At 36.7% G+C, this 62631-nt stretch overlaps 3 protein-coding genes across 14 annotated transcripts; 2 read left to right on the top strand and 1 right to left on the bottom strand.

The window, feature by feature from the left end:
• The first annotated feature begins 14788 nt into the window (after positions 1 to 14788).
• LOC121867272 (polyhomeotic-like protein 2) lies at positions 14789 to 20914 on the top strand. The gene is made up of 6 exons (XM_042367141.1): positions 14789 to 15207; positions 16247 to 16387; positions 17736 to 17909; positions 18756 to 18888; positions 19520 to 19760; positions 20523 to 20914. Exons 1-6 carry the CDS (start codon positions 14952 to 14954, stop codon positions 20724 to 20726), a joined length of 1149 nt encoding a protein of 382 aa, XP_042223075.1. The 5' UTR covers positions 14789 to 14951; the 3' UTR covers positions 20727 to 20914.
• A 1725-nt stretch (positions 20915 to 22639) lies between these two features.
• On the bottom strand, positions 22640 to 40445 carry LOC121867273 (DNA excision repair protein ERCC-8-like). Of its 10 annotated transcripts, none has more exons than XM_042367145.1 (6): positions 30731 to 30749; positions 29676 to 29788; positions 28373 to 28626; positions 25184 to 25360; positions 24149 to 24341; positions 22640 to 23683 (listed from the first exon to the last, which is right to left on the bottom strand). In XM_042367145.1, the coding sequence occupies exons 3-6, from the start codon at positions 28571 to 28573 to the stop codon at positions 22935 to 22937; spliced, it is 1320 nt and encodes a 439-aa protein (XP_042223079.1). In that variant the 5' UTR covers positions 28574 to 28626; positions 29676 to 29788; positions 30731 to 30749; the 3' UTR covers positions 22640 to 22934. The 10 variants fall into 10 exon arrangements, with proteins under 10 accessions (XP_042223079.1, XP_042223078.1, XP_042223080.1 ...); XM_042367144.1 differs by lacking the exon at positions 30731 to 30749 and adding an exon at positions 30278 to 30450; XM_042367146.1 differs by lacking the exons at positions 29676 to 29788; positions 30731 to 30749 and adding an exon at positions 40282 to 40445.
• LOC121867275 (glucosamine-6-phosphate isomerase-like) lies at positions 31544 to 60689 on the top strand. 3 transcript variants are annotated; one of them, XM_042367153.1, is made up of 8 exons: positions 31544 to 31702; positions 42652 to 42775; positions 45843 to 45944; positions 47526 to 47708; positions 48259 to 48443; positions 48857 to 49030; positions 49159 to 49241; positions 59219 to 60689. In XM_042367153.1, the coding sequence occupies exons 1-7, from the start codon at positions 31553 to 31555 to the stop codon at positions 49237 to 49239; spliced, it is 999 nt and encodes a 332-aa protein (XP_042223087.1). In that variant the 5' UTR covers positions 31544 to 31552; the 3' UTR covers positions 49240 to 49241; positions 59219 to 60689. The 3 variants fall into 3 exon arrangements, with proteins under 3 accessions (XP_042223087.1, XP_042223089.1, XP_042223088.1); XM_042367155.1 differs by lacking the exon at positions 49159 to 49241 and adding an exon at positions 51772 to 51820; XM_042367154.1 differs by lacking the exon at positions 49159 to 49241.
• Positions 60690 to 62631: the final 1942 nt, after the last annotated feature.

A 62631-nucleotide genomic window follows, 5' to 3' on the forward strand; every position in this document is an offset into this window, starting at 1 on the left:
CTTTTGGCCAATCACAGAGCTGGATTAGTCATGGTTGAAAGAGATTGGTGAGAAATTCTTCAACTTGAGGTATTAGGGTAATGTTACAACACTCACACACACACACACACTTTCTCACCGTCACAGTTACTACAGGTAAAAATGTTGTAATATTTCATCTTGGTGTATACAATGTAGGTATACTGAACAATACCTGGTGTACATTGAGGTGTACATTAATAGATTGTTCTCTCAGGTGTACAGTACAGTAGTGATTATTATCAATTTTTTCAATTTCAATTGTTTATTCCTTGATAGAGGAAGCGGGATCCTAGTGCTGTCACTAGGTACCCCTGTGCTCTGTTATGTAATGTACACGTTACTATACAGCTGTACAAAATGACGCCCTATAACGTGTATACTGGAGGTAGGGAGTGTACATTACGTCACCTCCCTGTACGGTGTTAACCTCAGCATTGTAACACTGAAACACAAGTGATAGACCCCGTCGTGTGTGTGTCTCATAGGGGCGGATTTAGGAATATCAAAAGGGGGGAGGGGTCAAAGACGTTGTGGGTGGGGCAATGTGCTCTTGATATTCTGAGGCCAGTGGTAATAACCTTTTACAATACTGTATTAAAAAAGTTTTGGAATTTTCTGATCCGCTCCTGGTATGTGTAATAATAATGATATTACTAATAATTATAATAATGATAATAATGATAATAATGATGATAATAATGATGATAATAATAATGATAATGATGATAATAATAATAATTCTTAACGGTTTAAAAACAGCAGTGTGTGTGTGGGGGGGGGCTAGTACCTTCTAATGGGAGGAGATGCGACAACTGCGAGTACTTCATTCAAGTGAGTCAGTCACACACACACACACAGACACACACATACACATGTACATACACACACACATGTACACACACACACACACACACATACATGTACACACACAGGTACACACACACATACACACATGTACATACACACACACACACATGCACACACACACACACATGTACACACACACATGCACACACACACATGCACACACACACATGTACACACACACACACACACATACATGTACATACAGACACACACACACACAGACACACACACACAGACACACACACACAGACAGACACACACACACAAGATCAGAGACACACACACACACACACAAGACACACACACACACACAGACAGACACTAATACTTAAACACACACAGACAGACACACACACACACACACACACACACACACACACACACACATGTACATACACACACACACATGTACACACACACACATGTACACACACACATGTACACACACACACACATACATGTACATACAGACACACACACACACAGACACACACATGTACACACGCACACACAATTTTCTGGGGGAGGAAGACATCTCACGCCTTCACCTTTGTTTTCTGAGTAGCCGAACCTCAACCAAAGTCACCTGAGTCTTTTCCAATCACGTGGTATTAAGTTCTGCCTAAATAGTATCCTTTCAGAGTTAAATTAGACCATTATAACATTTAACACACCATTAATGTTAGTTTGTAATTTGATAAGTAATAGATTAGTTAGGGGTTGTCCATTTAAGGGGTTCACTGTTAATATGGTGTATTTTAAGGGGTTCACTGTTAATATGGTGTATTTTAAGGGGTTCACTGTTAATTTGGTGTATTTTAAGGGGTTCACTGTTAATATGGTGTATTTTAAGGGGTTCACTGTTAATATGGTGTATTTTAAGGAGTTCACTGTTAATATGGTGTATTTTAAGGGGGTTCACTGTTAATATGGTGTATTTTAAGGGGTTCACTGTTAATATGGTGTATTTTAAGGGGTTCACTGTTAATATGGTGTATTTTAAGGGGTTCACTGTTAATTTGGTGTATTTTATGTGTCTACTGTTAATATGGTGTGTATTTTTAAGGGTTCACTGTTAATAAGGTGTATTTTATGGGGTTCACTGTTAATAAGGTGTATTATAAGGGGTTCACTGTTAATAAGGTGTATTTTAAGGGTTCACTTCGTTAATTTGGTGTATTTTAAGGGGTTCACTGTTAATTTGGTGTATTTAAGGGTTCACTCTAATATGGTGTATTTTAAGGGGTTCACTGTTAATACGGTGTATTTTAAGTGGTTCACTGTTAATTTGGTGTATTTTAAGGGGTTCACTGTTAATTTGGTGTATTTTAAGGGGTTCACTGTTAATAAAGTGTATTTTATGGGGTTCACTGTTAATAAGGTGTATTATAAGGGGTTCACTGTTAATAAGGTGTATTTTAAGGGGTTCACTGTTAATTTGGTATATTTTAAGGGGTTCACTGTTAATAAGGTGTATTTTAAGGGTTCACTGTTAATTTGGTATATTTTAAGGGGTTTACTGTTAATAAGGTGTATTTTAAGGGGTTCACTGTTAATTTGGTGTATTTTAAGGGGTTCACTGTTGATATGGTGTATTTTAAGGGGTTCACTGTTAATTTGGTGTATTTTAAGGGGTTCACTGTTAATTTGGTATATTTTAAGGGGTTCACTGTTAATAAGGTGTATTTTAAGGGGTTCACTGTTAATAAGGTGTATTTTATGGGGTTCACTGTTAATTTGGTATATTTTAAGGGGTTCACTGTTAATATGGTGTATTTTAAGGGGTTCACTGTTAATAAGGTGTTTTTTAAGGGGTTCACTGTTAATAAGGTGGTTTATGGGGTTCATTGTTAATAAGGTGTATTTTAAGGGTTCACTGTTAATTTTATATTTTATGTCTACTGTTAATAAGGTGTATTTTTAAGGGTTCACTGTTAATAAGGTGTATTTTAAGGGGTTCACTGTTAATATGGTGTATTTTAAGGGGTTCACTGTTAATAAGGTGTATTTTATGGGGTTCACTGTTAATTTGGTGTATTTTAAGGGGTTCACTGTTAATAAGGTGTATTTTAAGGGGTTCACTGTTAATAAGGTGTATTTTAAGGGGTTCACTCTTAATATGGTGTATTTTAAGGGGTTCACTGTTAATATGGTGTATTTTAAGTGGTTCACTGTTAATAAGGTGTATTTTAAGGGGTTCACTGTTAATATGGTGTATTTTAAGGGGTTCACTGTTAATAAGGTGTATTTTAAGTGGTTCACTGTTAATAAGGTGTATTTTAAGGGGTTCACTGTTAATTTGGTGTATTTTTATGTCTACTGTTAGCGTGTGTATTTTTAAGGTTCACTGTTAATAAGGTGTATTATAAGGGGTTCATCGTTAATTTTGTGTATTTTAAGGGTCTACTGTTAATATGGTGTATTTTAAGGGGTTCACTGTTAGTATGGTGTATTTTAAGGGGTTCACTGTTAATTTGGTGTATTTTAAGGGGTTCACTGTTAGTATGGTGTATTTTAAGGGGTTCACTGTTAGTATGGTGTATTTTAAGGGGTTCACTGTTAATTTGGTGTATTTTAAGGGGTTCACTGTTAGTATGGTGTATTTTAAGGGGTTCACTGTTAATTTGGTGTATTTTAAGGGGTTCACTGTTAATAAGGTGTATTTTAAGGGGTTCACTGTTAATAAGGTGTATTTTAAGGGGTTCACTGTTAATAAGGTGTATTATAAGGGGTTCACTGTTAATTTGGTGTATTTTAAGGGGTTCACTGTTAATAAGGTGTATTTTAAGGGGTTCACTGTTAATATGGTGTATTTTAAGGGGTTCACTGTTAACTTGCACTTTACTTCAGGTCCCTAGGTTATAAACTTAAGTTATTTTGATGGTTCACTGTTAACTTACTACTTTCTTATGGATGGGTTCACAGTTAACGAAGACTCAGGCGTAGAGGGAGAGAGAGAGCGTGTGTGTGTATGTGTGTGCAAGATGGCTGGTAGCTTACTGAGGTGTGTGTGTTAATGAACCGGCATCTACCAGGTGCTGCTCCCTCCCTCCCTCCCTCAACTACCTACCTCCATCCCCCACATACCTGCTCCCTCCCCACCCCCTGTTCCCTCCCCCCCTGCCTCATACCTACCTCCACCCCACCTACCTGCTTCCTCCCCCTCACCCCCCATACGTTCTCCTCCACAGACCTTCCTCTGTTAACCTAACCTAACATTAATTTCCATGTGTTGATAGTATCATAAATGTGATGCCCTATCTTAAAAGTAAATAGACTAAATATAAAAGCTACAGGCAATTAGATGTAGTCTCATACAGTTCATAATTGAATCAGCCGTCTTCATCATCATGTTGAGCACTGTACACAGAGTAGATATAAAAATATGGTAGGATTTGCTGAAGGTTGATAACTCAGTAACACATCGTCTCTCTGTGATGTTAAGAGACATAAATTAAGATTAAATTTCCAGAGACCAAGTGATTAATGCTCCTAGATATATTTAATCAACCCCACATGTAGATTATGTGCAATGCCTCTTGTACACACATGATCCTGACATGTCTTGCTCACCTCAGTTCAGGTTCCTTGTCTGACTTTTTACAGAATTATTTTGTGACAGTTTAATGTTCGGAATAATAGCCTTGATTTTTTTCCTTTTCAGTTCTACGTGCAAGCGTCTCTAGCATCTGGGATGCAGCCTGCACCTCCAGCTATTGCCCCAGCGCCAGGACCCCAGACAAGCACCAGCACAGTGTCCACACTACACCAGCCCCTGCAACACCACCTGGCACCACAACCTCTCACTCACCCTGGTGTCTCACCCTCCCCTATGCCACAGGTGCCACATTTGTTTGGTTTATACAGTAAGCTGTACTATACAGTACAGTATAGTGCAGTATAATATAGTACAGTACACTTTATACAAATGTTAACTATATGTCTTCTTATAGTGTTTTGGATCTTGTAACGTCAATGGTCAGTCAAGACTTGATTTGTAAGAAATTAAGATTTTTTTACATTGCTTAGTGCAACTGTAACTAAACCTGAGTATGGAGAGTAACAGTCACAGAACTTTAATTGTATTGCTTGAAATACTGTACTGCATATTGTACTGTGTCATTCATGTAGTGTAGTGATGGATCAAGTGGGTCAAGTCTGTCAAATGTTAGCAGATCACTGACAGTCAGTGACAGAACAGAAGCTCTTATTTGATGATGTGTGGAAGGTAAGGAACCTTTTAACTAAGTAAGAGGATTTTAATTATGAGTACAGAATTGTGGATATGATGGGTATAGGGGGGAAATAATAAACAAATGGAAAGTAAAGAAACAAGTTTGGATGACTTACCGGTAGTAAGAATTACAGTACAGTAGGTGAGAGTAGAGTGGACTGTGTAACACAAGCCATGGTCTTGTGTGAAATGGGATATGGAAGTACAGTTAACACTCAAACACACAAGTGACAGTGGTGATGTAGTGCTATACTGTAGTGCAAACGTCAAACTTAAAAAAGTGAAAATTCTCCAAAATCTTGATATGGATTCCTAATATTCCTGTATCCAAGTGTACCATATATGATTTGCATTTTGATGGTCGGGACTGATGCCAGAAAATGTTGTTATACTATATTAAGGGAATCCTCCAATAAGGGACAGGGGTTGCAAGAATTAGTCTGGTATTGGGAGGGTTACTGTAGTTTGTAGAAGATTATAATTAATCTGATCTAGGTACAGTAAATGTTGGCTGGTTGGACCGAGGGTAACTATGCTGGGAGTTCAATAATTAATTGAAAAAGATGAAACAAGTGGTTATTATCCCTGTATCAGCAGCGCCATTTACTTCCTGTTTCTTCCAGTTCTCTCCGCAGGTACAAGTAATCCAGAGTGGGATACCCGGGGGCCCTTACCTTCAACAACTATACCAGAATGCCCAGGGCCAGTTGATCATGCCCAGTAACCTTACCCTCCAGACAGCCGCTGGTATGAACACAACTCCTATTCAACAAAATGCCCTTAATGGCCTCAACCAGCCACTTCAGGTAAGATGGTGTAGTTTTCACATTTATTTCAGTTAATTTACTCAGATATATAAGGTTAGATTTGGGTGTACAAGTTGGTGTAGCTTTTGTGGGTAAGTTATTTGAAGTATAATTTGACTTTCAGCCATTTCTTGTACTTTAATGTGGAACAAATATTACTATCTTATTTTTAGTGTAGATAAGTTGTGGTATATATGTGACCAGACAAATATACAGTACCTGTACTATTAATAATAGGAGTGAAAACCATATATAAAGAAACTAGGTTATTGAATTGTACTGATTTTTTTAAGGATGAAAGTCATTGTTATTAGAAAGCAGGAAAAGTGATTAGTGAATTAATAAAGCAGGAAATTTTTTCTTACATGGTGTCACAATCTCAGCTTATTATCTCAGGTACTGTAGTATATGTACAGTATATGTTGTGCTGGATTGTTCAACACGACAGTACTTTGGTGACTTATACATCTTCACTTACTCTTCAATACAGTACAGTACTATCTACTCTCAGTACAAATTCATCAACAAACAACTCCCAGGTTCTCAGGTTAGCCTAAATTTTTTATTTTTACAGTGAGTCTTGTCATAGTTCCAGACATATACAGTAGTACAGTATATAGTACAGTACCTGTTGTCTTAAGCCTGCTTCTTACTACCATATTTTGATGGCCATCTCTGATGTCACATAGACATCGGTGATGTCACACCGGCCCATTTCGTGGAAGTTGTGTGAGGAACGTCTGCTGCCCTTTTTTAATGTTCAAATTAGTCAAAGATTCACATTAAATATATAACTAAATAACGCTGAATTCAGCTTCATTAATATAATAACTTGAAATGTATGCTGAGTAAATTGTAATGTTGGAAATGAAAAGATTTAATACAATGATAATACAGAGCAGTACTGTATACAGTAGAACCTCGATAAATCAGACTACCTGTAATTGGGGCAGACTCCAGTCCACAAAATGCGAAAGTACGAAAAATGCGAATACAGGTATATGGGGCGGTGGAGTTGGGGATAACACTGCTCTATGAACTGTTTAAAGAAAATCAGTTGTTGTTACGTTATTACTGCACTTCAACAACTAAGGTCTTTAAGTGTATAACAAGGTTATTAAAAGAATATTACAACAACAAGAAAAAAATATGAAACAGAAATCTCTGGGTTGAAAATCAGACGTATAAGTCTGGTTGTCAACAACTCTGTTGTCACCTAGATGACTGTTACTTACTGTAAAATGTTACATGTAAGTATCCCCAGAATTTGTCTTATGAACTAAGAGAAAACTGTAAACTGTACAGCACAGTACTATATAAAGATAACAAGCAGGGTACCACAGTGCAGTGTATTGGGCCCGCTGTTGTTTATTTGCTTCATAAATGACATGCCTGACGCTGTACATTCCTCCATACAAATGTTTGCGGATGATGTCAAGTTATTTCGGGAAATTAAGAACCAAACAGACTGTAAAGAACTGCAGAAGGATCTCTGTGAGCTTCAAGAATGGTCAAAGAAATGGCTGCTAAGATTCAATGTCACGAAGTGCAAGAGGATGCACCTGGGACGTGCCAACGGTAAGGAGGCGTATCATATGTCCCATCGGGACGAAGAAACTGCATTAATTGAGACTGATTGTGAAAAGAACCTGGGTGTGTATGTTGACAATGAGCTGAAGTTCTCGGGCCATTGTGAGAAGAAGGTGAATCAGGCAACTAAATTATTAGGTCTTATAAGAAGGTTGTTCAGATATCTAGACGGTCCGTCCCTCATAACGATCTTCAGGAGTAAGGTGCTTCCCTGCCTGGAGTACTGGCAACCCGTCTGTTCCCGGAGATATGCTAGGGACTGTCAGTTGATTGAAAATATCCAAAGGAGGGCCACTAATGACCAATTTCCTAAATTGAAAATGTTAAAAGTTGAGAATATTAACACCTACTGTTGTATCCTGTTTGTTTACATATCTGTCAATCACTTGCTTGACAACAATTATTTCCAGTTTTGGAATAATCAGTGATACAACTTAAGGCACCAAGAGCTACTAAGACCACCCCATGCGCTCCTCTCAGTCCCAGACCTCCGAACAAAGACTATGCTCCCTTCCTTTAAAGCATCTCTTAAAAAATGCTTTTATTGTACTACCAAAACCGTTTTATCAGAAATTATCATGTAGATAGATAAAAATTACCATTGCAATAAATATAATTGCCAGCTTGACATGATACTGGCAGCTCTGTTCTCTTGTTCCACCTTAGTACAACCCATGTTGTATTGCTTCCCTCCCTTATCATATTTATATATATCAACTCCACTGTAAAGTATGTATATACTGTACAGTGTACTTGTAATGTAATGCAAAAAAAATAAAAAATAAAATAAATAAATATCAAAGTGATAACTGTGATAACATTCTGATATGTTCTTATTACCACCATGCTATTTGTACTATTCCAGATAATATTAAATGTTACATAATACTTCCTTGAGATAAATGTACAGTACAGTACAGTATATATCAGGTGCCAACAAGAGAGCTCAGGCTTTCACTGTATCTAAGTTCGTCTGGTTAAATAAACTGTTTCAATATCAATACCAGACTGGTGCCTGCACCTTGGCACCTCAGCTACCCTGAGAGATTAGAGCTCCTGAAATTGTCTAGCTTATACTACAGACGGGCAAGGGGGGACCTACTGTAATTGAGGTGTATAAACATCTCAGAGGGCATTACTCAGTTGAGTGCCCTTACCTGGAGCTGGCAGACGCCCCCCCCAAAAAGGGTCACAGCTCAAGATTGAAGAAGCCGCAAGCCCAAAAAACTGTGAGGGGTAACTTTTTCGGAGTGAGAGTTGTGAACTCTTGGAACAATCTGCCAGAGAGTGTGGTGACAGCACTGAGTGTGAGCTCTTTCAAGACCAGACTTGACAAGCACTGGAGCAGGTTTGGATCCATTCAGGAGCCAGTGCATGCTCATTACTTGCCAGCAGTGCATAACAGAGATCTGATCGATCGCCCAAGCGGCTAATGAGCCGATCAGTGGTGAAGAGGATAAAAGAAAAAAAGTAAGAGTAAGTGTAGGAGTATGTGGAAGACGAATGTTTATCTGGGAACATCTGGCAGAGGGGAGGGGGCTAGCATGGGTGGCTGGCTCCATCACCCTAACTCCCACAAGATTCCTTTAACACTACTTTATGCAATTCCACCACAATTCTCATATAATTTAGGATCATTTGGTGCCAGGTTGATAAAATATTATCCTAAAAGAATCAGCTTTTCTTAAAAAAGGAATCTCACACTGAACTGAGTCATTTGTTTACAAAGAGCAAACAGCTGATTGGCTTACCACAGTGTCTGTCTTCAACACTTAATAAATTAGTACAGCACAGTAGTGTATGTTTCATCACTTAATAAATACTTTTGTGTATTTATCATCACTTCATAAATACTATTGTGTATATTTATCATCACTTAATAAGTAATATTGTAGTGTGTTTATCACAATTTAATAAATACTGTTGTGTATTTATCATCACTTAATAAGTAACATTGTAGTGTAAAGTATTATGCATCTGCATATACCATGGTTTATTCATTAATTATTTGTTTAAGTGTACAAATAGCCAAATTGAGCCATCATGTATCATTCAAAGGTAATAAATAACATTGTTAGGAAGGTATCTTCATAGTGTGTTATAGTGACCCCTGTTGTAAGCTGGTCTACTGAAAGCTGTCACACGAACGCATCTGAGTAAATAACCTTCTGATACAGCTTATCCTTTTTTCTCAAGTCATTTTACAATTTACATACAATATTGTATTTTTTCTCTATTGCTGAAGATGTTATATTAATCATGATGAACCGTAAACCATAAGAGGCAATCATATGAGATTATAATACTGAATCAATGAATAAATAAACCTGATGAATGCAGCAACACCTGATCAACCCCAGCCTGCTCACCTACTCACGTGTCTTAGTTCTCAGTAGGCCTATCGCAAATATGATTAGACCACTGTACAGTATTCAGTAAGTGTGGTTCATTTCATAAGATTTTTTATTAATCTTCCCCGCCCCTCCTTTTTTTTTATTACTGGTGACCAGAGCATCTCAAGAGTCCCCAAAAAGCAAAATCCGATATATTGAAGTCCTATTTATCGAGGTTTTACTGTACAGATTTTGAAGGTATGGCACAACTGTACAGAAGGCATGTCTTCTGGAGTTTGGTTTACTCCACTTTCCAAAGGTTAAACCCAACATAACCTGAGTGAATAATAAATAAATAAATAAATAAGTAAATAAATAAATAAAGCAGGCTCATTCTATTTCTCCCTCTCCGTTAAGTGTCTAAATTCAACATTAAGTTGGCTCTCATTTAGTAATTATTGTGACCATTTTCTTGTCCTAGCTGGGGCTCCCATATGCAGCTGTGAGAAAGAAGGCATAATATAAAGGTTGTCATGTACATGTTTGTTTACATTTTAACTCCCCCATCTGAACGAGCCACTGTTTTCGTGACATTATCGACGGCTCTACTACGTCAGAGATGGCCGTCAAAATGGTCTAGTGTGATCCAGGCTTTAGGATGACAGGGAATCACCTTGTTATCCCCTGCCTCAAGTATCAGGAAGAATGACAAGACTCAGAAAGACGTTACATACAGTATTGCTCTACAGTATCTTGTTTTTGTTCTCTATGAGTGGTAGATAAGTACAGTATTAAAGGCTGTAGCTGAATCACTGAAATGTATTTTTTGGTTCATACAAAAACACACATTGAACTGTTTTTTTGCAGGTGATTGCTGCTGGGAAGCCATTCCAAGGGCAGATTGCTCCCCACATGTTGACCGCCACAGCGGGTAAAGCTGGGGTACTTCAGGGAGGTCAAGGTAACTACCTTTCGGTTTGCAACAGAAACAAAATAATTCATTGCTTATCTTCATGTCTTAATGTGTAACTGGGTCACACAGCTTCACAAGTGGTAGTCTAGATGGTAAATTTTGAAGAAGAATTTAATACGAGTATTAAAAATGTTGTCCCAATAGGTTACTCTCCTGCGGCCATCCCAACCACAGGTAGTCAGACGTTGGTGATCGGTCAGTTGCCGGTGGGAGTGATCAGCAGCCAGCAGCACAACATTCTTCCCGCGCATTCCTCCGCACACAAGCCCACTGACATGCAGAAGGTAATATGACACACAAGTGTGTTCAGTTGTACTGTATTTTAGAATTCTTAAACTCAAGATACAGTATATGTTCAGATACAGTACAGTACAGTACCCTGTATTAAAAAATGATGTACAAAATCAGTAAGTTTTCTTTTGATATAATATTGTTGCATGATTACAGCAAGGCATCACGTGGGCGACCCCTGGCACCCTACACTCTCCAGCTCTCCTGGCAACACAGAACCAACCAATATTCATACGTGGTACACAGCCTGGCCAAGAAAATGTGTTCATCTCTAGTCCTCAGCCACAAACAATGCATACTCCTAATTGTAAGTTGGGAGACCAAGTTTCAGCAAGATACTGTACCTACCCCAAGGACAGCTTTGCTCATAGATTAGTTTATATTCTACTTATTATTATTATTATCTTTAGTATCATAATTATTACTACAAATTTACAGTTGTAGAAGGCCACTTCCCCCTCCTCCACTTTTTCAGTTTTTTATTTTATCTTGTAGTTTTAATATATGTAGGGTTGGTGTTGATTTCCATATTTTGACATTTTGTATATGGCCAGTAGATAAAACTGTTAGTGAAGATACCACTTAGATGTAGGAGCAGCCTTCAGTCATGTATCTAGTAGTCAGAGGTGCTTCACTGTGTAACCGATCTTTTGATGATATTTTAGCTATGATGCAGCCTCTGGGATCCATGCAACACACCGCCACTCAGGCCCCCAAGCCACGAGCTGGGATGGAAATGCCTGCCAACATCCAACCTAAAGCACCCAACATGCGTCCACCCATCCTGCCCTCCAATCCTACACAAATTCGTCCAGGTTCATCAGTGTCGACACAGACGGCCGGTCAGCAACTTGCCCCTGGACCTATGACAGCACCCAGAGCGCAGGTGGGCGCATGTCTCATTACTCATAGCCTTTATTTATTACAGTTCTTTAGAATATATATATTTATATTATTATTTGGTACCAGTAGAGTAGAAATTTGCATGTACAGTCGACCCTCGTTAATTCGGACCCCTTTAATTCGGATTTCGGATAATTCGGACAAAATCTGAACGAACTTTTTTTTTTTTTTTCTTTGTAGGAATATTACCTACGCGGACCTTAAGCTAAAATGCTGGTCCACCCACTGCTGGGATAAAACACCAGCGTCTTTTTGGTTAAATGTAACATCTCCACCACTAGTGTAAACAATGGAAACGTAAAATATGTACCAATTAGTAATGAAAAGTTGTGCAGTTCCTTCAGCAAATGAAGCTCACCAACTTACAACAGGCTAAATTACCTTACAACGTGTTTTCAGTATTCTATGTTTAAGTTCTTAGCACAGGCTAACTTATCATATCATATACGGTATAACAGTTCTCATTGATCTACAAAAAATACCGGTAATAAAAACCTTTTTGAAATTTCACACTTTATATAATACCCGGTAATCTACTTCAACCTCCTATTGTTTACAACGATGCATGACGCACCACCAGCTGTTGAGTATCAGCTAGACGGTACACGTGTTTTTCGAATCGTTTTCAGTTAAAAAACTGTTACATCACATGTATATTTTACCTTAACTGTGCCTGAATGAATATATTCTCGGAAATAAACAGTAGTTTTGCTGAAACGTGATGTATTTAAATGTAAAATAGGATAAAATACATGACGAAAACAAAAGACTTTACCTAAGCTTCCGATGTCCTTGAGATGTTATTCGTTTTTTTACTAGTTTTCGGTTAAAATACTGTTATATTACAATGATATTCTATTCATGCTGTGCTTGATATAATACATTTACGGAAATGTAATATTTTTGCTGAAATTTACGTACGTATTACAGTGGAAAGTGGGATAAAATCGTGACGAAAACAATGACTTTGAAATATAATGCAATATTATCCCCTAAATCGGTTAATTCGGACAATCGGCTAAAACGGACACCCTTCTCCCTCTATTAGTCCGAATTAACGAGGGTCGACTGTACAGTATAAAGTAAAGACTTACTTTAACACCCCACTAGATACCATAATAATAGGTACAACTGGTAGACACAATTACTGATGTGTTTTCCTGTATTTAAGTGTAAGAATTCTTTTGTTTTGCTGATTGATGGCAGCATGTTAAAAAAAGGCTGTGTATGTATAAATGGAATGAATGTTCAAAAGACCAAAACATGGTTGTAAATTATAAAGTTTGTTTGAGTGGATGTTTGTGTGCCAGATGTTTGACACCCAAGATTTGCCCGCATGTTACCTTAAATATTGTACAGCCTATAGGTCATCAACGAGTGACCTGAGGTATTCCACCAGCTAAAATTTGTCTCTTCCCCACAGCCAATAAGTGGGGATTTTATAGTTAAATTCTTGATAATGTCCCAGAAATATATTTATGTAAAAGTAATTTGTAAAAAGCAACATTAACGTAGGGATGTTGGGGAGGCTGAGGAAACAGGATAATATGATGGCCTTCAAAAAGTGCAGTACAGTACTCCTTCCAAACAGTGTGGATCTATGTGAGTTTCTTTATTACTACAGGGTACAGTATTGATAGTAAGCCATTCATTTCTGTCTCACTTGTGCTTATATTTCCTGTATCACTCGAGGTATCCCAAGTAATCAATATTTTCCATCAGAACAAGGTGCGTGGCAAGAACAGCTCTAACCGCACGCCTCCAACCATGGCAAATGCACCGCAGATGAACACCTCTCAGATGACCCACAATGCTCTTGCTAATGCTAATGCCATGGCTGCGAATGGTGTCACAGTCAATGCCACCACGCAAGTCATGCAGCAGACGGCAGTGTCACCGGTGCCGATGTCTTCTTCGCCTGTTGTTTCTGTCCCTAATAGTAAAGTTATTTCTCAAGCTCCACCAATGCAAGCTATTACTAGTATGGCTCAAGCTAAGTAAGTCACCTAAATAATGCTGTGTAGGAACCTTTGCTGTTTGTTAAGTGTTTTTGAAATGATATAAAGTTGTGTATTGATAACCAATCAATGAATTTATATCCCAATATGTAGTAGACTTGGTTGTATTATGAATATTATATCTGATTAGGTTACAATTGGTTTAGAAATATAAAGAAATTTGAGATTATCAATCTATTAATGAAAAAGATTGGCTCTTATTGTGATCATGAGGTACTATACCTTAAAATAAATCTTGAAACATATTGTGTAACTCATAAACTGATAAGGTAAATACACTCCCTCAGTGAGCATTGTAACTCTTTTGTGTACAGAGCTGGAGTGCCCATGACCCCTCCGACAGCACCTCTACCACCAGCAGGTCAGCCTCCTCCTGGTTTACCACAGTTGGTCAGAGCTAAACCTCAGCAGCAACAGCAGCAGTGTAACACAACCATTCCTCAAGTGTCCGTAGCTCCCTCACCTCCTACTTTAATATCTAGTGTGTCTCTACAAGCACCAACTCATGTACAGACTTTGACCACCCAATCTCCTATCAGCTCCCCTGCTCCGATCCTTGCTCCTGCCACCACGTCCTTATCTACGCAACAACAGCAACAACAACAACAACAACAACAACAACAACAACAACAACAACAACAACAACAGCAACAGCAACAACAACAGCAGCAACAACAACAGCAACTACAACAACAACAACATCAACACCAACAACAACAACAATATCAGCAACAACAACAGCATCAACAACAACAGCAACATCAACAACATCAACAACAACAACATCAGCAACATCAGCAACATCAGCAACAACAACAGCAACATCACCAACAACAACAACAACCACAACCACAACTTACAATTCCAGTGTCACAAGTGTCAACCTCCCTTCAGCCTCCAACACTAGCACCAGCGATGGCACCCATATCTTCAACACCTCCAACACTCCAAGTCAAACCAGAGATAAAAACAGAGAACAACACAGCCAAGAAAGTGAATCACATAACCCCCATGACAACCGAGAGCAATTCAACCAAGAAAGTTAATGCTGTTACGTCTATGCCTGCGCAATTGTCAGGAACCACAACACACATGACGCAAGCGACAATGCCCCAGCAAGTACCGGCAGTGCCAACGATGAATGGTACGCCATCCAGTGAGAGTGGAGAGGGTAAGTAAATTCAATGGGCATAGGACAGATTTGTATATAGAGAATGAAGAAGTTACAAAAGGTATATACAAGTAATTGGTACAGCTGAAGAAAAAAAGAAGGATTCAGAATATTCAAAAGATTGGTTGAGTCAATTAGACGATTAAGGTGTTGGCACACATAATCAGACTCTTACAGGGAGTCTAGCCTGGCATGTTAACTCAGTAAGGAAAATTAATAAGATAAAAAGCATTCAGGTTATGTAAAAGTATTTTTGAGGCATTGACATTATATTCACAATGAAGATAGAAAAGTATAGGTGTGATTATCGTTATATACCGTAATTTCTTTCCAAAGCCTTCTCTTACTCATACCTTTTGCTTTCATCTGCTGTAATTCATTAATTCTTACAGCTATAAAAGATGTATTCTTTCACAACAAGGCCCAAAATGAGGTTTACTGTTATTACTTCACACAAGCCAGCACTGCAGCTTGACCTTCCTGGTTAAGTGAGAATTCCCAGAACCTCATATTTTCTCTTCACTTTACCCTTTCCCTAAAGCAAATGCTGTTTACTCTCTGTAATCCACTGATCCACAGTATTCTGCAACAGACCCTCCTCCTGCTCCTGTCATGTCACAAATCAACATTTCATCGGCAAACAACACCATCACAATGTTCACTCCTACTCTCAGACTTTACTCCCTCTTGTCTGTTTTTGCCCTTCACCTTTGTTTTACACAATAAGGACATCAAGTTTTATTTCATCATCAATTTTACATTCAGCCTTCCTTATTACTTATCCCACCCATCCACATACACACATACACTCAAAGATTCCATTATGATTTGCTTTTGTTTATTTTTAGGAACCAAATAAAAGATGGGGCTACTACTGTATTCCTTTGTACATACTGTATAGTGTGTACCTTTTTAGGCTTTTCCCTATATGGTGGGGCTGGAATGATAATTAATCTATGTTACACTTATGTAATTTTATCATGAATTTTATCATTAAAAGGTACATTATTCCTGAACCTGAATAATATTTTTGTTACAGTTCATGATAAAGCCCCACAACCAACAGTGAATGGGACAACACACCTAGTTGCACCTCTACCAGCTGCCACTGGCCCACCAAAGGCTATGGTTAAGCCACAAGTACTCACACATGTCATAGAAGGATTTGTTATTCATGAAGGTGAGCAGTTAATAAATATTTTTCACTGGCAAGTAAATATGGTGACTAAAATATGTATTGTAGAAGTAATAGTGCATTACTGTATAGGAAAAGATCTGAATGAGGAAGATTCACTTAACCTATTCCTGTACAGTGCATCATGAGAGGGTAGATCGTTATTGGAGGTTATAATAACGAAACTAGCCATCTAACATTATTTGTTGGATTGTTAGACATCATTAGCAGTGCTCAGATAGGTCTATGTATATCTCTTCACAGTCACTGGGGTACTGAGTAAAGTCTCAAGTGCAGAAAAGTGATTGAAAGGTTTTCTAAACGATACATCTTTTTGCTATTTTTCCAACAGTAAAGTAAAGGCTTTGTTTATTGCCCCTCTGATAGGTCTGTGTTATAGTCACCATCACAGTGAAGTAAGACTTGTTTTGTCTCGCATTCTCAAGCTTCCTAGGAACCTGTGGTGATGGTTGTTTTTTTTTGAAGTGGTCAACATTACTCCATTGGTGTTATCATCCTGGTGATTCAAGTTAGCTTAGGTTCGCTAAATTTAAATACCCTCCATCTTGTTAATATTCTAACATCATAATATAGTATCTTTTGCTCAGTGGTGTGTCATTTCTGTTCTTTTAACTTGAAAAAGTCTTTGTGAATCAAAATTAGATCAGGTACTGTATGCAGTTTTGTATCTTGATGCTCTAGATCACATCAGATAATGTGTTCCATATTTATTTACCAGAGTTATGGCTACTGTGTAATTCATATTTCTGCCTGGAAGTAAACGTCACTATTATACTGTTCATTATCTTTTTTATTTTTTATTGCATGTGCTGCAATCCACTTTCCTCCCTGTATACACACATTAAGGCAATCCAAATTATTTACACACATTGTTAAATCTTAATACAAGAAAGTGGCTAATGTGCTACATTTATCTGGTGATGATAGCCAAAGCAACATGCAGGTGATTATTGGTATTGGGTCTTAACACTTGGTGTGATGATGGTTGGTTGTGTAGGAAATGTTCCACAAGGACCACCCCACCTTCAGTATTGGGAGAGTAACTTGTGTACTATATGCTGATAGAGAAGTCCATTGCCTATTTGCTCATACTCCTATTTCAGCTCACTTATATATGCTTACCGTTCTGTCTTGATATATTAGCTCTTAATTAGGTATTCCCATACTTATAAATGAGGTACAGTATAAGGGAAGAATATTTCATAACACTCTTACATACATGTCTCAAAAGCTACTGGTGCTTATGAGTAGTAATATGTGAGAAAACCTTTGTATTCATGTGTAAAGGAATGTAGTAAAGCTAGATGTTAAAGAAGTTAACATCTTTTAACAGCTTCTGAGCCATTCCCTGTGAGTCGATCATCCTTGCTAACTGAGATATCAAAGCCTCGTCCTCCCAACTACACCAACACTAGTATCCCAGTTGCTGCCGTCACCTCCTCCTCGGCACAGCCATCAGTAGGAGGACAAGCTGAGAAAGAGAATCTACCCGATGATGAGGCTGCCAGTAAGATACTTTATTCCTTTATTTTCACTGCTTCTTGGGGTAGCTTTTTTTTTCATCGCTTTTGTGTGTATAGATGAATGGGAGGAGTTTAATGTTGAATGGCCATTTAGTATCTGAGGTGTATTGACCTTGTATGATGCTATATCTGTCTGTCTCTGTCAGCTGTTGCTATATTTAAACCAGTATAATAGACACAGAATCCTGCTATAGTCTTTAGGTCACCAACCATCTCCACACCACAAGTGTTCAAAACTCCACACCACCGCATTTTATTTTTTATTTTTCAATGACAAATAAAGCAGCCATCATTTGCCTGCATGAACTAAGAATTTATTATCTGCAGAGTAGTATTAAGGCTCATTTAACCAGTAAACACAAGAGGAAAATAAATCTGCAAAAAGTTTGTCAAAATTCTTTTGTATCAAGACAATGATTTAATAAAAGCAATAATACAGTATACAGTATTAAGGGAAGATTTTACTTTGTTGGGAACTCTAATTATGATAGGTATATTATTTTTAATATTTCATTTTCTAGTTGATAAATTCTGAATCAAATTATAGGTAAAATTTATTATTCTTCATACATATTTGGCAAGAGACAGAGTAATGCCTGTGTGTGTCCATCATTGACTGCTTAACTCCTCTGGGAACTCTGCATGTGGTTATGGCTTTACACAAAGAGTTATGATTACAATATCTAATAAAGGCATCAACTCTCTGATAGTACCACTACATGGGAGCTAATATAGTACTGTACAAGTATCTGTGCTGTATAATACATTCAAATCTGTACTTATTCCTATACGCATGCAAGAAAGTAATCGTCTCTATCCTCTACCAACAGGAAAGAAGACAGGCGAACAGATATCACCATCACCAAAGGGAGACACCGCCAAGTGTGAATTTTGTGGTAAAACTGACTTACGTTCCAAGTTCAAGAGATCCAAGAGGTTCTGCAGTACAGCTTGTGCTAAAAGGTACGTTAAGAATACATTTGTGTGAATAAGCGGAGAACATGATGGCAATGCGTAGTTTTTGGGGGAAGGATCACTGGTGGTACAGTAGTAATGGTTGGTGCTGGCTTATGTGAAAAGGAACCTTGTAACAACACATTTCTAAGGGCAATGAGATTGATTGAATGAATGACAACAATTTAAGGGAAAATGTGTGTTGTGTTTGTGTGCGTTCCTAATTTCTGCCAATTTGCATTAAGTGAGAATATTTTAGAAGTATTTGACTCGCTCATGCAAGCTTTTTCCTGCTACATTATATTGTGTGGAATCAAGAGTAATACTGTACAGACTTTGCCTTATTCACTTCATCTAGAATGGCTGTTAGATTTAGACTGCATTTGCCTAAGACATCCACTGAGCGTTTGTTCCTTTTACCAGTTTATTTGTGTTTCTTGATGTCTGTTAAGTGCAATGCTTCATTTTCATTTATATCAGTTGATTTTTATTTATTTTTCAACATTTATAAGTTGTGCTTGGTACCTGTAGTTGATATATTTGTTTATAAATTTTATCATGTGTTGTCTGCAATGTTCATCAGGTTTTTTACTTAAGTATCTTTTATCTTTCAAAACATTAAAAACTATCTCTCCAACAGATATAATGTTGGCTGTTCAAAAAGAATTGGCCTATTCAAAAACCCAGATGAGTCACCTAGTAAACGGCTGCGTGAGGACGAAGATGCGGAAGAGGCTGAAACTGCCCCCCAGTTAATGGCGGTCGAGCCTCAGGAAGTGGGGACAGTAGAAATGGAAGTTGATGAAGGAACAGTTGAGGCTGATGGATCGACAAATTTAAATTCTCCTAAAACACAGAGAGTAGACATCCTCAAGTGGACGGTAAGAAACATTTAACTGTATCTATGTTCTCCACAACAGTGAGGGGTAGAGACACTTAAGAAAGAGAATGCAAGTCAGAGAAATGTTCCAGGATTTAGATGAGATCATCCAGCTACAAGTATAACTGTAATTTAAATGGAGAAAACCTGGAAATGGTAAATTAATTTGGATATTTGGTGTTAGGAAACATTGTATGATAAAGGCAAATTAGAGGTATCCTGCAAGTGTTGGTTGAGGAGGAAATGTACTTACATGCTGCCTATAAATTTCTAAATATATAAATTAGTAAAAAATAAAAACTATATTAGAGGAACTGTCACACTTGACAGGGTAACAGATAAAGAAGTGAGAAGTGTGTTAGAAATAGAGCTATCTGTAGACACATAGATGAGTTTATTGAGATGGATTGGCAATGCTGAACATACAATATGGTGGATGAAGGTTGGTGAAACGACTCAAAGACATATCATTAGAAGTTAGGAGATCAGCAGGTAGCCCAGTGAGTAAATTGGTTGAGTCAGTCATGTACCTTTTTGGGGCCTTGAAATAGGTTTGTGTAATGTGCCAGAGCAATGACAGAATAGTCTTAGACAGTGGAGGATACCTCAATAAGACCTTGGAAAGCTTTGATGTTGCTTGTCTCAGTTGGATACATTGTACAGGTAGTTGAGAATATCATTGAGTGGATATATAGATAGTTTGAATGAACATGTTCGGAAGGATTGTACATGTTAATAACTTTTTTGTTTTATATATCAACAGGTGAAAGATGTGGTCGAATTCATACAGAACCTTCCAGGTTGTAAAGAATATGCAGAAGACTTTGCCCTTCAAGAGATCGATGGCCAGGCATTGATGCTTTTGAAAGCTGACCATTTAATGTCAGCCATGTCAATGAAGCTTGGACCAGCTTTGAAGATCTGCGCTAAGATTGAGCAGATGAGAGGTGACAGAAAAGAAGCATAAAGAGTACAAAAATTATGGGATACATTTAGAAGAGCAAGATAAATATGATGAATTAAGTGGAATGCTGGTATTACTATAATATTAATATTGTTATAGGTACAGTCTCGTTCAAGATTCTTCGAACACTGCTGGAGACAGCTGGCAACTCGAGGCCGTTTGTTTACTATAGTACGTGGTAAAAATTATGAATAAATGTAAAAGTGATCGGTGATTGGTTACTTAATTCCCCGTTGCTTAATTTAATGGTTGGGCTTTGTTGTTTCGTTTTATATTATACTACGTACTAAAGTAAACAAACCGCCTTGAGTTGCCAGCTGTTTCCAGCAGTGTTCGAAGAATCTTGAATGAGGCTGTACATCATTAAACTTTGCTCTTTTATTACAGTTACTTCCATTCTTTCAGTTTTGAAGTAACTGGAGTCTCCTTTAACCAATTAAAAGTCAAGTATTGGTATCTATTGTAAATAAAAGCTAGTACTTAAGAAGAGAAAATACATAGATAAAAATTATTTTATTTTGAAGGAAAACCCAGACTGTGACATTACTGCACTGCCGTATCTAGGGTTAAGGTATTTTTCACCATTTTCAATGTTTAGATTTTGAATGTAGTCTTTTTGTAAAAGTGAATATCAGTATATAATATAAAACTAAAATGTACATGCCAGTGTCAAGGGCCCACATTATAATGTACCGGGTGAGAATCTACCATTACTGACTACAACAGTGGAGCATCTTTATGGTAGTTGTGTTGGGGGGTGGAGTGGTGCTTGTATATTTTTTAAATATGGATCTCATTAACCTTCTAAATTAAACTTTCAAAACTTGTGCAATCATGACAAAGAATGTTAACCCTCATAAATATACTCTTTTTTTTCTTCTATATGATTTAGGAAACCTATTTTGTATCACGTTGACCAATACAGTAGTTGTAACGATGACGAGAGAGTCTAAGAAAAGATGAATGATAGGACAAGCAGCTGGAGTGTGTTGAATGCATCATGAAAATATTTTGACTTAAACATTATTTACATGCAATCTCAGTTGTTCCTAAATACAGTTACTCAACTTTATTATTCTGAGTATGTTTGAAGAGTGTTTAGCTGGTATCACAACAAATCTTTAATTCAGAAATAATATATAATAAATATTTTGTTATGTGCACTCTCAGCAACCATACTATAGTCATTTTTATTGAGCTTTGTTTTGATTGTCAGTGTGTGCATGACAAAGACAGATACTGCACAGTGCAGGAGGGTTCCACGGTTGATTTATTTATTCTCAAACACTGAGGGAAAAGTTCCTCCTCCTCCAAAACTAATAAAAAAGAAAATATAAATTCTAGTTTCATGGAATTTAATCCTTCATGTTTGGGACTTGAATGTTTGTACAGAAGAATGTTTTGTAAGTTGATAGACTTAGATATTTATGGTTGTTGCACCGCCAGTGACTCCATTTTGTCATATCTTGTATGCATAAACACATTAAAAAATACTGTTCTTCCTTTTTTGTTCCTTTACTTAAGATATTGTTTAGATGAATTGCCACAACATCTCTGGGGAAGTTGTCAATGTGCACCAAAATCATACATCACACTTCATTTATTACAAGGATCATATTCTGCATTAAATTGCATTTAAAATTACAACTCACTGAACAGAATTGGTGAATTTTTGGAGGATCTATGATGTGAGTATGTGCAAACTTTAAACCTCTTTTCTCAAAACTTGGTTTTGGGGAATTTGCCCTTACATTAATAAAGGCCTCCTATATTATGCACTCAGTCATGTGTGAGAAAAAGAGGGAAGCTTGGGTGTGACTTCTGAAATTTACGAGAGGAGAAAGTTGCAGACAGTATAGTTCAAATTTTTGCTACGATAATTTGTGACTTTCATATTTGGAAACTTAAGTACAGTAAGAGTGTATACAGTATATATTTCAGTAGTGAGGATTGCCTGTAACAAATTCTGGTCACTCTTGCTACCTCTCTTGCACCATAGAAGAGAAAATGTACATTTACTACACACCATTATCTTCCACTCACTGTGTATAAATAACCTACTGACATTACTGATAAAATATGAGATTAATATGTATTGAATATCACTTATGAAATTGAAAATATATAACAAACTAGATAAAAAGAAATGCCCTCTACAAAAAAAAAAGGGGGTATGTAGCTATAAAAAATATTTTATGTAATGTATCTTAATCAATCTTCATCACTGCTCCATGCATCCTGAGTTGCTTGCCGTCCTGCAGGTAGTGTAGAACAACTTGCGGTGTGACCTGTACAACTTGGTGTTTCTTCCTCCTCTTCATTTGAGAGATCACTCGTCAACAACTTCTTTGGGATCCATGTTATAAAATTACGATCATATCCAAAGCTATACAGATTCTGAGAGCCAGGATTATATACCACACCTAACACTGCTGAAAAATGCCCCTCTAAAACATTTACTAATTTTCCAGAGAGGAGTTCATACACAAGAATTTTTGACTTGCTGGGTACAAAAACTAGATCAGGATATGTACAGTGTGAGACAGCCATCCTCATAGTTCTCTTGAGCTCCGTATATGTCTCTCCATAGTCTACATTCATATATTCCCCAGTATTTGAGTTCCACAGCCTCAGGTCGCCATAATAGCTGAACGACAACAACCACAAGCCATCATACGTAAAACAGAGAGAAGTCACACGACTTTTATGGGCTTTGGGAATTTTTTTAATTTTTTTCTTGTATCTGGAATTAGTTTCAGGCAAAGAATTCTCCATATCCAAGGCCATGAAGAAGGCACGACTCGACCGTACATCCCACATTCTCACCGTGTGGTCATTCCCACCCGACACTAAGATGTGTTGATTACGCGGTGACCACTGAGTGATCTGCACTGGCCCATTATGACCCTGAAGACGATGAGTGGATGATCCACTACGCAGGTCACACAGGATCACTTCACCTGAAAGCATATCAGATTTAAATATTAAAATCATTACAAGTTTATTAATGCCACACAAGAGTAATGGAGAACTATGTTATCACGATGGCTTTTTATTTATCCTCCCAATATTCATCAGTCTTTTCTGGTTTCCATTCACTTTTTTCCAGACCAATTCAAATTATTTTAGCTTCATTTGAAGTCATTTATACTTTTATCTTTACCCTTTCCTGCATTTTAAAGGTTAACATCAAAATATCACTTGAATACTATACTATACTATACTTAAAACTATTTAAATCATGTTTGGTTTGCCTGCACACAAGCATAAGATCTATATCAAGTTCAATTTCCAGGTTGGTTCAGTCAATCGAGTTAATTTATACAGTTCCATAAATAATAATCACTGATTCAGAAAAATGTGGGAAATCTATCAATTGAAAATAAATTACATGAACACAAAAGTGACAAAAAATGGAGTCATACCACTATCTCCAGCCACCGACAGTAATGAGTGTTTTGAGGCGACGGGTGACATGTGGTGGTGAAGAACATAGCAGTCAATGTTGAATTGGTCAACTGGCTTCATATGATTAGGGTCCCATATCTTCACCAATTTATCTTTACTTGAGGTGCTAAACAAGCCTGTGTCTGCTGGATACCACTGAACACAATCAACCTGAAATATAGGGTTGAATATTATGTATTGTTTCAATCTAAATTAAGACTGACATTTACACATCCAAGACATAGTGATGCTAAAGTTTTCAGTTGGTTGTAGATGTTGACAAAAAGGTTCAGATATTTCCCTAAAATTTCAGTTCAATGTAGATCTCAAATTTTTCCATCACTTGTATGTCTCTAAAAATTTCAGTCATCTGTAGATCTTTCCCACACCTAACAGTCACTTACCATCACTACCACTTCAGTTATCGAAGATCCATTGCATTAAGCATCAAATATTGAGCAAAATGAGACCAAACTTACCTTTTTAGCATATATGTTTAGCATATATGTTTAATAATACTGTACATATATTTAATAACAAGGGAAAGGGATGAATATTTTGGAGGCAACAGCAGTGTGTGAATGACAGAGGAGTGTGACTTCAAGTGACGGGTTGTGTGATAAACATCATACCATAGATATCTTGCGGAAGGGGAACACTGCTGTGGAGCTCGTGTGTAACAACAGTTAACAGTGATTGAATGACAGCAAATGAAAGTCTGTTTGTTATTGATTCTGGTCACCATGCAGTTCAGTGAGACAGGACATGTAAGAATAAAAAAAGAGAGAGAAAAAGATACTGATTAATATATGTTATTGTAGAGTCGTCAGTGAAATGGTCGACACCTCCCACGCTAAACTTAATAGGGGTTATCAACTGTGTATAAAGTACTTAGGGAAGGAGTCTGGTTGTAATGTGACCAACCAATAAAAATTCACCTACATAGGAACCAATTACAGACAGACAGACTGTTTCCACTCCATCTTGTTTGATTTTTGGGAGGTTGACAATACCTGATACTTGTGACTTCCCCTCCTGCCACCCACAACTGAGGCCACTTCAGCATACACCCGTCCCTCCTTGAAGATGGAAGTATCATATATGGCCACACCTCCATCACTTAGGCCACACAGCAAGTACCGGGAGTCAACACTCTCTAGGTCAGCGTGGGTCACAAAAGATGTAGGAATCTGTGGAGTTGTGAATTCATAAAAGATAAATGAACAGTGAGGACCTAAAACTCTCTCATCCATCCATCTCTCACTTTCCAAATAGGTTAGGTTCCTTGATAGACATTCGGTTATTGAATTTGGGAAAAGTGAATATAATACAGTGCTCCCTCGCTTAACGAAATTTCGGTTAACGAATTACCTTCCGTAAGAATCTTCATTTCGGTTAATGAAATTCTTACGAAAATGTTTCGACATACTTTAGCTTGCTCACCAGCTGGAACATTAGTTCGCCAATACAGAAATCGGTTCTAGGGCTTACATTCGTTAAAATTGGAGTAAATATCAAGAAGGTTGTATTATTCAATAATTTTCCAAGTTTTATATTAAAATTTTTAGTCATTTTAACACTTATTTAACATAATTGCAGTACAGGGAACTAGTTTTTGGTGCGCCCATCAGCCACTTCACTCACCCACCAAGGCCTCAGTTTGTATCTGTTCAGTGGAGGAAACATCTTGCTTGTGGATCTCTTGAACACAGAGCATTTTTAAATTTTTACAGTACAATTATTGGTCATTCTGAAATTTATTTAACATATTGACAATATACAGTGCAGTGCAGTGTTGATTTAAAGAAATTAATCTAGAATTACACCAAGTGAACTTAAAATTTTATGGGTGAAATGACGGCATCAAGCATGGGGTGATTTTCTTCCACCCCCACTTCCTTCTCCTCCACCCCCACTTCTAATTCCCATCATCATCATCATCATCAACCAGGAGCCTTCTACATACACACCTCAAAGTAAGTGTACTTTACTGCATTTTTTTTTACTTTGTATGTAATTTTCGGTGAGCTGGAACCAATTACCCAAAATCCCATTGAAACAATGGTTTCGGTTAACGAACGACCTTCTGGAACGAATTGTGTTCGTTAACCGAGGGACCATTGTAGTTGGATAAAATAGGGTTCAGTTCCAGAACTACAACCCCCCCCCCCCCACATTATACCTAAACAATTGAATTAGTTCATGAACACCTAAAAAACCCACAATATTATACCTCAAAAAATTTTAAAACTAAATAAAATACAAATACTGTACTGTACTGTATATACACAGTTGGTACAATTCATGAACTTATTCCCCAGCTCGCTCCTAGGTTGGGCCTGACACACGATTTGATTTTTTATCAGACCATCATTCAGATAAGCCAAATCACCGGACAGCAAAAGAGAGGTGTAAGAATAGAAAATTCAGGTAAGCGAATTTTCGGATAGCAATCATTAAGATAGCGAGAGATACCTTTACTGTATCCTGCTGTAAACACTTAAAACGATGCTGGATTTAAGACTACTAATACAGTATTGGGTACAGTATTAATTATTTGCTTAGCACACAAATGGAATACAGTGGTCCCTCGGTTAACGAACAAAATTCGTTCCACAGTCGTTCGTTAACCGAAAATTTTGTTAACCGAATCCATTGTTTCAATGGGATATTGGGTAATTGGTTCCAGCTCACAGAAAAGTACATACTGTACAAAGTAAAAAAAAAAATGCAGTAAAGTACACTTACTTTGAGGTGTGTACAGGGTATGTAGAAGGTTCCTGGTTGATGATGATGATGGGAATTAGAAGTGAGGGCGGAGGAGAAGGGAGAAGAGAAGGAAGTGGGGATGGAGGAGAAACCACCTTTCAGGGGACCCATGTTTGATGCAGTAATTTCACCAATAAAACTTAAGTTCACTAGGTGTAATTCAAGATTATTTTATTTAAATCAACACTGCACCACACTATATATTATCAATATGTTAACTAAATTTCAGAATGACCAATAATTTTAATGTAAAAATGCAAAAATATTCAAGACACCAACAAAATCGATGTTCACTCCACTGTCAACAAAGCCAAACTGACGCCTGGTGGCTGAATCAAGCGGCTGATGGGCGCACAACAAACTAGTTCCCTGTACTGCATATATAATCAATATGTTAACTAAATTTTAAAATGACTAATAATTTTAAAATAAAAAATGCAAAAAATATTAAAGAGCACAACTTTCTTGATATTTACTTCACTGGAAACGAATGTAAACATAGAACAGATTACTGAATTGGAAGACTAGCCCATCAGCTGATGCTCACAACAAAACATGTCTTTCGCAAGGATTTCGTTAATCAAAGTTTTATTCGTTAACCGAATAGAAGATCCTTATGGGAGGTAATTCATGAACTGAAATTTCGTTAATCGAACCGTCCGTTAACCGAGGGACCACTGTACTGTATATTGCGTGTGATGCCACAACAAATGAATACCGGGTACTACATCTCTTATAGTGTTGTTTGGCCATGGCTGGTAAACTGCCAGGCAGAGGTGATGGATTAAGCTGACCTATTGCTGCACACACCATCACCATCCATCATCAACACTATTTTATGGCCATTTTCCACACTTGTGTGGGTTAGTTGCTCTTGCCGGAGTGAGGCCAATTTAATGTCCTTGAATTATCTGAACATTATTTGAATTCACTTTACAAGATGATCTCTGAGGGTTACTGTCTTAAGGTCAATGTTTTTGAGGACCTGCTAATAACTGCCAGGAAAATGGAAGTCACTGAAGAAAAGTTTACCAGATTATTAATAAAGGAAATTCTCTACTGTACTATGAAGGAGTTTCTAAATATAAAGTATATACTGTAGAGATGTTGATTCACTTAAATCCTCAATGAAACATTGATTCTTAGAAACACATTGTTTTGGACAATGAACTTACTGTATGTTTTAAGGCCATTGCTTATATCACCTCCTTATATTAAAACAGCATTACTGTAATAAATTCTATAACAAAACATCAGTACTTCTTGAATTATTTTATCCCAGTAATTAAAGACAATACTGTACTGTACTCAAAGAACAAAAATTATTGAGTTTCTAAAATAATAACCAAACAAGTATTGAAATCAACATCCTTTCACAAATAAACTGTGTAACAATTATTTACACTTCCCACTATAAAACAGTGATAAGTCACCTGCTCCTTCTGGTTCAGTGTAACATCAGACAAGACGTGGCTGGCAGCGAGGTAGGTTTTTAGGTGAGACGTGTAGCGTCGACTTGATAACTGACCAAGTCTCACCTTCTCCAAGTACTTGACTGTACCCAAGTTGGCATCACTTGATTTGAACTCACAAAGATGTAATTCAGGGATGTTACTGAAATCTTCCCGTAACATATTCAATTTCACCCGTCACGTGCTGGTCCCAAGTGACGTGACACTCACATTATCTGAAAAGAAAGTAAAAACAACACACCGACTTAATGGCTGAAGGAGGATCTTCAACAACACAGGATGGGATACATGACATAGTATATTTTCATGTAAAACCCAAAAATGGTTTGAAGATTTTAATGAAGTTTAAAAAACATTCACTTGCTATGATAAATATGCTATATATAGTACATGCATATTTTAATTAGTTCAGATGACTGATTACCCAGTGCATTATTTAAGTGTTTCTTACAGTGTCAAAATTTTTCGATATTTCTGCCAGGAAAGCCTTAAATCAAGTTTCTGAGGGCAGCAAAGTGTCTTAAATTATTCCCCATCATATGACAGTGGTAAGTACAAGTGTTGCCACCCCCCCCCCCTCCCTGCTACTGTGTTTGTACAGTCGGGGTCAAAAGTCTTGAACACTTAGCAATATCTGGCATCTACTTCTGAGTTATACATATATGATTGAGATATACTAATAACACTACTTTTTATCTTCTTTTCTACGGGGATTAGCTCACCGGCACACAGGTCACTGACCCACATCGGGGCCTCGGGCGAAAATGTAATAATAATAATAATAATAATAATAATAATAATAATAATAATAATAATAATAATAATAATAAATAAAGAACCACAAAGAAATACAAAAATGAAAAAAAAAGATCAAGAGAGAGAAACAATATACAGTATGTACGTTTGTCTTGTCAATGGTAAGAGAAACAATTGAGACCCTGCAAATGTGTGTAAATGAGGCAGAAAGTCAGATCAGCAACCTGGCACTTGGTCACAATTTTCGTGATGCCATATGGCAGCAGGGTCTACCATTAGACAACACATTATGCTTCCAATATCTTCCCAGGCGGTAGTACCTCCCTGTTTGATAGCTGCCTACTACCTACTTGTCATCACATATTATGCCTGAGCCACAAAATGGGATAAAACTCTCCTTAATACCTTAGATCTTCGGGTACTACTTACAAGCCAAATACTGTCAAGTGTTCAAGACTTTTAACCCAGACTGTACATCTGACTCTAGCAAGATTTGACCAATACATACCCGAGTTTGGCAGTTCTCACTAGATTTTTCCTGCTAAAATCAGATACAGCTCAAGTGTTGGTTTGTTTTCATTCACTAGAGTCACAGACTGGCTCCTGTGACACATACTGTACCTAGGTCAAGTCATAAAAACACCAAGAAATTTAATGTTCAATTTTCGAGAAGCCTCCACTAGATTTATGTATTTCTTGACGTGGTTTATACAACTGACAACAGAGCAGAGATGAAAATGTCAACAGAGATGCCAGAGTTTATGAGTGCAGCTCCAATATCTATCATTCTTAAAATAACATATACTGAACTGTACTCTCTTTTCAAGTAAGTTATTACTAATGAAAAGTTTTGGAGTAAAACATGTCACTACGTACGTATCCTTGTGATAATATACACTGTACTGTACATTCTCTTCACCTCTTATTTATTGCTCAACACACACTCCTTCACGTACAAACATAACTTGTGATACTGACGTCACTTAGTAATGTTTTTTTCTATGTACACTTTAAAATAATCTATCTTTCTATAATAAAGATCACATAAAATTTATATCAGTCAGCTCGAACACACAGGTCACTAACACAGAGTAACCTTGATCTACAGACCTTGAACATGGTCATAGCACTATAATGAAACACACCCCATGAAGCATCAACCCCAACACAAGGTTGACTGTGTCCAAGTGAAGGTCGAGACAAGGTCAAGTCAATGTAGTGTAGTTGTGCTGCGTGGGGTGCATCTGAACCTGGTAATGACATTCTACAACCGGACTATTCACTCATCTCCACTGAAACACGCTTACTAACACCTTTATTTGGGTCTCCTTGGTTAAATTGGCTTAATATTTACCATTATCTGTATACCTGCACTGTCTATGTACACACGACTAACCATAGGAGCTTATAGGAGAAATGTACTGCATAATCAGCCATGTCATCACTACACATATACTCCCACATATACTTGTAATTTATAAACATGACGGACCTTAACCATATTTATGTTACTAAAAATACTGTTATTAATGTAAAAAAAAGAATAATATTAAAAAATCTAACCAATATTACAGTGACACTCCATCAGCTGGTTGTGTTTACTATTGTGTGTTAACTTTACTCACCCAGGGATCAACCTTCTAAAGTCTGTGTAAAATGTAGAATATGAAGGTTTTCTTTCTAAAATTATCTTATACAATTACAATTAATATTTTATAAGTGATAATTAGAAACACTCCCAACACATGGTAGTGGCACAGGACAATCACGTGACACCATAATGATGTTTGTAATTATCGTTATCATTATCATAAACTACCGTATAAAATAGCTACTATATTTTGCATCTATTCATATAATTCTAAAATAGCCAGATACATCATTAGACGGCACCCAACAAACATGTGCTTGTGGAGATGATGGTAGCTAATATTAGTCTGTGTGGTGACCTTGTACTTGTTATGCCATCTCCTTAAAGACCTTGAAAGACAATCTCCGTAAAGACTGTAGCGAATATAGTAACTTTTATTATGTTAAGCCACTTTATCAAGACAAATTATGTGTCTTAGGAGTTATAATAAGTTGGGTACAGTGGCACGTCACCATGGTATAATAAGAACATGACAACTGAACCACATATTACCCCAAGACGATCAAGGTCAAGTTAAACGTACCCTAACACTTATTTACGTTACCAACATATTAGCCATACCCAGAGCTTTACAAAAATAGTATTAATCCATACATTTATATCTGTATTTTATGAATAAATGGTTGTGGTAAGTTGAGTTTGTTAAAAAAAGGAAATAAATATGTGATGGATTGGCTAGGTCGCCCGTGTGTCTGTGTGTGTGTGTGAGTGAGTGTGAGTGTGTCTGTGTGTGTATGTGTGAGTGTGTGTGTGTGTGTGTGCGTTTGTTTGTGTTGGCCAGACAGCTGCCGGCCAGGTTCACGCATAGACGCATTTGTGTTCGTGAGCTGCTGTCTGCTAGTGCCTCCCTCTCTTACTGCTGCCACATCATCACCACATCCAAGGTAATCACACCACCATATCTTGACACTCGTTAACAGAGAAAAAAAAATTAACCATATTTTTTTTTGCAGAATAACTTAAGTGTTGTTGGTGCAGTAGGTGTTAACGAGGTGAACAGGTAGTTTAGGAGCCAGTTTTGTGGTGGTGTGAATGAGTGTAGGTCTGGTGAGTGACTGTGTGTGGTGTACAGTACCTGTCACCCCTTAGTCCACACCTGTAATGAACCTTTGTGGTTACGATGATCAATAAATTCCGATCTAGTTTTCAGGATCTCTGTAGAAATAAGAGAGTTTATTTATGGACATATATAGTTATATAAGGCTGTGTTTACCACCATTATGTCTGTACCTTTATCATATATTGTATACCTGCACTGTATTATGATTAAACATACCAGGTAATTAACTGATAACAATATTCTTGGTATTATTGCATTTTCACACCCCACATTCCTACCACTAATCTATTATCATATTCGTATAAGACGTCTAATTATAAGATAATTTTCATCTATTACATTACCGTCGCAAATGTATAATAACGGAGATAGCATATCCAAAATTTTCTCTTATTTTCTTCCATTAACCTTCCGCCATTATCGCCTACCTCACCTCCCTCACTGTGTCTCCTTCATAAATCATCACATGCATGCGTTCCCGTCACACGGCCAGTCAAAAGCTTTTTTTTTTTTTTTTGCAACCAATTAAAATTATTGTTTATTTAATTCTTAGTATTTTTGGTCCAATCAAATTCGATTTTTATTTTGGGTCTAATATTTTGAAATTCAAATTCATTTCCGACCATGGAAGTCTGCGATGGGTGTCAATTAAATTATATGGAACTGATTGCGAGTTTTGGGGAAAAAAACGAAGAAACTATACCATTTTCTCGATCGCCTGGTGTTCTTCCAACCTCAGTAAAGTGTACTAAGAGCAAGACTGAATGTAAATATCGCAAAGACCAACATATGTGGCATTGGGTAAGAATCCCAGAATGCAGCGACGAACAAGACCCAGGCCAATAAGGTAAGAAATAGGTGATTCCATCATGTGGTGAGTCGGTTAGGTTTGGTTTTTGTGTTTCTAGTGTTTTTTTGGTGTATTTTTTATTCGTTTAGTCATTAATTTTTTCGGAAAACGTCCCACAAAAAAAATCGAAAACAAAACGGCCAATGTCCGATGGAAATGAAGGTCATATTCGGTCTAAACACACAAATACACTAGAAAAATATATTTTTGACTTTCTAACAGAGTGGGGTGCGCTTATGCAAATTTACCATATTCTGTATTGACTTATTGAAAACTAGAGCGATCAATATTCTTCTCTTTATAATCACACTACAACCTTACCTGGGTTGTAAGTACAGGTAGTGACAAGTTTAATTTGCATGAATATTTTCTACATACATACTAAAGACAGTACTGTAGATCTCAAAACTAAAGTGCATTGGATGAAGTTTAATTGGTAACACTGACTGTTTCCCAGTAACATTTCCATAGCTTACCTGACTGTAAACTAACGGGGTCTACCCATTTCGTCAACAACCCGTTTTGTGATCACTGTTTTCAACCCGTTTCGTCACTGCTTTCATTCCCATTAATATACAGTATACACGAAAATAACTGTTGCTTGGGAAAGAAAATAATAAAAAACACCAAGACAATTTATTAAAATAAAAACATTGTTAATATGCCTGCAATCATCTCACTGCGCTGGTGCCAAATCACCTTCATTTATTCTGTATTTTGTTTATTTACCAATGTTGAATCGTTTTCTTTATTAAACAGTTAATATTCATGTATAGTGTTAACACAATAATTCTTCTTTTGTTCTGTATTTTGTTTAATTACCAATGTTTTAATCTTTTTTTTTATTAATTAATATTCATGTATAATAATAACACAGTACTTCTCGAGTCGTCTGTATACATGTATAGTTTCTATTCGTGTAAAATAATAACTTTCAATTTGTCACTAATACCAGCGACTGTTAGTGGTGGCGAAACAAATTTGATACCGGTGACAAAATGGGGTTTTAGTGATGAACCGTATTGGTGACGAAATGGGGTGTATCCAAACTAACCTACCAAACCTGACCTAAAATAATATACTTTAATCCTAGGTTAGGTTTGGTTGAGTTGGGTGGTTTATCTATGACAAATTATATAATATAAAATAGTTAGTTTTAGTTATATCCTCTTTGCCACAGGTTGGCTCGTTAGCCGCTTGGGTGGTCGGTCACGTCAATAATACGCACTGTTGGCATGCACTGGCTCCTGAATATATCGGAACTTGCTCCAGTGTTGGTCAAGTCTGGCCTTGAATGAGCTCACACTCGGTGCTGTCACAACGCTGTTGCAGATTGTTCCAAGAGTTCACAATTCTCACTCCGAAAAAGTTTGCCCTCACAGTTTTCTGGACTTGTGGTTTCTTTGACCTTGAGCTGTGACCCCTTGTGGGACAGACGTCCGCCAGCTCCAAGTATGTACATTCGACTGAGTAGTGCCCCCTGAGATGTTTATACACCTCGATTAGGTCGCCCCTTGCCTGTCTGTAGTATAAACTAGGTAGTTGCTGGTGTTGCAATCTCTGGGTAGCTGAGGTTCCATAGAGAAGGCACCAGTCTGATTCACCTTCTTTTCACGATGGCCCGAGAACTTAAGTTCATTGCCAACATACACACCCAGGTTCTTTTCACATTCGGTCTCAATTAATGCAGTCTCTTCGACCTGTTGAGACATGTGATACACCTCCTTACTATTGGTGTGACCCAGGTGCATCCTTTTGCACTTTGTGACATTGAATCTCGGCAGCCATTTCCTCAACCATTCTTGGAGCTCATAAAGATCTTTCTGTAGCTCTTCACAGTCTTTGGTTTCTTAATCTCCCTAAATAACTTGGCATCATCTGCAAACATTTGTATGGAGGAGTGTATAGCTTCGGGCATGTCACTGTTTGCGGTCATGCAGAAAGTTTCTGATACACACTTGGACACTTCCCCGAATGCCGTACCCTTCCAGTTTGATTCTCAGCCTTTCATGGGGTACACTGTTGAAAGCTTTGGCAAAAACTAGGTACAGTATATATTGTCAATATTTCTGCCGTGTTCTAGAATTTGAGTTTAAGCATCCACATCCAGGACCTTGAGTAAATGCGTTAAGTAGGGGAATCCTGGCATAAAACCGTGTTGGCAGTCCTTTACAAGGTTGTTTCGTAGTTGATGTTCCATCATGGTATCTCTCATGATGCTCTAGTACTTTACACACTATGTTGTGAAGGCTCACTGATCTATAATTATTCGTGAAGTGACAATCGCCCTTCTTGAATACAAGTATAGGACTGACGTAAGCCATTTTCCAGTCATCGGGGACCTTTAATATGGTGTCACAGGGAGCATTGACGTAGATTCTTGTTTTGGACGAAAAAATCGCCAAATTATGAAAATTGGAATTGCCCTTCCCTATCAGAACATTTTAGAGGTTAGAAAAAAGTTTCCATCTTCAAAAAGTTCCCAGATGTTGCTGCTAAACATGAGTCAGTGTATCAGAGTGCAGTACAGCTTACTCTAACTTTACCATTTAAACACATTATTTTTCACTTTCTAGATAAAAAGGGTTTGGGGGGCAGAAAAAACATCTGAACATACATTTCAGCATAAGTGTTTAAAAATATAGAATATGTTAAACAAAATGTACAACTTGACCTGTTGGTTAAGTTTCTTGTTTCAAATATATCATTCAAGTAATTAGTGTTAATTAACAACTCTTCAAATAATTAAAGATATATAGAAATTCAAAATGCTGATTACTCTATACTGTATCTGCAAGTTTTAAATAGGAGGAGATTTAGAGTTTTGTGTATAAAACTTTTCTACATTAATGTTGTTAATAGATTTAGTGTTGAACTGCAAATACTGATTGTCCTGTTAGCTGTGTGGTATTTTTACTAGAACATAGGTATTGTGTCGGGAAAAAGTGGAGTTTGGGGGTCGGCCCGGTCTCTTATTTCAATTAATCCCATTTGTTATGTTGTTCACTTTACGCGTTTCTCGCTTTAAGCAGGCCTCCGTGGGTTCAATTGACCGCGTAAAGTGAGGGTTCACTGTATATATATATATATATATATATATATATATATATATATATATATATATATATATATATATATATATATATATATATATATATATATATATATATATATATATATATATATATATATATATATATATATATATATATATATATATATATATATATATGCTGATAACACAAGGAAAGAATATACCTAGTGTTTTCATGCTGGTAATCTCACACTGGTGCGAGTACAGACTGTACCTCACCCCTGAAGATGTGAATTACACTTAAAAGCCGCTTCTTTTGGGGAACTTGTGTTTTCTTCTTCCTTGTGGTTATCAGCATATACCTAGATCACGCCACACTACAGTGATTTAATATTTTGCATATATATATGTGTGTATATATATATATATATATATATATATATATATATATATATATATATATATATATACACTCACTTTACGCGGTTAATGTAACCCACAGGATACCACGGAAAGTGAGAAACCGTAAAGTGAATAACATAACATATGGGATTAAATGAAATAGAGACCAGCTGACCCCCAAACTCCACTTTTTCCAACACAATAACTATGTTCTAGTAAAAATAACATCTTAATTTTATGATGGTACATGCACACAATTAATACTTAAGAGAAATAGAGAAATACAGTTGCCAAGTTAATGTCCATTAAAATAATGGACTCCACTCCCTCCCCCTCTTCTCACAGTACACTCACTGGCTCTTCCCTCTGAGAAATTTTGGGGGGAAAACCAGGTATAGTAATAAATAATACCTCAAACTAAAGTTAGGATAATATAATTGACATTGCTGGATTCCTTGTAAGACCAGGAATATTTTGAATATAAATGTCATATATTTTTCACAAAAGATAACATATTTACTCAGAGTAAACATTACATCTAAAATTTGTATGTCTAATGCAAAATCTATGATGTTTATATTCAAAATGATCATCACCAAGAATACTTACCCTCCCACCAACCCAACCTTCAAGAGAAAGAGTGGGTGAAAAATTCTAGATTTTAACATTTAGTATTAAATAATACCTCAGATTAAAGTTAGGATAATATAATTGACATTGCTGGATTCCTTGTAAGACCAGGATTATTTTGAATATAAATGTCATATATTTTGCACAAAAGATAACATATTTACTCAGAGTAAACATTATATCTAAAATTTGTATGTCTAATGCAAAATCTATGATGTTTATATTCAAAATGATCATCAAATTGTAAGAATTCCAGCAATGTAAATTATATTCTGGCCGGATAATTTGTATGAATTTTATGAGCTAAATAAAAAAATTATACTTCACCCGTGTAAAGGGGTGGGTGCATCCTGGGTTCTGGCAGGGCACCGCGTAAACGTGGAAACGCGGAATGTGGGACCCGTAAAGTGAGGGTTGACTGTATGTATATATATATATATATATATATATATATATATATATATATATATATATATATATATATATATATATATATATATATATATATATATATTATATACATATATATATTATATATATATATATATATATATATATATATACACATATTGTTATATTAATTCTAGACCTCGACTCTACGACGTAAGTTAGGGACCCAAATCCAGGTCAGAAGTCCTACATGGTCGTGAAGTCCTACATAGATAAAAAAAATAAAAAAATTTAATAAAATCTACAATGAAATACAGTACAGTAAAAGTAATGAATAATGATGAATGGATACAGTACAGTGAAAGTAATAAATAATAAGGAATGGATACAGTGTGACTGAGCACTTAACCTTTAATGTAGTCAGCTGAATGCACATGGGGCCCCCATAATTTTCTAATTATACATGGAGACTACATTAACTGGAAACGTTTCGGTATAGAAAATGCTTGTGTCATTTGAAGAAAATTTTTAAGAAAAAATGGTCACAACTGCAGGCGGTCGTAAGTCCCGACGGTCGTAAGTCCACGTAGTCGTAGTATATATATATATATATATATATATATATATATATATATATATCATATTTAAAAGATATGAAGGAATATAGTACTTTTACTACCAGTACCCACCCATCAATCTGTAGACAAACTGTTTTACAGGTAATTCAAACTTAAACGGAGGACTTTGAACCCAGTTGATGATTTCCTGTCAGTGTTGGTTGTGGCTGGGGAAATCAACCAATCCATTGGTGGTTACATTTGATTTTATAGAAGTTAAACTAATCCTTAAAATATGGAAAGCTTACATATTCAGGTCAAGTAATGGATGGTAGTCTTTTTTTTTAATAAATAAGGTTAAAGGGGCTACTCATAAAGGGACTTGAGATATACCCCCTACAATTCACCCCCCCCTCCCCTTGATAAGTGTTGTGAGGCAGGGGAGGTGTTCAAGAGGATCAATGGAAGGCTGCATCAGTAACTGTTAGCTTGCTTTTTAATGAAGACAATACCTCGACCACAGTAGTGAAGACTTTCCTGCGGCTGTTTCATTTCCTGCCTTACAGCTTGGAGGAAATGCTCATTAGCCTTCATAAAAATATTGTAATTTCGGCTGTTACACTTGATTGTTTTATAACCATAAGCTACTGAATCATCATTATTTCTTTAGGAGAAATAATTTATCCCTGTATATCAGGTCTTGGCCATGACACTTGTCTCAGGGTCACAGGACTTTCACAACTTGTATGCACGTGTGTGTGTGTGTGTGTGTGTGTGTGTGTGTGTGTGTGTGTGTGTGTGTGTGTGTGTGTGTGTGTGTGTGTGTGTGTGTGTGTGTGATTCTTAGGTCACACAGCCAGGGATGGAGTGAATACAAGAATTCAGTATTTGAATGCAAATGAGAATACAAATACACCCTGTACTATGATGAAATGCTGTACCTATACAGTATTCTAATGCATACGAATATCAAATACTGTACAAATACTCCATCTCTGTGCAGCCAGGTTGATACACTGTCTGGAGTTCTTAATTCTCTATGCTCTATTCATAACGTTTTGCTTTTATTTCAGAATTTTAGAGTACCTGTACTGTACTGTATACTCATGTAAATTTCAGTCAAATACACTATGTATTAAAATAGCACAATTAAGTTTACATAATAGAAAGCAAGATTATATTTTTTTCTTCTCAATACTGTACTGTATTGTACTGTACAGACAGGTAATTGAAAATTTTGAGAGACCCTGAAATTTGATTACACAGCCAAAAGTTTAAATTAAAACTGCTGTCTAGATACAATAGTCAATGTATTTTGGACGTATCTTGTGGGTTGTTAAATTGCCTCATTGTACGGTACAGGTTGTACCTCTCTAGTCCGGCAACCTCGGGACCTGACCGGTGCCAGACCATGGAAATTCACCCTTTTCCTGGATAGATAGTGACTTGTGCTTATGCTTGGAAGCACTAGCACCACTTTCTCTGCATCATGGTCTCTTTGAAGACATATTGAAGGGTTAAATGTCGTTTAGTAGCTTCTCAAATTTCGCGAGTTTTTAATTCAACGTATTTTATTGGAACACACACACACACAAAAAATAAATAAAAAATTTGACGGCGGAAACTTGAATTTCGACGGGTTTGAACGGCCCGCCAATGTGCAGACAACATGCATAATCGTGTCAACAGTGTCATTTCTCTTGTGTACAAAAGATTCATTGTTTATTTATTACCGAATGTCTTTTTTATTGAATTAATGTTTATGTGTGCACAATATCAGACACATGTCATAGACTTTTAAAATGATCATCTCTCTCTATCTTTATTTGGGGCTATGTCAACTGAGTGTGAGGAGCTCTGGAAAGTTTACAGTTACTCCATCTTATTATTTGATGTGTTTGCTTCCCTGTGTGTGCTTAGTTCACTCTGTTTACACATGATTGCCTCCATCCCTTCACCAGCTAATGTGTAATCTACCACTCTCTCCTTGTCTATAAAACCAAGGTGGATTTCCTTATCAAGAGGAACTATGTTGGACTGAACTTAGAGACCTGTGTTTATGATTAGAGGATTACAGTAAGTGGTCTGGTAAGGGGTTTGTTCTGATAAGTATTTGACTTGAATGGCTAGATATTGGTGGAGGCGTTGTCCTTATTCAGCCGGCAAGTGATTGTTTGGGCAAGCTTTTACTGACCTGTGTAGGGCTATACTCCAGCCTCAGAACAGTCAAGACTTTGCCAGGGTTTTTTGTGTGCACAATTATGAAGGTGTTTCTGGTAATTTCTTTGGCAAAGGTGACATGTACAGTACATATATGATGGAATTATCAAGTAGAGTACTGTAGTATCATGTGAATATTGAAGCATTTATATTTTAGTTTTGAAAACAAAATGTATGCTGGTATTTAAAAGGCTCATTACAACTTCATCTAGTTATGATGCTACTTTGGGCAGAAACAGGTCACAGTCCGTATGATTTCGTCCCTAACTTCCTGTCCAGGACAGTTTAACTTTGGGTAATCTTTTAAATCTTTTACTCACATCCTGTAGTTGTTGTTCTGGAAATTCACAACAGGTGTGCCCATACTTTATCTCTTTGGTTAAAATAACTTGCGTTTCTACTTATCTCGCCACTGTAACCTCCTGTTTACCGAAAAACTAGTATCCTGTACAGTACCATAACAAGTAATAAAATGAAGAGGTGGCGAGAAGGTTAAAGGATTTGGGTCTGCTGTCGATTATGAGGATGATTGGTGTGGCTCATGAATAACTTATACTTGATGTTTATCTTATCTGCCACACCACTTTACTAGGGAGTGGCTCTGATAGTGGAGCCTGCAATCTACCCTACCCTACCACAACATACTGTATCTCCATTGCTCATTTCCACCCTTTACTCTCCTTATTGTATATCTCCACTTATGTCACTGTATGGTTAAATGAATATTTCTAAAACAATGTTCTCTTATAGGAATAGAGAGCAACTATCAATAAATGAAGAAGCACATAAAACAATGATAGAGGTTCTCATTGTCAGATTAGCAGTTTAGCTGAATTAATCCAACCTTGAGGATGGCTTAGCTGTTTAAGTTGGCGATACAATAGTTGGCTTCAATTTCTTCATATTATTATTAGTGCTACAGGAACTTATAGGAATAGAAATTATATTTTTTTACTTGTTTATGATCACTTTTCATATCACTTTAGCTAATAATTTTATATCATGAGTACAGTATTACCCCGCCTAACGCTGTTTCACTTAACGAGTTTTATCATATACGCGGTGCCTCGCCAGAGCTGAACTTTCACTTAACCGGATTTTTTCCACATATACGCGGTGAGTGTCCGGCTCGAGACGCTATTTTTAGATTTGCCCCACCCGCCACCCTGCCTGACTGCCTGTTTTAGCTCATAAAATTCATACAAATTACCCGGCCAGAATATAATTTACATTGCTGGAATTCTTATAATTTGGTGATCATTTTGAATATAAACATCATATATTTTGCATAAGACATACAAATTTTAGATATAAATTTTTCTCAGTAACTATGTTATCTTTTGTGCAAAATATATGACATTTATATTCAAAATATTCCTGGTCTTACAAGGAATCCAGCAATGTCAATTATATTATCCTAACTTTAGTTTGAGGTATTATTTATTAAAATTTAGTGGTTATCCCACACATCTCCTTGGGACGGTTGGTGGGGGGTGGGGGGGAGGGAGGGACCGACCGACCATCTGTTACCCCGTGAAGAATTATTTTTTTTTTTATTAACTGAAGATATTTGTTTTAGCTCATAAAATTCATACAAATTACCCGGTCTGAATATAATTTACATTGCTGGAATTCTTATAATTTGATGATCATTTTGAATATAAACATCATATATTTTGCATTAGACATACAAATTTTAGATAAAAATTTTTCTCAAATTAACTATGTTATCTTTTGTGCAAAATATATGACATTTATATTCAAAATATTCCTGGTCTTACAAGGAATCCAGCAATGTCAATTATATTATCCTAACTTTAATCTGAGGTATTATTTAATACTAAATGTTAAAAACTCTGGAAGGGAGGATTGGTGGGGGGTGGGGGGGAGGGTTGGGACTGACCGCGCGGTTGGAAGAGGGGGGGAGGCAAGGTGGGGTACTTTGATTGACAGATAGTGTCGTGAAGATTATTTTTTTTTTATTAACTGAAGATATTTGTTTTAGCTCATAAAATTCATACAAATTACCCGGTCAGAATATAATTTACATTGCTGGAATTCTTATAATTTGGTGATCATTTTGAATATAAACATCATATATTTTTCATTAAACATACAAATTTTAGATGAAAATTTTTCTCTAGGTAACTATGTTATTTTTTGTGCAAAATATATGACATTTATATTCAAAATATTCCTGGTCCTACAAGGAATCCAGCAATGTCAATTGTATTATCCTAACTTTAGTTTGAGGTATTATTTATTAAAATTTAGTGGTTTTCCCCCAAAAATTTCTCTGAGAGGGAAGAGCCGGCAGTGTAGTGTAAGAGGGGGAGGGAGTTGAGTCCATTATTTGAATGGACATTAACTTGGCGACTGTATTTCTCTATTTCTCTTAAGTATTAATTGTGTGCATGTACCATCATAAAATTAAGATGTTATTTTTACTACATCATAGGTATGTGCCTTCAAAAAGTGGAGTTTGGGGGTCGGGCCGGTTTTTATTGGAATTAATCCCATATGTTCTGTTGTTCACTTAAATCGGATTTCACTTAACACGGGACCCTCTGGGTTCTATTGACCGCGTTAAGTGGGGTACAACTGTAGTTGTAGTTATGATTGTTTAGTATATGTCAGACATAAAAATATAGTGACTGTGATGATGTTTTTACTATTGTGTCCTTCTACAGATGCGTCTAGTGATTCTGGAGGATAGTGAGAGGGTGGCAGAATGGGCAGCCAGGTATGTCATTAAGAGGATCAATGATTTCCAGCCTGGCCCAGATAAGTACTTCGTCCTGGGCCTGCCTACAGGTGAGTCAGCTAGTACTATGCAGTCCACACCATCACAAATGGACGCTGGAAGCTAAATAAGCTGTAGCTATATTTTTTTTTATTTTAGGTCGTGTCTGTGTGTGTGTGTGTGCAATTTTTATTGTAGTATTTATCCACTTCTCTTATTATAATAATGCTTGGATACACATCATTGAAAAAATGTTATTATAATCTTTGCAGTATCATAACTAATTACCCCACAATCAAAGCCTGGACCACATATTCATAATCAGCATGCTCAGAAGTACCTATACTGAGATTTTCAACTAAATCCCAGAGATTGAGATTTTGGCTGAAATGGTGAGCCATGATGTATCTTACTAGCCATGATGTATCTTACTAGCCATGATGTATCTTACTAGCCATGATGAGTCTTACTAGCCATGATGCATCTTACTAGCCTTGATGAGTCTTACTAGCCATGATGCATCTTACTAGTCGTGATGAGTCTTACTAGCCATGATGTATCTTACTAGCCATGATGAGTCTTACTAGCCATGATGTATCTTACTAGCCATGATGTATCTTACTAGCCATGATGAGTCTTACTAGCCATGATGCATCTTACTAGCCTTGAGCCTTACTAGCCATGATGCATCTTACTAGTCGTGATGTGTCTTACTAGTCATGATGTGTCTTACTAGTCATGATGTGTCTTACTAGCCGTGATGCATCTTACTAGCCATGATGTATCTTACTAACCATGATGCATCTTACTAGTCATGATGTGTCTTACTAGCCGTGATGCATCTTACTAGCCATGGGGTGTCTTACTAGCCATGATGCATCTTACTAGCCGTGATGTGTCTTGCTAGCTTTGAGGCATCTTACTAGCCATGATGCATCTTACTAGCCATGATGTATCTTACTAGCCATGATGTATCTTACTAGCCATGATGTATCTTACTAGGCATGATGTATCTTACTAGGCATGATGTATCTTACTAGCCATGATGTGTCTTACTAACCATGATGTATCTTACTAGCCATGGTGTGTCTTACTAGCCGTGATGCATCTTACTAGCCGTGATATGTCTTACTAGCAGTGATGCATCATACTAGCCATGATGCATCTTACTAGCCGTGATGCATCTTACTAGCCGTGATGCATCTTACTAGCCATGGTGCATCTTACTAGCCATGATGCATCTTACTAGCCGTGATGCATCTTACTAGCCATGATGCATCTTACTAGCCGTGATGCATCTTACTAGCCGTGATGCATCTTACTAGCCGTGATGCATCTTACTAGCCGTGATGCATCTTACTAGCCGTGATGCATCTTACTAGCCATGATGCATCTTACTAGCCGTGATGCATCTTACTAGCCGTGATGCATCTTACTAGCCGTAATGCATCTTACTAGCCGTGATGCATCTTACTAGCCATGATGCATCTTACTAGCCATGATGCATCTTACTAGCCATGATGCATCTTACTAGCCGTGATGCATCTTATCTTACTAGCCGTGATGCATCTTACTAGCCGTGATGCATCTTACTAGCCGTGATGCATCTTACTAGCCGTGATGCATCTTACTAGCCGTGATGCATCTTACTAGCCGTGATGCATCTTACTAGCCGTGATGCATCTTACTAGCCGTGATGCATCTTACTAGCCGTGATGCATCTTACTAGCCATGATGCATCTTACTAGCCACGATGTATCTTACTAACCGTAATGCATCTTATTAGCTGTGGCTCACCGATAGAACACAGGGTGTTAAATCTGAGTGGGGCTGTGTAACCAGTGGGGTTCCCCAGGGGTCAGTATTGGGCCCACTCTTGCTCATAATCTACATAAACGATCTAGATACTGGGATCAGCAGTGACATAGCAAGTTTGCGGATGACACCAAAATAGGGCGGCAGATTAATTCAGAGCAGGATGCAAATGCACTACAGGAGGATTTAAATAAACTGCAGGAGTGGTCAGAAAAATGGCAAATGAAATTCAACACCAGCAAGTGCATCGTACTTAGTATTAGAAGAACAAATACTGTCAATGTATACAGCCTTAACAACATCAACCTAGAGAAGTCGACTTGTGAAAGAGACTTAGGGGTACTTGTAAGCCCAGACCTACGGCCTAGAAAACAGTGCGTTAATGTTTGAAATAAGGCAAACAGAGTATTGGGTTTTATATCTAGAAGTGTAAGTAATAAGAGTGCAGAGGTCTTATTGCAACTATATCTTGCGCTAGTCAGGGCGCACCTCGATTATGCGGTTCAGTTCTGGTGCCCCTATTATAGAATGGATATCAATTCACTAGAGTCGGTGCAGCGAAGAATGATGAAAATGATTCCGAAACTTAGAAACCTTCCATATCAAGATAGGTTAAAGAAACTAAACTTGCATTCCTTAGAAAGACGAAGAGTGCGGGGAGATATGATAGAAGTATTTAAATCTTACTAGCCATGATGCATCTTATTAGCCATGATGCATCTTACTAGCCATGGTGCATCTTACTAGCCATGATGTATCTTACTAGCCATGATGTATCTTACTAGCCATGATGTATCTTGCTAGCTGTGATGTATCTTACTAGCCTTGATGTATCTTACTAGCTGTGATTTATCTTACTAGCCATGATGTATCTTACTAGCCTTGATGTATCTTACTAGGCATGATGCATCTTACTAGCCATGATGCATCTTACTAGCCATGATGTATCTTACTAGCCATGATGTATCTTACTAGCCATGATGTATCTTACTAGCCATGATGTATCTTACTCGCCATGATGTATCTTACTAGCCGTGATGTATCTTACTAGCTGTGATGTATCTTACTAGCTGTGATGCATCTTACAAGCCATGCTGTATCTTACTAGCCCTGCTGTATCTTACTAGCCATGCTGTATCTTACTAGCTATGATGTATCTTACTAGCTGTGATGTATCTTACAAGCTGTGAAGTATGTTAAAGGATCAAATGTGAAAAAGAATGGGATTCAGAACAAAACCATAATTATTATTATTTTTGTTTGCAGTTAACGTGTTTTTCTTTTTATATTATTTCTAGCAATTTAATGGACTTGAATTTTCAGGTAGCACTCCCGAGGGCACGTATAAGAAGCTAGTGCAGTATCACATGGCTGGCAAAATCTCCTTCAAATATGTGAAGACCTTTAACATGGACGAATATGTTGGTATGTGTTTTAAGGCCTCCTGTACCAGCATTTACAGGTATTGGTACTGTATTCTTCGCTGTGAAAGGTTTCCTCCGCGTTGGTGAACTAATCATTTATATACAGTAAAACCTCTATTTAATGGACTACTGTATATGGCGATGAAAGTCCATTATATCGAGTGTCCGTCAGATGTGATGCCTCCATCTAATGAATTAATAAAGATGAAAGTCCATTATATCGAGGGTCCGTCAGATGTGATACCTCCATCTAATGAATTAATAAAGATGAAAGTCCATTATATCGAGTGTCCGTCAGATGTGATGCCTCCATCTAATGAATTAATAAAGATGAAAGTCCATTATATCGAGTGTCCGTCAAATGTGATGCCTCCATCTAATGAATTAATAAAGATGTAAGTCCATTATATCGAGGGTCCGTCAGATGTGATACCTCCATCTAATGAATTAATAAAGATGAAAGTCCATTATATCGAGTGTCCGTCAGATGTGATGCCTCCATCTAATGAATTAATAAAGATGAAAGTCCATTATATCGAGTGTCCGTCAGATGTGATACCCAACATTTAATGGATTGTATGGAGAGAGAAGTCTTATATATGGATGTTTCACATTACTGTACGTTGAGTTCACACTAAGGAACATCTTCACTCACAAAATATTGTCTAATACTATTTATTTTGTCAGTTTATTTTATTAATGCTGACCCCTTTTTTTTATTTTTTTATTTTTTTTTTTTATTTATGTATTTTGTCCATACTGTGTTCTTTTTAATATATTGTCAGTTGAAGGAGTGTGTGATTGTTACAGTCTACAATTGATCTCTGTGCTCTAAGTACTGTAGTTATGATTCAAGAGTTCAGAGTTATTGCTCAGCTTTGTGTTCTATCTCACCGAGTGCTACTAGATTTAATCTTGTAATCATTTATTAATGAGTGACAGGTGTAGTGTAGGTGGTGAGGGGAAGAAAAAGTTTATAATATTAAGTTGGACAGTGTACTTACTGTATATTGTAGTAAACAAGAAGTTATCCACTCCCCAAGGTAATAAGTACAGAGTATCAACAAATTTATAGGTTAAAGCTTTTTATAAATATATTTCAACTAAAAATTATTTTCTGTTTGAGTCATTGTTTAATAATATTACAAATACTTTTTCTGTTAATTAGAAAATCATTTTAAAATCTGGTCCCTCTTCCTACCTCATTACATTGTTTCTTAAGGAGAAATTGCTATGCTTCGTGACGTAAATACTCTTTCGGTTCTTACTATCCCCCTGTATTCTTAAGGTGGAAATTCCTCACTTAACATCCTGCGACTTTGGTCTCTAACCCCGATGTATTTCAGGGACCTTCTGTACCTAAGCATTAAGTGAAAACTATATAGTATCTAGCTAACTTCTCTTCAAAGATTCCTGGAATTTCTCAGCCATTTGTGTTACAGTACTTTGAATGTTCACTTTTCCACCAGAAACCCAAATGCCTGTTGTTCCTTTTTTTTTAGGTCAATGTGCAGTTCTTGGTTGTTCATATTTGTTTTAGAAACTCTGATTCTTTTGTACTTTAGGAACTCTTGTGTTTTAGGTATTCCTCGGGATCATGTCCAGAGCTACCACACATTTATGTGGGAGAGCCTTTTCAAGCACATTGACATCAACCCAGTCAATGTCCACATCCTGAATGGCAATGCAGAAGACTTGGAGCAGGAATGTCTGAGTTATGAGAAGAAGATTGTTGAAGCTGGAGGCATTGAGCTTTTTATTGGAGGTAACCTAACTCCTCTTGCATGTACAATATACAGGTACTGTCAAAACTGGCTCCTTTATTTATAACTGGTCAAGTACACATGGCATAGTTTTCGAGTATTCTGAATGAGCCTCATTAATGCAAAAAAAAAAAGAAGCATAGTTTTGAATTTTTTGTTACCAGTAATACTGTCCTGTGTAGGATCCCTCCATTGTTCTTGATAGTCTTATCAAGGGCTATTTTGAAGCTCAATACTGCTCTTGATACTTTACCACAGCTTGAGCTGGTTGGCTGTTCCAGAAGGAAGGCTTACACAAAGTACTAAATAAAAAGAATTTTAGAACTAGAGTGTATGTACTGACATTATAACAGGATTCATTAGCGCGAGATGCTGTTGATAAAAAGTTTGTTTTTTCCTGATATCTGAATTGTAGGGAAGGATGATTATATAGCCCCCTCCCTCCCCATGATCTTAAGTCTCTGGGGTCCCTAAGCTAATTCACAGTACATACTAAGGAGAGTCATTAATTTCATGCAGCTGTGTTAAGTGTTGAAACTTGTCTATTTTCAGGAATTGGCCCTGATGGTCACATTGCCTTCAATGAACCCGGCTCTAGTCTGGTGTCCCGTACCCGTGTTAAGACACTCAACCAGGAAACCATTACTGCCAACGCTCGCTTTTTTAATAATGACATATCTCAAGTACCTAAGCAGGCTCTGACAGTGGGTGTTGGCACTGTCATGGAGGCCAGAGAGGTGAGTGTTACTAAGTGTTGCTCCAGAACTCTTTAGTGATAATAAACTTTGGGAGGTTATTGGCTGATGTAGGTACAGTGGCTGAGTGAATACTTCCAACTTTACAGTTGGGGAAGTGAAAGTGGTTGAGTGCAGTGCTGGATGTGCTGCCTTTTGTATACAGTGTGCTTTATTGAAACTGTCCACAATGGATGGTCATGGCTGTGGAACTTTTTTTTTATAAGCAATGCCAGAGAGGTTTAGAGAATACTGTGCAATTGGCAGACATAATCAAGAGCAGCTCCCAAATGTATACAGCAGATCAATTTTTACTTTATGGAAAATCTTTTTGGTTAAGGAAATGTTCACAAGTAACTGTACACCAATTAACCTTGGTTAAAGTTGAATTTACTTGGTTGGGATTTTACTTCCAGGTAATGGTGTTGATCACTGGGTCACACAAAGCTTATGCTCTCCACATGGCCATTGAGGAGGGCGTGAACCACATGTGGACCGTATCAGCCTTCCAGCAACACAAACGCACCATCATGCTGTGTGACGAAGATGCCACACTAGAGCTCAAGGTCAAGACCGTCAAGTACTTCAGGGTGAGCAAACAAAATAATTTCAATATCATTTGTAATATATATAATTTGTCATGTCAAACAATACTGGTTTGTAGATTCTACAGAGCCTCTTAATGAACCTTTTTGTCTTGATTTTTCCTGTCAACCAGAGTTGTATCCCAACCCCTCCTTGTGATGAGTTTGCTGAGACAGAGTTTGGTCCTGATGGTGGAGTACCAGTAGTTTTGTGAAGGTTTGCCTAAGTCCTTGAACCAGTTTTTACTCTGCTGTATCGCCTTCATTTTTTCCACCTTGGAAGCATACAGCATTACAGTTGTTCATTTAAAGACAGAATATCTTGCTGATCTTTCCCTCTTCTGCCTCATTGCCATTATCCCTTCCCTATTTAAAGTTTATAGAACTCTCCTGAACTTTAGAATTTCTCCCAGACATGAACCTCATCAACTAACACTGGTAAAGTATAGCTTGCAAGAGTTCCAGACAACAGGTAGTTTCTCTTGTCTCCCATATCTGGTTGTCCTTTCTGCAAAACCTTGCTGAACCTTCTGCTGTTGCCATTGATGCTACCAGAGTCCTTGACAAATGTTCTTATCATCCTTGTGTGCCCACTCTGTGAGTGACTTAAATAAAGCTTTAGTTGCTGATGTTGCTTCCAAAATTCAGTACCAGTAACATTGTTTACTCACTTCCTGTCAACATTTGTGAAACTTTCATTTACAATAAGAAAAATGTTCTATGGGTTGTCTACGGTTTCCTTCACTTGTCGCTCTTGAACAGTGATCACTTTCACCTAATATCAGTTTAATTCATTCCCTTAAGTACAGTACAATACAGTAGTCATTTTCACTCAGATCCATTCTTAAATGATTTTGATAATTCTCAAGGAATTATATTATCTCCAAATAATGATACAATTAAAGAATTAAGAATACAGAATTTGTTGATTTTCAGATTTTTATATATATTTATATAAAGCTATTGTGTACAGTGGCCGCAATTGAAATCTTTACATTTTTGGCGCAAATGAAATGTTTACACGGCGTGCAGTGTAATGATTTTAATTGTGTTCCCGGGCATACACAAATGGGAGGAGCTTGTGATCACATCACCGCCTCCCACACACCCCCAGCCACCAGCCACCAAGACCACTCGCTTGAGTGAGCCACGCTCTCTGAAAGAGAGAGGTGCAAATATACATATCACCACCACCCGGCATTCTTTACTTTTGCGCCCACTTTGAGAGCCTATATCTCCACTCAGACTGAACAGAATGGGTCGCAACAAGCTCACAATAAATGAAAAAGCTCGGGCTTTAACCCAATTGGAACTGGGGATGTCTGTGATACGTGTAGCCGCAGACTTAAAAGTTTCAAGGCAAGCCATATACCACCTCAGAAACGCAGCGGCGACTTGCCACCCAGCGCTATACCGAAGAGGAAAGTGGGATCTGGGGCAGTTAGGAAGACTTCACCAAGGACAGACAACATCCTGAAGAGTGAAGTGATATCTGATCCTGCTGTAACAGGTTCTACACTGAAGAAAAAGCACCCAGACGACCTCAAACATGTGGCAATCAGGACCGTGCAACATCGTCTCCAGAAAGACCTCGGTTTACCGACCCGGCACACCGCTAAGAAGCCTCTTCTCACCGAGGCTATGAAGAAGAGGCTTAGACATTCCCAGCTCCAATTGGGTTAAAGCCCGAGCTTTTTCATTTATTGTGAGGTTGTTGCGACCCATTCTGTTCAGTCTGAGTGGAGATATAGGCTCTCAAAGTGGGCACGAAAGTGAAGAATGCCGGGTGGTGGTGATATGTATATTTGCACCTCTCTCTTTCAGAGAGCGTGGCTCACTCAAGCGAGTGACCTTGGTGGCTGGGGGTGTGTGGGAGGCGGTGACGAGATCACAAGCTCCTCCCATTTGTGTATGCCCGGGAACAATTAAAATCATTACACTGCACGCCGTGTAAACTTTTCATTTGCGCCAAAAATGTAAAGATTTCAATTGCGGCCACTGTATACAGTACTGTTCATGAATAATACATTTCATGAGCAGTATAAATGTTTCTACCTTTTTTATGAATCACAGCAACTCATACTTTTCATGATCAGCTTCAAGGTAAATAATAGAAATTAGACAAAATATTAGAGGCAAAATAGACCAATTTTGTTCTGTCCGGATATATTTTCGGACAATTTTATTTTCTCTTTTTATATTATATAAGATAGAACCCACCTGACATCAGGTTAAGAATTGCATATCATTCATTTTCTATTAAACTGGAGTACTGTGTATTTTCTTTTTGAAGTATTGTGGGAAAATGTCATTCTATCGCTTAATCTTTAGGACATAGATTAACTCTTCTTTTATTCTTATTGGTGTATAATGCATATGGTGCTCTAACAATGTATATGGTGCTCTGACAGGTCTGATTATGGGTTTACTTGTGTTTTGACGGGATAACGAAGTTTGGGTAACGTTAGGTTAGGTTCCTAAGTATTTTTAGACTTCTTTCAGGCATGTGTTGTGGAGAATGGTGGTTCTGTTGCATTGTACTTTTGTCTGTCAAATAACACAGAGAACTCTTTCTCTTTCAAAGTTTAAGTCTGAAGCAATTTTTCATTCTACTAATATGACAAAGCCTGTACATTATCTCTCAAGCAATTACTATTCACACTAATACAACAGATCTTGTGAATGAGGATTTATCACTTCTCTGTGCTGAGATGAACTCTAGTAAATAACCACTATGACTTTTACAGAATCTTCATGATATTCATTCTTGCCTGATGGAGACGGAGCCTTGATAAGGTGATGGTTGCATGGGTGTCTGCTTGCTCAGAGTAGTTCATCAGTAGATGTGAGACATTTGTGTAATAGATCACCGCACTAAAAGTAAACGTATGCTAACATTGGTTATGCCATCTCATCATCTGTATTGGATGACACCATAATTGATCAGCTTTGCACAGACTTGGTTTAATACCTTACTAACCCAACTGGGCTCCAGGATTTGACCCAGTGTTGTGGTGTTCTTTTAAACTGAAACCTAAATCTAAACCAAATTATGTGTTGATCCCCAAGACTGACAATGTTTTATTTTTGTTTAAATATGGTCAATTACTACTCACTGAGGGGATTAAAATGCTGTATTTAAATCACTGAAATATATTAGGCAAGAAACTTTAATATATTATCACAGTACAGTGTATTTGAATATAAAGAAATATTTTATAATTTGGTTTTAAGGAATAATTTAACAATCCCTAAGTTTTCTTACAAGTTCATAATTTGTAGATACAGTGGTCCCTCAGTTAACGAACGGTCCGATTAACGAAATTTCGGTTAACGAATTACCTCCCATAAGGATCTTCAATTCGGTTAACGAACAAAACTTTGATTAACGAAATCCTTACGAAAAACACGTTTTGTTGTGAGCATCAGCTGATGGGCTAGTCTTCCAATTCAGTACAGTGGTCCCACTGTTAACGAGCACAATCCGTTTTAGAAGGTTGCTCGTTACCCGAAAAACTCGTTAACCGAAACCATTGTTTCAATGGGTTTTTGGGTAATTGGTTCCAGCTCACCGAAAATTACCTAGATTCAACAAAAAAGATAGAAAAGTACACTTACTTTGAGGTGTGTATGTAGAAGGCTCCTGGATGATGATGATGATGATGATGATGATGGGAATTAGAATGGGGGTGGAGGAGAAGGGAGAAGAGAAGGCATTGGGATGGAAGAGAAGTCACCCCATGGCGCCATTTCACCCATAAAATTTGAGTTCTCTTGGTGTAATTCAAGATATTTTCTTTAAATCAACACTGCACTGCATTATATATTGTCAATATGTAAAATAAATTTCAAAATGACCAATAATTTGCTTGGAAACACAGAAAAAAAGCGTTTAGTTGAAGAGAGTCTCAAGCAAGATGTTACCTCCACTGAAAAGACACAAAGACTGACGCCTGTATGGTGTGTTGGTAGGCTGGATGGCGTGCATGAAACTAGTGACCTTACCTTCAATTATGTTCAATAATTGTTAAAATGACTAAAAAATTTAATATTAAACTTTTGAAATAATTGAATAGTATAAACTTCTTGATATTTACTAAAATGGTAAGGAATTTAAGCCCTAGAACCGATTACTGTACTGGCGGACTAATACTACAGCTGGTGGACCGCCAAATGCAAGCGAAAACATGTTCAGGTCGGCTCGTAAGAAACTCGTTAATCGAGGGATTGCTCGTTAACCGAAGTTAAGAATCTTATGGAAGGTAACTCGTTAACCAAGGCACCACTGTAATCTGTTCTATATTTACATTCGTTTCCAGTGGATTAAATATCAAGAACGTTGTGCTTTAATATTTTTTGCATTTTTTACATTACAATTATTAGTCATTTTAAAATTTAGTTAACATATTGATAATATGTGCAGTACAGGGAACTAGTTTTTTGTGCGCCCATCAGCCGCTTGACTCAGCCACCAGGTGTCAGTTTGGCTTTGTGAACATCAATTTTGTTGGTGTCTTGAATATTTTTGCATTTTTACATTAAAATTATTGGTCATTCTGAAATTTAGTTAACATATTGATAATATATAGTGCAGTGCAGTGTTGATTTAAATATAATAATCTTGAATTACACCTAGTGAACTTAAAATTTTATTGGTGAAACTACTGCATCAAGCATGGGTCCCCTGAAAGGTGATTTCTCCTCCATCCCCACTTCCTTCTCTTCTCCCTTCTCCACCCTACTTCTAATTCCCATCATCATCATCCAGGAACCTTCTACATACACACCTCAAAGTAATTGTACTTAAGTGCATTTTTTTTTTTTACTTTGTATGTACTTTTCTGTGAGCTTGAACCAATTACCCAATATCCCATTGAAACAATGGATTCGGTTAACGAAATTTTCGGTTAACGAACGACTCTGTGGAACGAATTGTGTTCGTTAAGCGAGGGACCACTATACAGTAGTGGACATTTTTTTTAAAGCTTATTAATCCAACATTTAATACAGGGTCAAAGAATACAACAGTGGAATATAATCATAAATGTAACATGTCTCAACTTTTCTCCAGCAATCTTTATTCTCCCCGATACTTTGTTTCTTGTCAGTCCTACTGCAGTATACATTTCTTTACTCTGTCACTCATGTTCATTTGTCAATACAGCGCTAAATCATTCTCTGGTTTTCTCGTTATCCATGGTTATTGATCCCCCTTTTTTTATGTACACCCTCCAAAAAAAGTCCTGTCGCCTCTCCCCTGAAACATGAACCTACGGGAGAGTCAGGCTCGTGAACTCGAAGCCTTTATGGACAGAATAATGCATTGGTCTACTGCTTCTGGTTCACGAGTCTGAATATCTCATATGTTCGTGGTTCAGGGGGAGGTCAACGAACTTTTTTGGTGGGTATACCATGAAATATGAAGTCATTACACTTTGCTGCCTCCAGACATGAGGATTGTTCCCACCACAAATTAATAGACTTTCCTCATTAATGCCAATACCTTTCATTTTGTGGATATTTTTTCTTATTAGGCAGGTGGAGGGGGGGGGAGGGTGTCAGGTGGTAATGATAAGTTGTCTGTGTAGTCAGAACTGTAAAAAAATAAAGTTACCTAATAATTTTCTATGGGATTTATTTATTTTTTCTAAATTGGTTTATATGGAAGATATATATACTGTATTTGTAAAGATAGTTTTGAAAAGTACCACAATTTATGGGATAGTTGTGACCATTGGTTTTGTATGCCGCAGATGGAGTGGATTTGACATCTCAGATTGACTTGTTGCCTTTTATGTTGTACATTATTTCACATCTGATTAATAGTACTGTACTTGTATCTTCACACGTGCAATGCTTCACAAGCACTCCCCACAGTTGAGTGTATGTCATGTCCCAAGATGCTCTCTTTTTATTGCTAGTACCTTTTCACAGCTTAAACACTTTTGGTTTTTCAACATGCCATTTTAGCAATAGTTTTTACTTGTATTAATACAGTATTCCTCTCCTTACTTAGTGTGATATACATAAATTTTTTAAATTATTCAATTTCCATTTGTCTAAACATCCAATCATATTTTTGCTTTATTAATTTTTGCTGATAAACACAGAAAATTATTCTTCAATTCCTGTTCCATTTTTTATTAATTTGTTGCATGACAATACAATTTTATACTTCTTGTATCCTAGAGACCAGGGAGCACATACAGTAGGCCCTGCTTAGATTATGTCAGTTCCTTTGTTTGGTGTATTCCATAATTTGTCAGTCATTGAAGAAACCTCAGTAAAACTGTACACAGATATGTAGGCTTGAATCAGTAAGACTGCATGGCACATTGAATTCTGTACTTGCATTGACTCCTTTCAGAAGATATCATTCAGTTTCATCAATTTCTTGAGATTTGTTTATTGATTTTTGAATTGCCATACAATATAATGTTGCCCTCCAAGTATATTGATATGCCATTGCCACTATCCAAAACCAGTAGAATATTGCACAACCTCCTTGTGCGTACTCTACCTCCCTCACATCAAGTCCCAAGAATAGTCTACAACAGTGGTTCTTAACCTTTTTTGATTCACGGACCCCTTTGAGAATCTGGTGAAAGCTATGGACCCCCTCCCTAGAAAAATGCACATAAGCACATAAACACAACTTTCCATGCAATGAAATACTTTATTTTATTGAAAATTCATTACCTCATACAGTGTGTGACATACACAAAGTATGAATAAAGTAAACATTCTAGAAGTCAAAACCTGACGACGATGACAATTGTATGTTACCTGACCGTGTACAGTAGCATCCCATGCCACCCTACAGATTTACTGGTTTTCTTCAGTAACCAAAAATACATACATAACATCTGGTATATATTGACAAAAATTGAACAACTTAATATAAAAATATAGTGAACATAAATGTTAAATTTTTATCTGACCTTCACGGACCCCCTTCAAAATACTGTACAGATGTAACTATATAGTATAGGTACGTACAGTAATATTCTCTTGGAAAGATGAATCATTTTGCTTGTGGTTAAGCTATCATGTTAAAAAACCTGTGATGATGTGAAGTATTAAGCCAATCAGAATAGAGTTAGTTAGCCTCCTGCAATAGGGAATTAGAAGGTAAGATAAAAAGTAAAAGCATTTTTATGTAGTTTTCTGTCTTTGCTTGTGCTTATACTATGTTATGTAGTCTGGTATTATCTAGTGTGATATATAAGCCAGTGTATCATTTACAATACAAAATATTGCAAGCTTTAGTTCTTACTTACAGTATAAGTGCCTCCCATGCCTAAAAGGTGCATTAAGGGTGTCAGTATTTCCTTGATGTTGCCTTCATAAAAACATCTGTTTGTAAAATTGGGTTTGATTAATTTCTTATTCATGTTGTACAGTAATGCTCTTATAACTCATTGTCATAAAACTTTATATTTTAGGCCTGATTTAGTGCTGGTAAGTATCATTTTGAGAAGCCATTTTGTGCAGACTAAATGATATATTTTGTATATAGTAATATTGTATTTTCCTCCTAAACCTGGTGTAATAATAATAGCTGTACGTAGATGTAGATTAACAGATTTTATATACAGGGTATATGACTTGTCCTCTGTGTTGCTTGATAATTTATTTTCAAGATTTTTATGTGTGGCTTGGTTTAAGTATATATTTTGTGTCTTGTTCCCATCATTTTGTTAAAGGTGAAAACCATGACAAGTGGAGAGCAGGGATGGAGTGAATACAAGAGCTCAGTATTAGAATGAAAATACTTCTAATGCCTAAGAATACAAATAGGAATACAAAGAAACCGTATCACTCAGAATGCAAATACTGTACCAGGTTGACAATCCCTTATCCGAAATTCCAAAAACCTAAGACCTCTGAAAACCGAAGGTTTTTCTGTGGAGCAAAACTTTTTTTATTTTTTGTATTTATTTTTGTATTTTTTTTACAGGGATCAGCCCACCGGTGCACAGATCACCGACCCACATTGGGGCCTGGGGGCAAAACGTAATAATAATAATTTATAGTAAATAAAATTTATAATAAAAAAAACAAAAATAAAATAATGATAATAATAATAATAGCATTAATAATATTAATAAAATAATAATAAAGAAATACAAGAATGAAAAAAGATCAAAAGTGAGAAACACGACCAATATCTATGAATTATTATTATTATTATTATTATTGCAGTATTAGTAGTACACTTTCGCCCCCCAGGCCCCAATGTGGGTCAGTGACATGTGCCCGAGTGGGCTAATCCCTGTAAAAAAAAAATAACCATTCTGAAATCTGACAAATTTCGAAATCTGAAACACATCTGGCCCCAAGGATTTCAGATAAAGGGATTGTCAACCTGTACCTGTATTTTATGAATGCATTTATGAATATTATTGGTTAAAAACTAACTCTATTGCTATAAGTATGATATGTTGGTAGATGATTTTATGATTGGTATTCAGTTTATGTATATCAAACCCACATTGTAGTAGATATATTTATTTATATTTTCCTCTTACTGTAGTGCAGTAACACTCTGTATTACTACTATTTGGCAAATAAAAATTTTTAGTGTACATAATACTGTATAGTACCTGTACATGTTTGGCACACAAAATAATTTTCTTAACAATTGCCTATAATAATGACTGATATATATATAAATTTAAGGCCAATGTCAAATAGGAATCAGAAATTATTATTCAAACAAATTTGATCTTCAATTTGGCATCACACGGGCTTACGTCTCACACACGATACGAACATGTCACCAACAACCAATTCCCCACAGTGATGATCGTTGAGAGTTTTAGGTTATTTACTAAGTGTTCAAATATTTAATTTTATTGTATGATATTACAATATAGCTTCTCGGGTGACTTGTCATGGATTTAATAAGCCGATTGTACATCCAAAAAACTCTCTCTCCATTCATCCAAAAGTAAATTCAGCAGCCAAGTATATGGTTATTTCTGTCAAAACAAATATTTTTCGTCAGATTATTCTGCGATTATTAATACTTTGCCCGAAGATTCAAATAGGAATGTACTAAATACATACTGTATTTAGATTTCCGATTGTAATGTATATGAATACGTACTCCATCCCTGGTGGAGAGTTAGGTCATGATTCAGGAATATTACCACACCTGTTTTAAGTATATAGCTCTTCCATGGTCTTTATTTTATACTCTTTCAAACACTCATTAACTGTCACTCTGGATTTTATAGTTTCTACTCAAGGTTTTTTTTTTGCTTTTAAAATTTAGTTAGAACAGAGATCTCTGAAAATAGATAATATAGAATCACACTTAATATTTATATCCTGTGGAGCCTTGCAAAAGATCTGAGATAAAACACTTTGAAGCACCTCACAGGCAGGGGATTGTAGTCATTCTAAAGGAAAAAGTACTGTTGTAGGCAATGAATGCATTACAGTCTACCCTTAGTCATATGCATTACAAAGCCACATGAGCAAAATGATTGTCTTGGGGTAGTCCTTCACCCAAATCCTCTGTAACGAAAAAGGTGGATTATACTCCAGACATCAGTACTTTACTTGGACTGTCAAGAGCTTCCACAAATAGTTCTGTGGACATACCTGATAGAATAGGTGATTTTCATGTTTTTTGTCTATTCGTTGTTACTTCACAGTTGTGGCTTTTGCTAGACAGTTGTTTGAACGTGTTTGGTATTTGGTGATATTGAGGTAGTTTAAGTTGGTAGTGATTTTCTTTTAAGTTATGTCAGAAGAAATGATTAATAGATTGAGTTAATACTTTTTTTCTTTCTTATGCATGAAGTGCTAAAGTGTCAGGGAACTGATACATGGACATTGATCTCCTAATGTGGCCTTACTGGCATTTGAGCAGACAAGCTATAAGATGCTAATATAACCATCCTCACTGGTTTCAGAGTTAACTTTCTGATTTATGATGATTCCTAGTGATTTAAATGGGTGAGAATGCTGCAATTTATTCATTGCTCATAGCAATTGATTGCCCTCTGCTGTCCATTATTGCTCACCTTATGGCCACCTCTGTCTGTTAGGTGCTGGCAGTGTTACATCTTTCACAGATTTCATACTTAAAGATTCAGTTTATGACCTGCACTAGAGGATATTAGGCATTTTTTCTTATATGGAAGTGGTGAAGAGTTTTATGACAATTTGCATATATTTCAGGACTTGTGGACTGTGCATTGCAAGCTCATTGATGATCCAATGATGGTAACGTTTACATAATTTGGTGATGACGACACAGGGTTTACAGCTTCATCGTTATCCATGACCAGTAATTAAGAAATCTAAACATCTTATACCATGAATGCAGTTTTATATTTTGTCTGATGAATAGATCTTTGCAATGAGCATATGTAAATTAGAATTAGCCTTTGATTAGAATTAAGTGGGTTCGTGGTTTGATGAAATGCCTTTAGGTAAAGTGACATATCATTGAAGTGTGTATTGTCTGATTCCATTTGGTGATTTATAAAACTATGCCTTGTGTGTGCAGTTGAAGTAGGACTATTTAAAAGTTCATTAAAAGAGTATTTTTGTATTGTTAGTGGCGGTCATCTACACGTGTTTGATGGTGTATCTGCCTACCAGCGTAAGTTTTGATTTATTGCTATGGTATTCAAGGAACTGGTATCTCCTATTGTATGATATATACCAGAAGTGAATCTGAAGTGAATCAAACTACTTTGCTTATCACTTATTGTTGATTATTCTGAGAGTTTGCAATGATCACAACCTATTGAATTTCTCATGAGTTTGATACCTTTTGGAGGTATATCACAGCTTAAGCAACAGTGAGTAACCCTGTTTTAAAAATACTCTAGTTCCAAGGATCATTTTGTAGTTTACTCTTTTTTGATGTGTACATAACAATTAAAAGGGTTTAGTTTGCCTAGTGTATTTTGTATTATCAAGTTTTACTGTATATCTGTGTCCAAAGATGTGACATGTTAAAAGAGAAGAGAATACATCAGGGATTATGTTTTTTATGGACAACTAAAGAAATGTTTGATAAGCTGATCTCCAAGAGTTACTGGCACATTGGGGCGTCTGTGTTCCTTAGAGTAAATCAGGTGGTTGTTCCCCACTAACTCACTTGCACAAGTTTAAGTTATGAAGGTTATGGTTCCCTTTGCTTAGTAAGTAGAATTTTGAACAGTGCAATCTTGGTTCATGTGAGAGGCTTCTGTTAGAAGGATAGAACTTATTACATGATTGTAGATTTAAAAGAAAATTAGTTACAATACAGTATAAAAATTTAAGATAAGATTTTTAATCACTTTATACATAATACGCATGACAGAAAATTCTTAAATTTTAATATAATTTAGACCTTCAGTTAAATACTAAGAATTAAATTATAGTATTTAGTTAAAATAATTTCTCTTAAGAAAACAAGTTTTGGAAGATGCAATTTTGTTGGATTGACTGATGTGTTTACAGTAAGTACTTAATGGAAATGTTGTAAACAAGTGATTGTATTGTGGTTGTATAAGAAGTTGAAGCAATATGTCCATGTGTTTTAGTGTGTAAGGTCTATTGTTCCTTAAAGAATTTTATTCTTATATTTGGTTACTATACTACAGTACAGTACTTGTGACTGAGCCATAATTCTAGATAAAGCTTTTTAAACAACTTTATTTTGGTTTAATTAACATGCCTTATTGAAATACAATACAATATAGTAATAGCTTTATCTGGCAAAAATAGATGACCATACTAACATTGGCATCTTTAGTGGAAATATTTGTTGTGTACTGTCAAAATTCTCAGAGTGTGAGGCTGTAGGTATCCTGTTTACATGAACTAATTTTAATAATTCTCTGAGTCTGCATTTCATTCTCTGAAGTACATCAGAGATAACAATACTGTACCCTATTTCCTATAATACTCACGGACTGGATTCCAGTCACATTGCATGATCAGGGAATCCCCACTCATCCTCTCCCTGTTTGTTGTCATTAAGTAGTTAGAGGAAGGTGTCTTTGTCACTATGTTTTGTTGGAAGTGTCTTTGTCACTATGTTTTGTTGGAAGTGTCTTTGTCACTATGTTTTGTTGGAAGTGTCTTTGTCACTATGTTTTGTTGGAAGTGTCTTTGTCACTGTTTTGTTAGAAGTGTCTTTGTCACTATGTTTTGTTGGAAGTGTCTTTGTCACTATGTTTTGTTGGAAGTGTCTTTGTCACTATGTTTTGTTAGAAGTGTCTTTGTCACTATGTTTTGTTGGAAGTGTCTTTGTCACTATGTTTTGTTGGAAGTGTCTTTGTCACTATGTTTTGTTGGAAGTGTCTTTGTCACTATGTTTTGTTGGAAGTGTCTTTGTCACTATGTTTTGTTGGAAGTGTCTTTGTCACTATGTTTTGTTGGAAGTGTCTTTGTCACTATGTTTTGTTGGAAGTGTCTTTGTCACTATGTTTTGTTGGAAGTGTCTTTGTCACTATGTTTTGTTGGAAGTGTCTTTGTCACTATGTTTTGTTGGAAGTGTCTTTGTCACTATGTTTTGTTGGAAGTGTCTTTGTCACTATGTTTTGTTAGAAGTGTCTTTGTCACTATGTTTTGTTGGAAGTGTCTTTGTCACTATGTTTTGTTGGAAGTGTCTTTGTCACTATGTTTTGTTGGAAGTGTCTTTGTCACTATGTTTTGTTGGAAGTGTCTTTGTCACTATGTTTTGTTGGAAGTGTCTTTGTCACTATGTTTTGTTGGAAGTGTCTTTGTCACTATGTTTTGTTGGAAGTGTCTTTGTCACTATGTTTTGTTGGAAGTGTCTTTGTCACTATGTTTTGTTAGAAGTGTCTTTGTCACTTTGTCATGTTTTGTTGGAAGTGTCTTTGTCACTATGTTTTGTTGGAAGTGTCTTTGTCACTATGTTTTGTTAGAAGTGTCTTTGTCACTATGTTTTGTTGGAAGTGTCTTTGTCACTATGTTTTGTTGAAGTGTCTGTCACTATGTTTTGTTGGAAGTGTCTTTGTCACTATGTTTTGTTGGAAGTGTCTTTGTCACTATGTTTTGTTGGAAGTGTCTTTGTCACTATGTTTTGTTGGAAGTGTCTTTGTCACTATGTTTTGTTGGAAGTGTCTTTGTCACTATGTTTTGTTAGAAGTGTCTTTGTCACTATGTTTTGTTAGAAGTGTCTTTGTCACTATGTTTTGTTGGAAGTGTCTTTGTCACTATGTTTTGTTAAAGTGTTCTTTGTCACTATGTTTTGTTGGAAGTGTCTTTGTCACTATGTTTTGTTGGAAGTGTCTTTGTCACTATGTTTTGTTAGAAGTGTTTTTGTCACTATGTTTTGTTGGAAGTGTCTTTGTCACTATGTTTTGTTAGAAGTGTCTTTGTCACTATGTTTTGTTGGAAGTGTCTTTGTCACTATGTTTTGTTAGAAGTGTCTTTGTCACTATGTTTTGTTGGAAGTGTCTTTGTCACTATGTTTTGTTAGAAGTGTCTTTGTCACTATGTTTTGTTAGAAGTGTCTTTGTCACTATGTTTTGTTGGAAGTGTCTTTGTCACTATGTTTTGTTGGAAGTGTCTTTGTCACTATGTTTTGTTGGAAGTGTCTTTGTCACTATGTTTTGTTAAAGTGT

Source organism: Homarus americanus, unplaced genomic scaffold (assembly GCF_018991925.1).
Source record: "Homarus americanus isolate GMGI-L3 unplaced genomic scaffold, GMGI_Hamer_2.0 scaffold6317, whole genome shotgun sequence".
Lineage (NCBI taxonomy): Eukaryota > Metazoa > Arthropoda > Malacostraca > Decapoda > Nephropidae > Homarus > Homarus americanus.

Bases quoted from the DNA above. Each gene is read 5' to 3' on its own strand.
- LOC121867272 (XM_042367141.1), top strand. From the start codon at position 14,952: ATGGCACCCATATCTTCAACACCTCCAACACTCCAAGTCAAACCAGAG. The intron at 17,910-18,755 runs GTAAGATACTTT...CTCTACCAACAG, and splicing joins ACCCGATGATGAGGCTGCCA to GAAAGAAGACAGGCGAACAG. The intron at 18,889-19,519 runs GTACGTTAAGAA...TCTCTCCAACAG, and splicing joins AGTACAGCTTGTGCTAAAAG to ATATAATGTTGGCTGTTCAA.
- LOC121867273 (XM_042367146.1), bottom strand. From the start codon at position 28,573: ATGTTACGGGAAGATTTCAGTAACATCCCTGAATTACATCTTTGTGAG. The intron at 25,361-28,372 runs GTGACTTATCAC...ACAACTCCACAG, and splicing joins CACTGAACCAGAAGGAGCAG to ATTCCTACATCTTTTGTGAC. The intron at 23,684-24,148 runs GTATGACTCCAT...ATATGCTTTCAG, and splicing joins GTCGGTGGCTGGAGATAGTG to GTGAAGTGATCCTGTGTGAC.
- LOC121867275 (XM_042367153.1), top strand. From the start codon at position 31,553: ATGTGTGAGTGTGTGTGTGTGTGTGTGCGTTTGTTTGTGTTGGCCAGA. The intron at 31,703-42,651 runs GTAATCACACCA...GTCCTTCTACAG, and splicing joins ACATCATCACCACATCCAAG to ATGCGTCTAGTGATTCTGGA. The intron at 45,945-47,525 runs GTATGTGTTTTA...CTTGTGTTTTAG, and splicing joins TAACATGGACGAATATGTTG to GTATTCCTCGGGATCATGTC.